Here is a 72,089-nt window from a genome sequence, read left to right as displayed (position 1 = left end):
GAGCCCAGTGAAGAACAAGAGTTTGTTTGGCTGGGTATCTGATGGGAATAGTAGGTGGGACCATATTACTCTTTTTAAGATTTTATTTATTTGACAAAGAGCACAAACAAGGGGAGCAGCAGAGGGAGAAGAAGACTCCCTGCTGAACAGGGACCCTGGGATCATGGCCTGGGCCAAAGGCAGACACTAAACGGACTGAGTCACCTAGGCGCACCCCAAAGTGGGACCATATTATAAAAATTTTGGTTATGACAAATTGGATGTCAGGGACTAGCGTAAAGGAAATATCAAATGTAACCAGTTCTTAAAAAAATAAAATAAGATAAAATAAAATAACAAATGCAATGGTTCTAATTTGAGAGTGAAAGCATGCATTTGAAGGTGGGGAGGAAATGCATACATTACAAGGAAGTAGCAGAAAATTCTGAGCAGAAATTCATTAGTTTGATTAGAGACATGTTGAGCTGATAAAAGGAGAGGACGTTCAGAAGGCATTGTCCAGCAAGGAGCTAGAGACGGGACACCTGGGTGGCTCAGCACTTGACCATCTGCCTTCGGCTCAGATGGTGATCCCAGGGTCCTGAGGTGGAGTCCCACATCTGGCTCCCCACAGGGAGCCTGCTTCTCCCTCTGCCTCATGAATAAATAAATAAAATCTTTTTTAAAAAAGTGGGGGGATCTAGAGAATCAGAGTGACTACTCAGAAGGGAAGTGTGGGCCTTGCATCAGGATTTGGGAATCAGAGGAACAGGTGCGATAGCTGAAGTCAGGCACACACATGCATTTCCTCAATTACCTGATGGAAAACTGGACCAAGGATGGCATCCTACAGAGGGGTGTCATTACCATGGGAAGAGAAGCCACCAAAGGGGCTGAGAAGCAGTGGACAATGAGGAAAATTTTAAGTGTGATTTTTAAAAACACAGAAGAAGCAAAGGGAAAGAACCGTAGAGAGGCCAAGTTAAAGGCAGGAAAGATTTGGCTTCTGTAAATTGGGACCTCACTGCCAACATCAGGAAGCGCAGGCTCGCTGGAACCATATGTGTGGCCAATTGCTTCACACCCTGATCGGTATTGCTGATGGCTTATTCTGTTTGGTTTTGATGTCACTGGGTATGTTTTGTTCTCATTCTGGCATGTGTAGTGGCAGATGATTAACTTGGATGTCTTAGATAACATACTATTGAGTACTTCCACATTTGCTTATTATTTGCATACATATCCTTATGGAGTATGTGTTCAAGTTATTTGCCTATTTGGTAATTATCTTTTACCTTCTTCATTGAAGTGTAGTTGGACACACAATGTTTCATTAGTCTCAGGTGTACAACATAGTGATTCGACAACTCTGTGCTTTATGCTGTGCTCACCCCCCAGTGTAGCTCCCATCTGTCCCCACACAGCACTATTACAATCCAGGGACTGTATGCCCTGTGCTGTACCCTGTGTCCCCTGTGTTACAGTTCATTCCAGAACTGTAAACCTCTACTTGGCACCTCCCTTCACTTTGCCCATTCCCCCACCCCTCCCCTCTGCAACAATTAGTCATCTGTATTTGAGTATGTTTCAGCTTTTTGTTTATTCATTTGTTTTGTTTTTTACATTCCATGCACAAGTGAAATCATGAAGAAATTTTAAGGTTTTATTTATGTATTCATGAGAGATCCAGAGAGAGAGAGGCAGAGACTCAGGTAGAGGGAGAAGCAGGCTCCCTGTGGGGAGCCCGATGTGGGACTCACTCCCAGATCCTGGGATCTTGCCCTGAGCCGAAGGCAGATGCTCAACCACTGAGCCACCCAGGCGTCCCAATCATACAGAATTTCTTTCTATATCTGATTTTTCCCCACTTAGCATAATACTGTCCAATAGGTTCAGTCATGTTACAAATGGCAAGATCTACAGCAATTCGGCAGTGTGGCTGGATACAAAATCAGTGCCCAGAAATCAGTGGCATTTCTATACACTAACAATGAGACTGAAGAAAGAGAAACTAAGGAGTCAATCCCATTTACAATTGCACCCAAAAGCATAAGATACCTAGGAATAAACCTAACCAAAAAGGTAAAGGATCTATACCCTAAAAACTACAGAACACTTCTGAAAGAAATTGAGGAAGACACAAACAGATGGAAAAATATTCCATGCTCATGGATTGGAAGAATTAATATTGTGAAAATGTCAATGCTACCCAGGGCAATTTACACATTTAATGCAATCTCTATCAAAATACCATGGGCTTTCTTCAAAGAGTTGGAACAAATCATCCTAAGATTTGTGTGGAATCAGAAAAGACCCCAAATAGCCAGGCAAATATTAAAAAAGAAAACCAGAGCCAGGGGCATCACAATGCCAGATTTCAGGTTGTACTCTGAAGATGTGATCATCAAGACAGTGTGGTACTGGCATGAAAACATGTAAATCAATGGAATAGAATAGAGAATCCAGAAGTGGACCCTCAGCTCTATGGACAACTAATATTCGACAAACCAGGAAAGACTATCCATTGGAAAAAAGACAGTTTCTTCAATAAATGGTGCTGGGAAAATTGGACAGCCACGTGCAGGAGAATGAAACTAGACCATTCTCTTACACCAGACACAAAGATAAACTCAAAATGGTTGAAAGATCTAAATGTGAGACAAGAATCCATCAAAATCCTAGAGGAGAACACAGGAAACACCCTTTTTGAACTTGGCCACAGCAAACTCTTGCAAGATACATCCATGAAGGCAAGGGAAACAAAAGCAAAAATGAACTATTGGGACTTCATCAAGATAAAAAGCTTCCGCACAACAAAAGAAATAGTCAACAAAACTAAAAATCAACCTACAGAAATGGGAGAAGATATCTGCAAATGACCTATCAGATAAAGGGCTAGTGTCCAAGATCTATAAAGAACTTACTAAACTCAACACCAAAGAAACAAACAATCCAATCATGAAATGGGCAAAAGACATGAACAGGAATCTCACAGAGGAAGACATAGACATGGCCAACAAGCACATGAGAAAATGCTCTGCATCACTTGCCATCAGGGAAATACAAATCAAAACCACAATGAGATCCCACCTCACACCAGTGAGAATGGGGAAAATTAACAGGACAGGAAACAACAAATGTTGGAGAGGATGTGGAGAAAGAGGAACCCTCTTGCACTGTTGGTGGGAATGTGAACTGGTGCAGCCACTCTGGAAAACTGTGTGGAGGTTCCTCAAAGAGTTAAAAATAGATCTGCCCTACGACCCAGCAATTGCACTGTTGGGGATTTACCCCAAAGATACAGATGCAATGAAACGCCGGGACACCTGCACCCCAATGTTTCTAACAGCAATGTCCACAATAGCCAAACTGTGGAAGGAGCCTCGGTGTCCATCGAAAGATGAATGGGTAAAGAAGATGTGGTTTATGTATACAATGGAATATTCCTCAGCCATTAGAAACGACAAATACCCACCATTTGCTTCGATGTGGATGGAACTGGAGGGTGTTATGCTGAGTGAAGTAAGTCAATCGGAGAAGGACAAACATTATATGGTCTCATCCATTTGAGGAATATAAAAAATAGTGAAAGGGAATAAAGGGGAAAGGAGAGAAAATGAGTGAAAATATCAGTGAGGGAGACAGAACATGAGAGACTCCTTTTTTTTTTTTTTTTTACATGAGAGACTCCTAACTCTGGGAAATGAACAAGGGATAGTAGAAAGGGAGGTGGGTGGAGGTTGGGGTGACTGGGTGACAGGAACTGAGGGAGGCACCTGACGGGATGAGCACTGGGTGATATGCTATATGTTGGCAAATTGAACTCCAATAAAAAGATAAAAAAATAAAATAAAATAAAACAAAAAACAAGTGGCAAAATCTCATCCTTTTTGTCTATAATATTCCATTTATATATTAAGTTATGTAATTTTAAAGATCTATAATCATATAGAAAAAATTATATATATTATATATCCATTTATATTTTTTATATATATACTACATCTTCATTCATCTGTTAGTGGACATTTAGGTTGCTTTCATGTCTTGGCTATTGTAAATACTGCATTACACATAGTGCATATATCTTTTCAAATTAATGTTTTTGTTTTCTTTGGGTAAATAGTGGAATTACTGGATCATATGGTATTTCTATTTTTAATTTTTTGAGGAAACTTCATACTGTTTTCCTCAGTGGGAACGTTAATTTACATTCCTACCAACAATGCACGAAGGCCCCTTTTTCTTCACATCCTCACCAACCTCATTACTTCTTGTCTTTTTGATTCTAGACATTCTGATAGGTATAAGAATGTATCTCGTTGTGGTTTTGATTTGCATTTCCCTGATTACTAGTGATGTTGAATATCTTTTCCTGTGTTGCTTGAACATCCATATGCCATCTGGGGAAAATGTCTATTCCGGTCCTCAGCCCATATTTAATCAGATTATTTGGGGATTTTTTTGTTGCGGAGTTATATATATTCTTTACGTATTTCAGACATTAACCCCTTATCAGCCATATCATTTGTGAATATATTTTCCCATTCAGTAGGCTGCCTTTTCATTTTGTTGATAGTTTCCTTTAATGTTCAAAAGTTTTTTATTTTTATTTTTTAAAGATTTTATTTAGTCATAAGAGATGCAGAGAGGAGAAGCAGGATCCCCACAGGGAGCCCGACATGGGACTTGATCCCAGGACCCTGGACCATGCCCATGTAGTGTGATTATGGGAACATATAGTAGTTCTATTTTTAACTTTTGAGGAACCCCCATACTGTTTTCCAGGGTGGCTGCACCAGTTTGCATTCCCACCAACAGTGCAAGAGGGTTCCTTTTTCTCCACATCCTCACCAACACTTGTTTCTTGCGTTTTTGATCTTAACCATTCCGACAGGTGTGAGGTGATATCTCATTATAGTTTTGTTTCGCATTCCTCTGATGAGTGATGTTGAACATCCTTTCATGTGTCTCTTGGCATCTGTTTGTCTTCTTTGGAGAAGTGTTTGTTCATGCTTTCTGCCCATTTCTTAATTGACTTATTTGTTTTTGGATGTGGAGTTGTATCAGTTCTTTGTATTTTTTGAATACTAACCCTTTATTGGATGTACCATTTGCAAATAACTTCTCCCATTCAGCAGGTTGCCTACTGAAATAAACGGCAACTACTAATTTGCGGATTGTTTCCTTTGATGTGCAGAAGCTTTTTATTTTGATGTCCCAATAGTTAAAATTTGCTTTTATGTCCCTTGCCTCAGGAAACCTATTTAGAAAAATGTTGCTACTGTCTGTCAGAGACATTGCTGCCTATGCGGTCTTCCGGAATTTTGTGGTTTAAGGTCTCACATTTAGATCTTCAATCTGGGCAGCCCGGGTGGCTCAGCAGTTTAGCCCCGCCTTCAGCCTGGGGCTGATCCTGGAGACCTGGGATCCAGTCCCACATTGGGCTCCCTGCATGGAGCCTCCTTCTCCCTCTGCCTGTTTCTCTGCCTCTGTCTCTCTCTGTGTCTCTCATGAATAAACAAATAAAATCTTAAAAAAAAAATAGATCTTCAATCTATTTTGAGTTTGTTTTTGTGTATGGTTTAGGAAAGTGGTCCAGTTTCATTCTTCTGCATGTAGATGACTGGTTTTGTTAGCACCATTTGTCTTTTTCCCATAGGATATTCTCTCCTGCTTCATTAAAGATTAATTGACCATATAATCATGGATTTGTTTCTGGGTTTTCTAGTCTGTTCCATTGATCTATGTATCTATTTTTTGTGCCAGTATTATACTGTTTTGATGGCTACAGCTTTGTAATATAACTTGGAGTCTGGAATTGTGATACCTCTAGCTTTGCTTTTCTTTGAAATTGTTTTGGCTTATCTGGGTCTTTTTATGGTTTCATACAAATTTTAAGATTGTTCTAGTTCTGTGAAAAATGCTACTGGTATTTTGATAGGGATTATATTAAATCTGTAGATTGCATTGGGTAGTATACATTTTTACAATATGCTTCCAATCCATAAGAATGGAATGTCTTTCCATTTGTGTCATCTTCAATTTCTTCCATCACTGTTTTATAGTTTTCAGAATATAGAACTTTAACCTCTTTGGTTAAGTTTATTTCTAGGTATCTTATTTTTTATATAGTTATAAATGGTATTGTTAATTTCTTTTCTACTGCTTAATTATTGGTATATAGAAACGCAATAGATTTCTGCATATTGATTTTATGTTCTGTGACTCTACTGAATTCAGTATTCTGAATTCTAGTATTTGTTTTCTTTTTTTGGTGGAGTATTTAGGGTTTTCTATATATACTATCATGTCATCTGCAGATAGTAAAAGTCTTACTGCTTCCTTAGCAATTTGGATCCCTTTTATTTATTTTTGTTGTCTGATTGCTGTGGCTAGGACTTCTAGTACTATGTTGAATAAAAGTGGTAAGAAGGATGCCTGGGTGGCTCAGTTATTTGAGCATCTGACTCTTGGTTTCACCTCAAGTCATGATCTCAGGGTCAAGAGATCAAGCCCTGCATCTGGCTCTGCACTCAGCAGGGAGTCTGCTCAAGCTTCTCTCCCTCTTCCTCTGCCCCTCTCCCCTAAGCTCGCTCACTTGCTTCTCTCTCTCTCTCTCTCTCTCAAATAATTTTTTTTTAAGTGGTGAGAGTAGACATCTTTGTCTTGCTTCCGATCTTAGGGGGAAAGCTCTGCTTTTTCCCATTGAGTAATGTGTTCACTGTGAGTTTTCCATACATGGCTTTTATTATGTTGAGGTATGTTCCCCCTAAACCTACTTTATTGGGGGCTTTTATCTTGATGTTGTACTTTGACACATGCATTTTCTGCATCTATTGAAATGATCATATGGTTTTTATCCTTTCTCTTATTGATGTTATGTAATACATTGATTGACTTATGAATACTGACCACCTTTGCATCCTAAAAATAAATACCACTTGATCGTGGTGAATGATTTTTTAATGTATTGTTGGATTCAGTTTGATAGTAGTTTGTTAAGAATTTTTGCATCTATGTTCATCAGAGAAGTTGGCCTGTGGTTTTCTTTTTCTTTTTCTTCCTTTTTTTTTTTTTTTTTGTAGTGACTGTATCTAGTTTTGGTATTGGGGTGATACTGGCCTGAGGAATGAATTCTGAAGTTTTTGTTCCTCTTCCTTTTTGGGGGGAATACTTTGAAAAGAATAAGTATTAACTCTTCTTTAAATGTCAGGTAGCATTTGCCTGTGAAGTTGTCTGGTCCTGGACTTTTGTTTGTTGGGAGTTCTTTGATTACTGACTCAGTCTCCTTGCTGGTAATCAGTCTACTCAAATTTTCTATTTTTTTCCTGCTTCAGTTTTGCTAGATTAAACAGTTCTAGGAATTTATCCATTTCTTCTAGGTTATCCAGTGTGTTGGCATAAGATTTTTTTATAATATTCTCTTATAATTGTTTGTATTTCTGTGGTATTGGTTGTTATTTCTCCTCTTTCAGTTGTGATTTTGAGTCCTTTCTCTCTTTTTTTCACCCTGATGAGTCTGGCTAGAGATTTATCAATTTCATTGGCTTTTAAAAGAATCAATTCCTGGTTTCATTTATCTACTGTTTTTTTTTTTTTTTAAGTTTCTGTATCATTTATTTCTGTTCTAATCTTTATTATTTCATCCCTTCTGCTGGATTTAGGTTTTGTTTTTCTTTCTCTGCCTTCTATAGGTGTAAGCTTAGGTTGTTTGATATTTTTCTTGCTTCTTGAAGTAAGCATGTATTGCTATAAACTTCCCTCCTAAACAGCTTTTGCTGCATCCCATTGTGTTTTCATGTTCATTTGTTTCCATGTCCTTTTTTATTTCATCTGTTATTTCTTAGTTGATTCACTCATTGTTTAGTAGCATGTTAATTAATATCCGTATATTTGTGCTCTTTCCAGATTTCTTGTGGCTGTTTCCTAGTTTCATAGCATTGTGGTTGGAAAAGATGCATGTTATGAATTCAACCTTCTTGAATTTGTTGAGGTTTGTTTTGTTTGCTAATATGTGACCTATTCTAGAGAATATTCCATGTATACTTGGAGAGAATACAAGTTTTAGGATGTTTTAGGATGAATTCTGCTGTTTTAGGATGGAATGTTCTGAATACATCTGTTAAATCTATCTGGTCCAGTGTGTCATTCAAAGCCACTGTTTCCTCATTGATTTTCTGTTTGGATGATCTGCCCATTGATGTAAGTGGCACTTAAAGTCCCTTACTATTGTTATATTACTATTGATTAGTTCCTTTATGTTTGTTATTGACTGTTTTATGTATTTGGGTGCTCCTGTGTTGGATCCACAAATATTTACAATTGTTATGTCTTCTCATTGACTGTCCCCTTTATTATATAATGTCCTTCTTTGCATCTTTTTACAGACTTTGTTTTAAAGTCTATTTTGTCCAATATTAGTATTGCTGCTCCTGCTTTCTTTTGATATTCATTTCCATGATAAATATTTCTCCATCCCCTCACTTTCAATCTGCAGGTATCCTAGGTCTGAAATTAGTCTCTTATAGACAACATGTGGATGACTCTTGTTTGTTTTTTTTAATCCATTCTGTCACACTGTGTCTTTTGATTAAAGAATTTAGTCCATTTACATTCAAAGTAATTATTGACAGATACCTATTTGCCATTGCTTTACTTGTCTTGTGGGTTTTTTTTTTGTTTTGTTTTGTTTTCTTTTTTTTTTTGTTTTTGTTTTTTGCAGCTTTATTTTTTTTTAAAGTAGGCTCCATGCCCAGTGTGAGGCTTGAACTCATGACCTTGAGATCAAGACCTGAGCTGAGATCAAGAGTCCGATGCTTAACTGATTGAGCCACTCAGGCACTCCATTTGCAGTTTTTTCTAATCCTTTCTTCTCTCTCTTTCATAATTTGTTGGTTTTCTTTAGTCAAGTACTTGGATTTATTACCTCTTCATTTTTTGTATATCTATTACTGTTTCTGGAGTTGTAGTCACCACTGGATTTATATATAACTTCTGTGTATAGCCTATATTAAGCTGATGGTCACTTAATTTTGAACTCATTCTTTACTCTTCCACATTTCAGATATTTGATATCCTATTTTACATTCTTTTATTTTATGAATCCCTTGGCTTATTTTATAGAAAGACTTATTTTTACTGTTTTTTTTTATTTTTTATACCCTTACCTATTGTTTTTCCACTCAAAGAGCACCCTGGAATATTTCTTACAGGGCTGGTTTAGTGGTCATGAATTCCTTTAGTTTTTATTTGTCTGAGAAACTAACTCTCCTATTCTGAATGAAAGCCTTGCTGGATAGAGTATTCTTGGCTGCAATTTTTCCCTTTCAGCACTTTGAATATATTGTGCCACTGTCTTCTGACCTGGAAAGTTTCTGCTAAAAAAAAAAAAAATCAGCTGATAACCTTATGGGGTTTCCTTTGCATATAACTGTCTTCTTTTCTCTTGCAATCTTTAAAATTCTTTATCACTATTTTTTTTTTTTGCCTTTTTAATTACTGTGTGTCTTAGTGTGGACCTCCTTGGGTTGAATTTGTTGGGGAATCTGTGTCTTCTGAATGCAGATTTCTGTTTCCCTCCCAAGATTTGGGAAGCTTTCGGCTATTATTTCTTCAAATACATTTCTGCCCCCCTTTCTCTCCCTTCTTTGGGGATCCCTACAATGCAAATGTTAATACTTGATGGAGTCACTGGGTTCCCTATGTCTCTTCTCATTATGCAGTATTTGTCTCTTATGTGTTCAGCTTCATTATTTTCCATTACTCTTTCCTCCATGTCACTCTGCTTCCTGTAGCCTACTGTTTATTCCACCTTTTGTATTTTTCATTTCATTTATTGAGTTCATCTCTCATATTTTTTTATCCCTTTGTCAAGGGTCTCACTGATGTCCTCCACAATTTTCTGAGGTCCAATGAGTATCTTTATTTCATCACTTTGAATTATCTATCAGGCATACTACTTATTTCTGTTTTGCTTAGATCTTCTGCTGTGATTTTGTCATGTTCTTTGATTTGGGACATATTTCTCTGTCTCATTTTGTATTTCTCTCTGTGTCTGTTTCTTTATGTTAGGAAAGTTAGCTATGTCGTCTTCTCTTTAGAGTAGTGGCTTTATGAAGACTCAGAGGTTCTGTAGAGCCGTCAGTGTAGTGTTCCCTGTTCACCAGAACCTGGCACTTCAGGGGAGTCTCCTATGTGTGTTGCCTACATCTTGCTATTGTGTCTGAGTCACTTTCCCATGCAGTCCAGACCTCTCTGCTGTGACCCTCTGCCTATTGTGGGTTGTGCTTACTCTGTGATGTTAGTGAGACCCACTCAGGCTGGTTCTGAGGAGGCAGACCACAGGGCTGGCCTTGTTAGCAAAATTTGTGCTGAGACACTAGTCCTAGGCTGATGCTCCAGATCTCAATAGCCTCCAGGGGCATGGAGCATGGAGTGGCTGGGTGAGGTGCACTTGGTGGTAAAAAAAAAAAACTTTGCACCGCCCTCTGGGCTGAGGCCCAGCAGGCTTGAAGTGGGTGAGTCCTCAAGAGAACGTGTGGGTTGCGTGCACTGCTAGCAGATTAGGTAGCAAGTGTCTGTGCCACTCCCCTTTGGCCTGCAAAGTCTCTGCTGAAAAATTAGCTGGTAGGTAGAGGGAAACTCCATATAGCTTTTTGTTCTTCTCTTGATGCTTTAAAAATTCTACTTTTATCTTTAACCTTTGCTGTTTTAACTATTATGTGTTGTGGTGTGGATGTCCTTGGGCTCATCTTATTTGGAGCCCTCTGTGCTCCCTGAACTGGATGTTTATTTCCTTCCCTAGGTTCAGGAGGTTTCAGCCCTTACTTCTTTCAAATAAGTTTTCTGCCCCCTTGTACTTGCTCTCTCTCTTCTCCTTCTGGAACCCCTATAATGTAAATGTTTGTTTACTTGATGACCAAAAGCTCCCCTAACCTATCATTTTAAAAGATTATTTTTTCTTCTTGTTGTTCAGGTTGGGTGCTTTCCATTACCCTGTCTTCCAAATTGCTCATCCATTCTTCTGCATCCACTCATCTCCTATTGATTCCCTCTAGTGTATTTTTCATTTCTGTTATTGTATTCTTCAACCTTCAAGTTCTTTTTTATACATTTTTTTTTTATCTTTGTCAAAGTTCTCATTTTGTTCTTATACTCTTCTCCAGTCTGGTGAGCATTTTTACAATCATTATTTTAAACTCTTTATCAGATATATTGGTTTATCCCTGTTTCCTTTAGTGTTTTGGGGTTTTGTCTTGTTCTTTCATTTGAGCATATTCTTGTGTCTCCTTGTTTTGCTTGACTTTGTTTCTATGAATTAGGTAGAACAGCTGCTTCTCCTAAACTTGAAGGAATGGTCTTGTGTATGGTCACCTGCTGTGCAGATTGTGTGCCTGGTAACTTTGGCTGGTAACCTGGTAACTTTGGCTGCTTGGAGCTGTGACTGGCATGAGGGTCCCTGGACACTGCTGGGGCTGCCTTGGGTGGGATGGCCAGAACTGAAGTGGGCATGGGCTAGGGTAATCCTGGGACTCTGTACAGTGTCCTGGCAGGTCAGCTGAAGCTGAAGTAGGTACAAGTTCAGAGGCCTTCTGTGCAGAGGGCACCCTGGCAGGACAGCTAATGCTAAAGTGGGCATTGGCTGGGGCAGTTTCTGGGTTCTCTGTGTAGGAGGCATTTTGGCAAAATAGTTGAAGCTGAAGTGGGTGCAACCCAGGTTGTCCCAGGGGTTTCTACACACAGGGCATGCTGGCAGATCAGCTGGACCCAAGGCGAGGCCTAGGCCAGGAAATCCTGGGGCATGCATCACAGGACCACTGCAGTGGGGGAGCCGAAGCTGAGGTGGGGCACAAACTTGGAGGGTCTTGGGGCATTCCACACAGGGGGAACCCTGACAGTACAGCTGAAGCTAAAGTGGGTGTAAGCCCCAAGTGTGCTCAGCAGTGGGGGTCCCCTAGCAGAGTGATTGGAGCCAAGGCCGAGGCTCATTAGGGTGTCCCAGGACAAGGTGCATAAGGGGCACCTTGGTGGGATGGCTGAAGCAGCTGTGAGTCAGGAAGTCCTGGAGTGCCCTCTGCCAGAGGTGCCTTAGGCAGCCACCTGGAGCCAAAGGGGTATGGGCCTGGAAAGTTCTGAGGAGGCTTGTGCTTGTTGTATGCACCTTGGTCTAACAGTGGAGCTACAGTGAGCATTTACTAAGACTCTCCCAGCGTTTGTCACACTGGGGCCACCTTGGTGGGACAGCTAGGGCTGATAGGGGACAGGGACTGGGGGCTCCCTGAGGGGGAGGCCAGCTATGGCACCTGACATTGTTCCCATCCATACTATGAAGGTGGAAGGGGAATGTAAACCACGGTGCTCACCAGCCCCTTGGACCTGGAGAGTTCCAGCAGCTCCCTTGCCATTTGGCAGCATTCTAGGGCTAGTTCCTTTATATTCTATTTGCTCTTTTGAGCTGTTGCTTTTTTTGTGCCCCAGGGCTCACAGATCTGCTCACAGTCCTTCAGTACTTATGCCATGTGTGTCCTGAGTGGGGAATTCCCTTCATTATTGTCTCTCTCCTGCCATTCTCTATTTGGTCTTCCATTGTGTAGCTTAGCCCTCAGTTCTTCAGGAGGAATTGCTTCACACCTACGCTTACATAGGTGATTTGGTGTGTGGAGGAGGTGAGTCCAGGATCTTCCTATGTAGCCATCTTGGGCGAGAGTCCTGATTATCTTTTTCATTGATAAGGAGTTAATTTATATAATCTGGATAGAATTGATCAGATACATTATTGCAAACTTTGGGGGTTGCCCTCTGACTCTACTTGTGTACTTAGATGATAAAATTTCCTAATATAGCCCAGTTAATTATCTTCCTTTATGATCAGTACTTTTTGGGGTCTTTACCAAATCGTTGTTTACCACAAAGGAAGCTCTCCTCCTACACTATCTTCTAGAAGCTTTCTTTCTTAGTTATGATAATCCGGAATTGATTTTTGTGCATGATGTGATCAAGATTTTTCCCTCTTTGGATGTTCATATTGACTCCACACATTTACTAAAAAGAGCACCTTTTCCTTATTGCATTAATGATCATCAACTAGATAGACGAAACACAAACTTTTAAACGATAGCTTTATTTGACACATACAGAGCAAGCACCAGCAGGGGGAGCAGCAGAGGGAGGGAGAAGCAGGCTCCCTAGAGCTGGGAGCCGAAGGTAGGGCTGGATCTCAGGACCCTGAGATCATGACCTGAGCCACTCAGGTGCCCTTATTTCTTAACACTATCCCATTGGTCTATGTGAATATTCTTGGGCTAGTAGGATCACTTATGGTACCTCTATAACAAGTATTGATCACTAGTGGTATAGTCTTCTAACTTCACTAGCGTGCTTTACCATGGTCTTTGCTATTTTTGGCTCTCTATACTTCCATGTGAATTGTTAGCCCCCCTACCTTATGCCCTCACTCCAAACTATTAGGATTTTGATAGATTACATTCAATCTACATCAGTTTGACAGGAATTAACATCTGAAAAAGTGTTCTAAACAATAAACATGTATATTATTCTATTCAGATCTTTTAAAAACTTCTCAGTGATATCTTGGTAGTTTTTCTGGGTAGAGAGAGCTCTTGCACATCTTTCATTAGACAAATTAGACTAATTTCTAGGTATCTGGTATTTAAGATGCATAGTATTTTAAAAGCTATCTTGTACAAAGCTACCTTATACAAATGATTTTGTACATTGACCTTACCTCTAGTAACACCACAAGACACTAATTAGAAAGGTTTTTTGCATATCCTTTTAGATTTTCTAAGTGGGAAATCACAGTGAATTAGTTTTATTTCTCCAATCAATTTCTATACTGTTGTGTGGTTGGGGTTTTTTTTTGGGGGGGGGGCTTGCATTTAAGGCTATAGATTTCTCTATAAGCAGTGCTTGACTGTACCCATGAATTTTAATGTTAAATTTTCGTAACAAAAAACGCTGCAAACTTGAAGAACCTTGAAAGGGACAATGCAGGGTATAGAATCAAGTGATGAGCATAACATTAAAGTGAATAGAGGGGTTGGAAGGTAAAGAAGTCCCTTGGAAACAAAGATGTTAGAGAAAATAAGAGAAATTCCAGAAAGAGGACAAAATGAGGAAGGGAAAAAACTATGAAAGAAGCAAAACACTACAGGACTTGAACTTTCCAGAATGAAAGGACAGGAGTAATTAGCAAAAATGGATTGGAGGGGGGGTGGGCGGAGAAGAAAATCTTATCACCAGGAAAATCAGGATTTTCTTTTGATTTCTGGAGTTTTCTAAAATTTTCAATCAATAGTACTTGTTTAATGGATTGCAAATCGAAACATTTCTCAAAGATAATTCTGAAGTGAGGCAAATTCTGAGGGAAAACTTTTCAACCTAACATTCTAGAACTAGCCAAACTATCAATGAAGGACTCGACATTTTCTTGTGAGATTTCAAAATTATACGTTAAGCACCTTTTCACACAAAGCACCTGGAAGATGGACTAACCAAAATGAGGGAATGAGCCAGAAAATATCAAGGACACAGATGACTGACTGGACATAAGAGAAGCAAAGGGAAGCCTCAGGAGGACTGCTATGCAGCACACTTAGCCAGTACCAAGTCACACTGGAAGAAAAGGAGGAGGGACCTCCCAAAAATGTATAGAGGGAAAAGAAAACAGTGCTAAGGGAACAGAATACCTGATTATAGTCAGACAAGTAAATAATAGAGAGGTTTTGCAATCCTGAGGAAAATGTATTAATTTCAGGAAGAATATAAGTTGCACAGGAAAGAAAAATATAATCCTCACACACTACTAGTTAGGACTTTAACTTAGCTAACCAGTGAATATAAACTTAACAACAAAAAAGAGATTACTATACTAGAAGGATGAAAAGGAAGAGGTAAAAGTAACTCATGGGTGAGTTAAAAGTACAAAATCCTCCTCTTCTATAACAGCAAGTTAACAGATAAATAAAGCCAATAAATATGTAACAGTACATCCATCTTTAAAAAGATGGAGGTAAATACTAGAAGAAACTGCTGAAAGAGCTGGAGAGAGAAGACTCCTAATTACTCAAAAAATTTTCAAACTATTTTTGGATAACTCACTTGGTCAATCTTTTTTCAGTGTCCAAAGAAATTCAGCCTCAGATTATTATCTAATTGCATTTAGAATAAAAGTCTTTTAGAAAACTTGGGAAAACTGTAGGCAAAAAACCAAGAACATATAATCACAACTGCAAAGGTCAAATATTTACAACACAAAACCCCTAAAAGTAGTTTAAACTATAAGCTTTAACGACATTCAATCATACTTTATAATTTTATTTTTGAGTCTCAATTAAAATACATTTAACTGAAACATTAACTATAGAATATAATGCAAGATATTTTTATTGAACATGATCAATACAAATACAGTAATTATACTCAAATCTAAGTACATTTTTAAATATATTAGATGTGCACAATAAAATTACCTACTTTACAGATGTACTTTTCATTTTATCAAATACAAGACTCACATGAGACCGTAACAAAACCTAATACTAAAAAACAACAACAACAACAACAACAACAACAAAAACCCTAATACTCTGTTCAAGTACCCAGGGACAAGGCTAAGCAGTCAATTAACCTTTTAAAAAACTATGAACCAGAACAAAGACTATTAAGGAATATTTTAAGACTGAATAGAATCCAGTGGCAAAGAAATTAAATAAGTTTTGGGGGAAAAACATAGATTAAAATTGACAATACAGTATATCTACCAGGTTCTAGGTTTTCTGTGCACATTCAGGTCAGTATGAACATCTTTAAAACATGAATATTGAGTTTAGTACAATTTTATAGTGTATCTAACTACAGTAAAAAAAAAAAAAAAAAAGACCCCTGATGAGAATGAAAGTTCCTATGTAAAACAAGCTGTTTCAGAAAATCAAAGAATCCAAATAAATACTGTAATGCAGTGTCTTAGAAAATACATTAAGTGCAGAATGTCCATAATTAGAAATGATAGCTAGCAGTATGATAATTGAAATGGTATGGCAATGTGAAATGCTACAAGGAATGAAAATGATATTTTTTTTACCTCAAAACCTAAAATAAAAATAAAGAGTGGTGAGCTCATTTCTTTTATGTTATGGAATTGCTACCTCCAAAATACTATTTCAATGCTTATTTTTGAATTGCCCATATTTGACTGGTACTCTGCTAGGTGCTATGTGTACACAGATGAGTAAAACAAGGTTCTCTGCAAAGAAAAAAACTTGGTCTAGGAAGTAGCCATTATATTCTTACAAATTTAATTAAATATACCTTTGGGAACTAAAGAAATTTTTTCCAAAAAGTTACCTTTCTAATTAAGAATGCTTATGTACATAGTCAAACTTTCAGAGACTCATATATATTTAGAAATTCTAAATTGCTATTTCAGTTGATGTGATCGATACCTTGTCTCAACCACCTGTGTATTTTTCCCCAACATACTTACACACAAATTTTTTTTAAAACAATTTCATCACCTATTCTTTCATACCTAGTCTTAGTAAAATATACAACAAACTGCATTTTAAATATGAATATCAAAGACCATTTTAACCAATCATATTTTACATCTGAAATGTCCTAAATTTTATAACACCATCAGTGTGTCAGAAATTATGGGAAAATACAGCCGTGACTGAACATGTGGGGCTGTTGCAATCACTCTTCATCATCTCTTTGAAGTGGTATCACCTGAATTTCTTTGGCTATCCTTTCTGCTAATGTTTTACTATTTGCAGCAATTATTCTTCGTGACATCAAGTCAAATGGCCCACCTAAAATCAAACCAAACATAATTCCTGTAAAATTAGTATAGCAATATATATGTACTATGGTCAGTCATAACACTTTAATATTAAAACTTTCAATTTTCTTAAAAAAAAAAAAGTAGTCACATAACCATAATGTTTAAGCTTTGGCAAGACACAAATGAGTTTTAAAAAACCTTTTAGTAAATATCAGGGTTTTTTGAGGGGTCGGGGTATGCCTCAATCATATCAGTCTAAAAAAATCCTCTAGTTTAAGGTTTTATTTAATATTATACTGTATGATAACTAATGAATTTAGTTTCATCTTCTTCTTTCTTATGTTCTTTTTCTATTCTTTTTGTTACTCTTATTTACCTCTTTCATGTTTGGGAATCTAATAGACAGGAAATTTGACTCCACAGCATTTTCATACCATTCTCCTTCTCATTTCCTTATTTCTTTGTTGCCTTTCTCCAAAATCACTGGTTAATACTTTTGGCCCAGGTTCACTCCTTCACTTTATAGAATTTCACCATCAGTTCAAAGCAAGAAGTTAACCTCTCTAGGTCCAAAGCAAAAGTAATGGTGGGGGAAGATCACTGTCAAATACCACCATAGTCGCCAAAGAGCTCTTGGTACAAACTTCAGATTCAGTGACCTTCTATAATTTTCTGATAGCTTCTCAAAAGTTCCCAATACTCATGTTTGAAGAGGCTTAGTCATAGATCATTAATCCCATATTACAATTAGCATCTTGCCTCTATCTCTCAAAATGTTACTCTGATTTTGCAGAAAATCACATGGCTTGTTTTTGTTTTGCCTTTAATATATATTACACTTAAATTCTTAAACATTAAAAAAAAAGCCACATGTAAAGGAAAATCCAACAGAAAGAAAAATGCTTTCTTGTCCCATAATTTTACCTGTCACATCCATTAGTACTCCACCAGCTTCAGTAACAATAATGCCAGCTCCTGCCATATCCCAACAGTGAATTCCCATTTCATAATATGCATCTGCAACTCCAGCTGCCACAAGGCACATATTAACAGCTGCAGTTCCAACACCTCGGATCCTAACAAATAACATTTAAAAATAAGATTAAAAAAAATTTCAAAAGGGCTCCTCCTTTATGTGTTGAATTAAGTTAAAGACCTAATTTTAAAATAAAAATACATAAAATCTAATTATATGGTACACTATACAGATGACAAAATTAATCCTCACAGAGTAATCATTTAGTAAGATAAACACTAAAATTTTCAGGAAAACAGAAGAAAATGCCATCATTCTTTTATAATGGCAGGCATGTATATTCATATTTGTCTCAACTCAGGGACTACAGACCCCATAATACAAGCAGTCTCTAAGAGGAGTAAAATATGTTATTATTGATCATTGCCATATATGTACACATCAGTATGTATGATTAGAGGGATAACAGCACACCTGGGTTCTGGTGATAGAGGCCTGCCTGCCTGAATAGAGTATTTCAGGTTTGTACCTCTTCCCTGGAAATAAATTAAGGTAACTATGGACACTACTTGATAGCCATTACAGTAATAACTGATTTATTTATACAATGTCAAATTATCTCCCAAGATACATATTACATGCATGCATTCATTTTATTGTGCTTTGTTTTATCACAAATCACAGATAATTCCATTTTTTACAAACTGAAGGTTTGTGGCAATCCTGCATCAGGTAAATCTATTGGTACTTTGTGTCTTGGTCACATTTTGGTAATTCTCATAATACTTCCAATTTTTTCATTATTTGTTATGATTGGTGATCAATGATCATGACATACTGAGAGCTCAGATGATTAGCATTTTTTTAGTAATGTTGATTTTTATTACTAAAAATTTTTAGACATAATCCTATTCTATACTTCATATACCATGGTATAATATAAACACAACTTACATGCACTGGAAAACCAAAAAAATTCATTTGATTTGCCTTGAGATAGTTGCTTTATTGTTGTAGTCTAGAACCAAACCTGCAGTATCTCTGAGGTATGCCTATATGTATAATGGAAAAGCATCTTTATAATGGTCTACCACTATCAAGTGATCTAACTTATTATTACCAATAATGGGACAACAAGGTATCAAGTACCTCCTCTTGCTTCTCTGGTATTCTGACAAAAATGTATAACTCTAATCTTGAGGAAACCAGAGAAATCCAAATCAAGACACATACTACAAAAATAATTGGCCTACATTTCTCAAAAACAGCAAGATCATAAAAGACAAAGCAACTGTTCCAGATTAAAGAAAAAGAAAATTGATGAGAAATGACAAATGCAATGTTTGATCCTGGATTGAATCTGAGATCATTTTTTTTTCAAAATCTGAATAAACTTTCTATATTAGGTAATATATTACTGTTAATTTCCTGATATTTTTTTTTTACAATTGTATTCTGGTTATGTTAGGGAGTATCCCCTTTATTAAAGGAACACACAAATATTTAAGAAAAAGCATTTATCATATCTGCAGTAATTTTCAACTGATTTTTACTCAAACTCCTTTTGTAATTCTTTAAACCTCTGAATATAAAGCAATGAGATCTGTTCACTGAAAAGGAAATAACAGGAGCTGGGGAGAACAGGAAGAGGGAGTGGGTAGGAGACTCCTAACCTCAACTCCTTCTACAGACACACCAAGATAACAGCTACATCTGTGCAAATCGCTCTGAAAAATGACCCAAAGTCTGGAAAAATGTCCTTCCAAAGTTAACTGTGAAAAGACCACATCAAAAAGGGTAGAAGGGGACAGAGATACAGCTGGGAACCAAATCCTCCAGTGAGACTAACCACAAATGAGAAGAACATCACAAGTGTGGAGAAATGAGATGATCAGACTCCATGCCAGGTACCCCAGGTACCAGAGAACCACACTGGGAAGATGAGTTCCCATAACATTTGGCTCTGATAACCACTGCAGCTTAACTTTGAAAGCTGTTAAAATCAGCAGGGTTTAACTCCAGGTACTTTAAAAATCAGCAGGCTTAGCTCTGGAAGCGCTGGAGGGCAATGGAAAACCATCCCTGCCCTAAAGTAATCTAAAATAAATAACCTATAATAAATATTCCAGCGAAGCAGCAATTTGAAAAGTACCTATGGTATACATGGAAAGAAACTGATTTACTAATCACAGAACACATGCTGGAGGGGCAGGAATCTTCAGTAAACTCCAAGAACAAAAGTATGGGCAGGCACCACTTCATTTCATCTCCCCAGCCTGAAGAGCCTGACGTGTGGAAACCTGTGCAAACCTTCTCCACCTATTTTGCTAGCACTGCATACCCTCATGCTTACATTCAGCTGCAGACCCACCCCATACAGTTGCCACCCCCCAACTTGTAGGTGTCCCTCAAAAGCGGCTCCAGCCCAGCACATCCTACAAGCAGCCCCAAAGTGACAACTCCTTGGGTGGAAGGGAAGATAACCCAACCCCACACACCAGCACACCGAGTTACAGCAGCCAAATCTTTTAGCTGGCCACCAAGGGAGAGTGCCCTGCAGATGGTATGCCTGTTACTAAAGCAGACAAACTGGGTACAGACATGTAGTCTGATTGTCCACCTCTCCCACCAATAAAAGCCTCTCAGGAAGCCATGCAAGGGAGAGTGCCCTGCCCTCTGGTGTACCCATCGCTGGAGCAAACTGGATGTCAACACCTCCCACATACAAGCATGCAGTGGCCTCAGGCCCCTCAATAGTGCAGGACCAAACCTGCCATGATGTGCCCACAGCAGGCAAAATAAAATAGGTCACTGTAGACTACTGGGCTGAAGGCACACGTGACTCAGCCACAACAGTAGGGTGCACACAGCCCACAGATGAGACACCCCTGGATGCCTGGTTCTGATGACCAGGGGGTATTGGGCAGGGCACTACAGAACCTTTTCTCCACAAAGCCACTATTTTCAAGACCAGGAGACAGAGTTGACCTTCCTAATACACAGAAACAGAGTCAGATAAAATGAGGGGACAGAGGAATATGTCCCAAATGAAAGAACAAGAAAAAAATCGCAGCAAAAAAATTAAATGATATGGGAATAAGCACTATGCCTGCTGAAGAATTAAAAGTAATGGTCATAAAGATACTCACTGGACTTGAGGGGGGGAAAAAAGTAGATCTCAGATCTTCAACAAAGAGATAGAAAATATATAAAAAAAAAAATCACAAAGAACTCAAAAATGGAAAAAACAAAAACACACCATAGTGAATCAACAATAGACAGAGGATGAACAAGAACAGAAGACTGGGTAATGGAAAGCAACCAAGCTGGACAGCAAAAAAGAAAAAAAAAAAAGATAAGGAAATTCAGTGATACCATCAAGCATAATAACATTAGTGTTATAAGGATCTCAGTAAGAGAAGAGAGTAAGAAGTAGCAGAAAACTGGGGGAAAGAAACACATCCATATCCAGGAGGCAGAGACCCTCCAACAAGACGAATTCATGGAGGTCTATACTCCCTACATTGTTATTTTTTGCCACATTAATTATTTATTAAGAGAATTTTAAAAGCAGCAAGAGAAAAAGAGTTACATACAAGGGAAACCTCATAAGGCTGTCACCGGATCTCAGGAGAAACTGTGACTATATCATGACACCATCTTCTGGCCTGCAAAGTGCTTAAAGGAAAAAACTTGCAACCAGAACACTCTATCCAGCAAGATAATCATTCAGAATAGGAGAGATAAAGAGTTTCCCAAACAAAAGTTAAAGGAGTTCATTACCACTAACCCAGCCTTACACAAAATGTTGAAGGCAATTTTCTGAGTGGAAAATAAAAGGCCCTAACATTAAGACAATTATGAAAGGAAGAAATTTCACAAATGCAAACATAATAAAGGTAGGTAAATCTCTTATAATACCAGCATGTAGGCAAAAACACAAAAGCAGTAAAATGAATTATATGTTCAAAAATGAGTCAAGTATACACAAAATAAAATTATCTAAAATGTGACATTCATAAAATACGGGTAGGGGAGTAACTAGTGTTTTTAGAATGTGAACTTAAGTGACCATCAACTTCATATAGACTGCTATACCCACAAGATGTTATATATGAACCTAATGGTAACTACAAATAAAAAACCTACAATAGATAAACACACAAAAAAGAGAAAGAAATCAAAGCATAACACTAAAAAGCCATCAAACCACAAGAGAAGACAGCAAGAGAAGGAACAGAGAAAAATAACCAGAAAATAAGTCACAAGATGACAGTAAGTACTTACTTTATAAATAATTAAAGGTAAAAAACCAGAATGCTACAATCAAAAGATACAGGGTGACTAAACACATTAAAAAACAAGACCTATCCATGTGCTGCCTGTAAGAGGCTCATTTTAGACCTAAAGACATAGACATACTTAATGGATGAAAAAAGATTCCATGCAAACAGAAGTGAAACAAAAAGCCACAGTATCAATATTCAGATCACACGAAATTGTCTTTTGTTAGTCTTTATTTTAAAGTCTAAGAAGGGCATTATATAATGATAAAGGAACAATCTAAAAAGAGGATATAACAATTATAAATATCTATGCACTTAACACTGGAGCATCCAAATACTTAAAGCAACTACTAACAGACATAAAGGGAGAAATTGACAATAATACAATAATGGTAGGGGACTTTAACACAGTACTTACATCAACGTATAGACCATCCAGAGAAAATTAACAGGGAACAGTATCTTTGAACAACACATTAGGCCAAAGGACAAAAAACATATAAATATATACAAAAAATATACACAAAGGACATAAAAAGATCTACACAAAACATTCCATCTAAAAACAGCAGAATATATGTTCTTTTAAGTGCACATAGAACATTCTCCAGAACAGATCACATGTTAGGCCACAAAACAGATCTCAATAAAATCAAGAAGACTGAAATCCTATCAAGCATCTTTTCTGACCACAATGGAAATCAATTACAAGAAGCAATCTGGAAAGAACACAAATTCACAGAGGCTAAACAACATGCCACTAAACAACCAATGGGTCAACCAAGAAAGCAAAGAGTATAAAATCTATGAAGATAATAAAATCTGTCCAAACTCTTGGAGATGCAGCAAAAAGCGGTTCTAAGACAGAAGTTTATATCAATACAGGCCTAACTCGAGAAATCTAACACCTAACCTTACATCTAAGAGATCTTTAAAAAGAACAGAGCCCAAAGCTAGTATAAGGAAATATTAAAACTAGAGCAGAAATAATGGAAACAAACAAAAAAAAGTCAATGAAACTAGGTTCTCTGAAAAGACAAAGCTGATAAACCTTTAGCCAGATTCATCAACAAAAACAGAAAAGACTCAATCAGAAATGAAGGAGGAGAAATAACTGATAGCACAGAAATCAGGAAGAAATAGGAAATCTGAGGAGACTAATAGCTAGCAATGAAACTGAATCAGTAATCAAACCCCCAACAAACCAAAACCTAGGATGAGATGGATTCACAGGTGAATTGAACCATTTAAGAGTCACTAAAATAAATTTAAAAAAATAAAGAATATATATTCTTCTCAAGCTATTAAAAAAAAAAAAAAGAAAGCTCCCAAATTCATTCTGAGGCATTACTCCGACACCAAAAATCAGACAAAAACACTACAGGTTAATATCACTGATGAACAGAGATATAAAACTCCTCAAAATATTAGCAAACTACATTCAACAATACATCAAAATGATCATTCACCATGACCAAGTGGGATTTATTCTGTGGATGCAAAGATGGTTCAATATTGTCGAATCAATCAATGTTATATGCCACATCAGTAAAACAAAAGATAAAAAATCACTTGATCGGGATCCCTGGGTGGCGCAGTGGTTTAGCGCCTGCCTTTGGCCCAGGGCGCGATCCTGGAGACCCGGGATCAAATCCCACGTCGGGCTCCCAGTGCATGGAGCCTGCTTCTCCCTCTGCCTGTGTCTCTGCCTCTCTCTCTCTCTCTCTCTCTCTCTCTCTCTCTCTCTGACTATCACAAAAAAAAAAAAATCACTTGATCATCCCAACAGAAGCAGAAAAAATATGTGATAAATTTCAACACCAGGTCATGTTAAAAACCCAAAGCAAGGCTGGTTTATAGGGAATATATCTCAATATAATAAAGGTCATATATGAAAAACCCACAGATAACATTATCTGCAATGATGAAATACTAAGAACTTTTCCTCGAAGAGCAGGAATAAGATAAGAATGTCCACTCCCACCCCTTGAATGTTCTACTGGGAGTCCTAGATGCAACACTCACACAAGATAATGGAATAAAAGGCATCCAAATTAGTAAGGAAGAAGTAAAACTGTCACTACTTGCAGATGCCATGATATTATACTGAGAATATCCTAAAGACTGCATCAAAACAACTATTAGAACTGATAATTGCATCCAGTAAACTCACGGGACACAAAATTCATATGTAGAAATGTTTTATCTTGATACACTTATAATGAACTAGCAGAAAGAGAAATTAAAACCATTCCACTACCATTTGCATCAAAAAGAATACCCAGAAATAAACTTAACCAAGGAAGTAAACGATCTCTGAAAACTATAAAACACTGATTAAAGAAAGTCATAACAACAAAAACAAAAAGATATTCCATGCTCATGGATTGGAAGGATTAATATTAAAATGTCCACACTACCCAAAGTAATCTACAGATTCAATGCAATCCCTGCCAAAATATCAACAGCACTTTCCACAGAACTAGAACAAAAAATTATAAAATTTGTATGGAACCACAAAAGAGCCCACATAGCCAAAGCACTCAAGAATACCCAAGCAGGAGTATCACAATCCCAAATTTCACCATATACGACAAAGATGTAATCAAAACAGTATGGTGGGCAGCCCGGGTGGCTCGGCAGTTTAGCGCCGCCTTCAGACCAGGGCCTGATCCTGGAGACCCAGGATGGAGTCCCACGTCGGGCTCCTTGCATGGAGCCTGCTTCTCCCTCTGCCTGTGTCTCTGCCTCTCTCTCTCATGAATAAATAAATAAAATCTTAAAAAACAAAAACAGTATGGTGCTGGCACAAAAAATAAACACATAGATCAATGGAAAAGGTTAATGAGCCCATAAATTTACACTTATTTGGTCAATTCATCTACAACAACACAGGCATGAATATACAATGGTGAAAACGACAATCTCTTCAAAAAATGGTGCCGGGAAAACTGGACAATTACATGCAAAACAATGAAACTAGACCACTTTCTTATACCAGATACAAAAATAAACACAAGATGGATTAAAGACCTAGGTGTGACTCCTGAAACCATAAAACTCCTGGAAGAATACATAGGCAGTAATTTCTTTGACATTAGCAACATTTTCCCAGGTATGTCCCCTAAATCAAAAGTAACAAACTTGATCAACTTGATAAGCAAAAGTAAACTATTAGGACTACATCAAAATGAAATGCTTTTACACACTGAAGGAAACCATTAACAAAATGAAGAGGCAACCTACTGAATAGGAGAGGATATTCACAAATTACATCTGATAATGGATTAACATCTAAAATATATAAAGGACTTATATAACTCAACACCAAAATGACACAAATAATCTGATTAAAAATGGGTAGAGGACCTAGACATTTTCACAAAGAAGACATACAAATGCCAACAGACACATGAAAAGATGCTCAACATCATTAATCCTCAGGCAAATGCAAATCATGACAATGAGATATAACCTTATACTTGTAGAATGGTTAAAATCAAAACACAAGAAATAACAAGTGTTGGTAAGGATGTGAAGAAAAAGGAACACTTGTGCACTGCTGGTGGGAATGTGAATTGGCACGGCAACTCTGGAAAAGAGTATAAAGATCCTCAAAAAATTAAAAATAGAAAACCAGTAATTGTACTACTGGGTATTTACTCAAAGAAAATGAAAACATTAATTCAAAAAGATATATACACCCTTATGTTTACTCAGGCATTATTTACAATAGCCAAGATATGGAAGCAACCCAAGAGACCACGAACAGATGATTGGATAAAGACAACAGATATACATATAACTTGACCATAAAAAAATGAGATCTTGACATTTCCAAAAACATGTATGGACCTAGACGGTATTACACAAAGCAAAATAAGTCAGACAAAGACAAATACCATATGATTTCACTATATGTGGAGTCTAAAGAAATAAAACCAATGAACAACAACAAAAAGACTCAAACACAGAGAACAAAGTAGTGGATGCAGGGGCGGGGGGAGATGGGTGAAATAGATAAAAGGTATTAAGAGGTAAAAATTTCTAGTTATAAAGTAACTCATGGAAATGAAAAGTATAGCATAGGGAACAAAATACTTTTATAGAACACTGTTTGGTGACAAATGGTGACCACTTACTGTGGTGAGCACTGAGTATTTTACAGAATTGGTGAATCATGATGTTGTTGAAATTAATATGACACTGTACGTTTATACTTTGATTTAAATTTTTTTTAAAGTAGGAATTGATGACTACTGTATTTTTGTATCTAAAATACGAAAAATAAAAATAACATTGCACTCCAGAAGATCCTTTACACCAAGGCATTTTTAAAAAAATGATTAAAATCAGAAAGGCCTGGGTGGCTCAGCGGTTGAGCGTCTGCCTTCAGCTCAGGGCGTGATCCCAGAGTCTGGGATCGAGTCCCACATCCGGCTCCCTGTGTGGAGACTGCTTCTCCCTCTGCCTGTGTCTCTGCCTGTCTCTCATGAATAAATAAATCTTTTTAAAAAATGATTAAAATTATATGATACCTTTGATTTTGAATGTGTTTTACTGCCTATTTCTTACTGTATATCAAATTTAAGAACCAACTAGTAACAAATGCTAAACCATTGTTTGACTGCTATCCAAATGCATAAAACCAAATTAACTTTAGTGACTCTTATTAGTTTAAATAAAGAATGGCATATTTTCCCCTTTTTCTCATGGGATATATGATAGTTCATAGCTCATTTCATAGAAAGTAGATACCAACATCTTTCATAAATAACTCCTTAGTATTCCCTTCAGAGACAGAATCATAGGATGGAAGAACAATAGTGATACCTACTGGTAATGCTTCAGTCCATTTCTAATAAAGATCATGAGTTCTCAGGGAAGGAGGCTTATAGTCAGAGAAGAACAAAAAGAACATATTCTTTTAAGGACAAATATTACCAGAGAGAATAATTACTGAATAACCAAGGCTGTGGTCTAGATTTTACAAACGTGTTCTGAATTCTTAGTCTGATCCTTCTATAGAATTAATATGGTACAAAATAAAAAGGACTATCTATCTTTGGTATCACAGAGATTTGAGTGTGCATACCTAGTTAGCTACTTAAAACTGTAATCTGAAAGTTTCCTCTTAAAGTTTTACTTTTCTTGTCATATAAATGGGAAAACCAACCTATTTTGGACCACTGTTGTAATAGTTAACAATAAATATACGCAAAGCACCTAGGAGAGTGCCTAACATATAAAAGGGCCTCAAACTCCATGTTTAAGATGAAATTATTCCCAAACCATGATGCCAGAAAATATTATAGACATAAATGGACATGACATGTATTTCATCTATATAAGTCCCTAGGGATGCCTGGGTGGCTCAGTGGTTGAGCGTCTGCCTTTGACTCAAGGAGTGATCCCGGGATCCCAGAAATGAGTCTCACCTTGGGCTTCCTGCATGGAGCCTACTTCTCCCTCTGCCTGTGTCTCTACCTTTCTCTCTCTGTGTATCTCTCATGAATAAATAAATAAAATCTTAAAAAAAAAAAAAGGTTCCTAATTAGGAAATGACTATTAGGCTGTTTCTATTTGTTTAAGGCATTCATTCAAATTAGGACTCTTTAGTTTCATGTACGTGTGTGTGTAAGTAACCCTTCCGAATTCAGATTGAAAAACTCAAAACTGGGCAGCCCTAGTGGCGCAGCGGTTTAGCGCCACCTGCAGCCCAGGGCGTGATCCTGGAGACCCAGGATCAAGTCCCACATCAGGCTCCCTGCATGGAGCCTGCTTCTCCCTCTGCCTCTCTCTCTTTCTCTGTGTCTCTCATGAATAAATAAAATCTTAAAGAAAAAGAAAAAAGAAAAACTCAAAACTCAGCAGAACGCAAAAGAAATCAGTACATCAGCACTTCTACTTGGCAATATTTTCTTGGTTATACTTTTAAGAAAATCTAAAAATAAAAGGTCACTGTTTACTTTTTACTTCAGACAATGGAAAAATATAAGGTTAAAGTTATAAAGCACTTACAGCTCTATTATGACTAACATAAACATTTTATTGCCCACAGTTAAAGCCCTTGCTTCAGAATAGCACACTATAGCTGTAGGCTTTTAAAATCATATTGCTCTTCCCTCAAGGACATCGGTCTGGGAGGTTCTATACCTTCTCTATCCCCCTCTCTATTAAGTAGGCTCCATGCCCAATGTAGGGCTTGAACTCACGAACCCCAAGATCAAGAGTTGCATGCTCTAGACTGAGCCATCTGAGTGCTTGTAGGTACGTACCATACCTTCTTGACAGGAACTCTTCTCTTTTTACTTATTACTAAATATATCACAGATTTATAGCCTACAAATGTAGTTTGTACCATGGCCAAACTGTACATGGAATGTCCTGATTCCTAGAAGAAAATTCTAATGTTGGAGAAAGAATTGGTATGGAAGCCAGGGGTCTAGTTGCATCTCCAGTTACTTGTGTGATCTTTAAGCAGTCACTTTACCTTTCTGAGCCTCAGTCAACTCACCTACAAATAAGTCTGAATTATCAGATGTTTTAAGTCAGTTCTAAGAGTGTTAAAGTCAGTGATTATTTTCAGAAGGAAAAAGATAAGCACAGCTGGTAGTGAAATAAAATCACAAAAATCTGTAATTATTTTTCTTTTTTTCATGAAAAAAATTACAATAAAAGAGAAATGCTATTTATATTAAATTTAAGAACCTCAAAACTCTAGCTTCTCTTAAGGACAAATGTATATATTTATTAATATTTGCTTTTAATTTTGTCACTTATAAAACTTCAATTACAGAAGGACTCTGAGGTTTGGAGAATAGTGGCATTCTGATTTAAAACGCACCATTACCTTTTCCCCAAAATAAAAATAAATCAACAAGGACAAGTAAAACCCACAGGACCCATTCCTTCAGCAGTTCTAGGAACCAGAAAACACAAATTCTCTACCTGTAAGTATAAGGAAAAACAAAAGAATCCTAATAGAGCATTGCAAGCTCGTGGATGCAGAGTTGGGGAGAGGAGGCAGAAAAGACTATCACAAGGAGGAGAAGGAAGCAGAGGACTCAGAGGGCATACAGACAAAGTTATCTTAAGAAAGAGAAAGTGAGACAACAAATACAAAAGTGCTGAACATGTATAAGGATTGGTAATTCATAGTCCTGCTACAGGGAAGGGGCTGGAAAAAAGTAGAACCTAAACTCACAGCTGCAGAGAAGCTGTACTTGGGAAGAGTCAGATAAGATTACCCATATATGTAGAATAACCAATTAAAAAGAAAACAAAATAATAAAGCAATCAAGCTCTCAGACATGGAGAACAGACTGGTGGGTGCCAGGGGGAAGGAAATGAGGGAACTGGCAAAATAGTTAAAGGAGGTCCCAAAGGTACAAATTTCCAGTTATAAAGTAAGCCATAGGGACATAATATATTGCATGGTGACTACTGTTTTTAATTCTGTATTGTGAGGCACCTGGGTGGCTCAATTGGTTAAGTGTCTGCCTTCGGCTCAGGTCATAATCCCAGGGCTCTGCATTGGGCTCCCTGCTAGGTCGGAGCCTGCTTCCCCTTCACCCTCTGGCACTCTCCTTGCTTGTGCTTGTTCTTTCTCTGTCAAATAAATAAAATCTTTAATAATAATAATAATAATAATAATAATAGTCTGTATTGTATATTTGAAAGCTGCTAAGAAAGTAGATCTTAAAAGTTCTCACCACAAGAAGAAAAAAAATCTTAACTATATGTGGTGATGGATATCAATTAGACTTCCTGTGGTGATCATTTCACAATATATACAAATATGAAATCATTATGTTGTATGCCATAGTTATCTAAATTATATCTCAATGTTAGAGGTCAATTATATCTCAAAATATATGTCCATCATATCTAAAAAAAAAAAAAAAAAAGAGGTGGCATCTCTTTTAGACAAAGAAGGAAAAGAGAAGTGAAAAAGTATGGATCCTGCAGAAATGAAAGAAACAAGACTGGCCAACCCTCGCCACCCCCCCCCCCCCAATTAAATAGATTATCATGGAAGAAACTGCACAAAAGGGCAGAACTGACAGCATAAGGAGCTCTGAAACCAGGAACCCTGATCACACAATGAACAGAAATAGAAAAAAGGAAACCACATCCATACAAAACTACTGTAAAACATCAGACAATTGCTAATGAAAGTGTTTGGGGTATTTTTGCCCGATAAAGTCTCCCACAAAAAGTCAACAATGAAGCTGTAAAAAACTGAAAATCAATCCAACCTGGATTAAATATCCTCAAATATTTGTAAATATGGGGGCGGAGGAGGGAGTTAAATGAAAAAATACAAAAACTACTGCAGAAATTGGGAGGCAGGATTGGAGGAAGAAACAAAAAAGGGAGTTAATTCAGAAAAGAAGGTGCGGGAGAGGAGAGGACAAGATTCTATCAGGAATGAAAACTCCATCACAAGGTACCACCTGAAGAATAACAGATGCCAATAAAATATAATCAAGGGCAATGAGGAAAAGCAAGACAGGAAAGTAAAAAGGACCAGAGAGAAAGTGGCTGAAAAGACGACACAAAGGTAGCTGAACATTCTTAAGAGTGTCCTGAAGAAAATGAAAACTGAACAGAAAATGAAAACAAATAGTATTTAGAACTAGAACTCAAAAAAAAAAATGTTCCGGAATGAAAAAAAGACCTGAGTATACATATTAAAGGAGAAAACTGCCAGAATGAGCAATTCCAAGATATATCCCTTGTAAAACTATTAGCTGTGAAAAATTAAAAGAAAAAAAATTCTCAGTCTCCAAGTAAAACATGAATTTAAAAGCCAAAAACAATGGAATGGCATCAGATTTCTCAAAAGCAACATACTTTGAGAAGTTCATACTTTGGAAAGTGCTAGAACTCATGGAATCCCAAGCACATGTGCTCTCAAGGAATTATAGAGGATGAGTTTTATATAAAAGTGACTCATAAAACCTTATAAAATGCTTCCCGTTCTTCCTTGAAGTCAAGCAAAAAAACTAAGACCAAAGGGTAGATTTGAGACTCAACAAAACAATCATATATTAATAAATGAATAGCCCTGTTTTATTAAAAGAATAAGTACTTAATTCATTTGCATTTTTTTTTTTTAGATTTTATTTATTTATTCATGAGAGACACACAGAAAGAGGCAGAGGGAGAAGCAGGCTCCATGCAGGGAGCCCAATGTGGGACTAGATCCTGGGTCTCCAGGATCAGGCCCTGGGCTGAAGGCAACGCTAAACCACTGAGCCACCAGGATTGCCCTTCATTTGCATTCTTAAGCAGAACTCCACTCCATACTGTAATCAAGACATACACTTAGAAAACAGCTATTCAAAAAAGGCTAAAAGTAAGAGTGAACCAAGATTTACTAGGCAAATAGCAATAATAAGGAGGTAGACTTTGCAATTTTGATGTCAAAATAGACTTTCAGTCTAAAAGCATGAAACAAGACAAAGTATACTATATAAAGTTAAAATTATACAGGGCATAAAAGTTGTATATAGGCATCACAATAATGCAGCTTCCATCTTATATAAGATAAAAGCTCTAAAAGTTGCAAGGAGAAATAAAGAGAAACATACCAATTATAGGAGAATTTAACAAATCACTCAGTATCAGGCAGATGAAGTAGACAAAAAAACATAAGGTCAATCTTTAGGTTATATATCAAACATTGTACCCTTATAATGGAGAATATACTTTTTTTCAGTGCATACAGAACTGTCCCCAAAATTTAATCATATACTAGGCACAAATATTAGTAGGCTCTATAGCAGATTCATTATGATGTAATAAAACTACTTAAATTAAAAATGAAATTAAAAAAAAATTTTCGTTGTAGAAATTTAAGAACTCTTAGGTGAAATGGAAAGTACACATTACAGATTTCGTGAAAAATAATTATAATGAAAATCCTACATATTAGAACCTATGAGGTACATTTAAAACAGTGGTAAGATAAAAGTTCATAGCCTAAATACTTATATTAATAAAAAAATAGAATAAAAATAAATTCAAGGCAGAGAAGAAAAACTGTAAATCAGATTAATTAATTACAATCCTGGTTCTTTGGAGAAAAAAAGACAGACCACTAAAACTTTAATCAAGATTTACAAAAAGAAGAAAGTAAAAATATAGAAAATAAGAAGTGACAAGGGGAAACTGAAACAGAGAAACAAAAAACAAATTAAGAGTCTACTTATATTTTTCAAGCAAATAATTTGAAAACTGAAAGGAGGTGGCTAATCCCTTAGGCTGTGGAAATATTCCAGATTAAAAGTGGCTAAAAGAGATATGATAAATACATGTAATGTTTGACCTTAGGCTGATTCTTGCAATGGAGAAGAAAATGCTACAAAGGACATTGTTAGGTCAACTGTCAAAATTAAATGTGGATGGTAGATTAGATAAATAGTGAATTTATGAAGTCAACAATTTACTGTGGTCATGGAAGAAAATATCCCTAATTTCAGGAAATAAAGCATTTAGGAGTGAAGAGCCATAAAATAAGTAATTCACGCTAAAATAGTTAAGGGTAAAAAATGGTGATATATGTGCATGCACACGCACACAGAGGGAATGATCAAATGACAAAGCAAAGGGATAAAATGTTAACAGGTGAATCTGGGTAAAGGGTATACTTTTTTCCCCCTATTTCAGTAAATTTTGTTAAGTTTGAAATCATTCTCAAATAAAAAGCCTTGTGGAATTACAAAATTAGAATTATGGTACTGATCCCAAGCTATTAATTAAAAATTTCATTTCTAAAGGAAAATTCATTCTTGAAAATTTTAAATTTTCTGGAGCTTCAAGAAAGAAATGAAAAAAACTTACCCATGAATAGGAATGCACAAAAGCTTTTCCAGATTAGAAAGAACAATTTTTACAGTCTCTGGTGCTCTGGAAGAGCCAAACTCTGTCACCAAGAGTGATTTGGTAATATCTAAAAGAGAATGTTTTAAGTAATCACTAGAGTTTAATAAGAATTCTGATTTTAAAAATATGATGCCTGTAATTCAGAATAAAGCAAGATTTTTATCCCTCATCCTGAATGGTATCAAATTTCTTTCTAAGCCTTAAAGTATTAAAATTCTGATAAATTTATTAACCTCAAGTGACTGGTTTTATAATCAAAGAGTCTGCTTTTTACATCATCCTCTGAAATTGTAGACTATAACCAATTTGCTTGCATGCATGCCCCTTTAGTGAGAAACAAGCAAATATTATATAAACATTTAAAAAGTAGGATTTAGAAATAATTTATACATTTGACATAAAACAAAAATTAAAATTAAAGTGGTGGCTGGCCTCCATTTACTAACTTGACAGATTACCCCATGCTTTCCATTCGGTCTTTGAAACAACAGGACTTAAAAAAAACAAAAAAACAAAAACAAAAACAAAACAAAACAAAAGAAACAACATGAGTGGGGCTCATGCCACACTCAACACTCTCCGTTAACAGGCTTCCTGGTGTACCCTCCACTTCATCTCCTTTCACCAGGGTACGCTTAGCAGCTTGCTCCGAACATATTTACAAATGCTATTTCTCTAATCATTACATCATCTAATTAAAAACTATAAGAAGCCAAAAAAATTGTAAAAAGGGAAAGGTTTGGTTTCTACAAAAGCTACTAAGTAGTAGATTATAGATTATAATCTATACTTCGATTATAAGATGCACGTTTTTACTTTTCAAATTAAATTTACTCATATAAAACTATTTTTATTCTATAAAAATACAATCTAAATTCAAAAAAAATAAAAAACAAAACACCCCCCCCAACACAAAACCTATAAAATCTTATAACCAAACACCCCTATACTTATCCAAATCAATAATCATATAATCCTACAACCTAAAATATCATCCCTACAATCCTAACCCCATATCCCCCATATTTCATTAAACATTCCATCCTTATCAATACAAATTATCCATACCCCTTCGTTTTAAGATAGAATTCATCAAAAAACCAATAACACAAAGAGAGAGTATAGATAGGCTACCAACTCAAACATATAAATAATTGTCTGTGTTAACCCCTATTAACTATCATCCTAGCTCTCATATGTGTATTGAGTAATTCTTCGTCTCATAGTTAGCTAGAGATTCATTTACTATCTAGAATAACAGTATTATTGAGATGAGCATTAATAATCTCTTCTTTCTTATTATTACTAAGTTCTTACATAAATAATAAAATACATTTAAGAGAGATAAATTGATATAGATTCTATGAAAATTATGGTAGAACACTCTCTATCATCTCAACTCATCTAATCAATTATAAATATTATACACATAAAATTCACAGATATATATATATACACTCGTGTGTGTGTTTAACAGCGAGTCTAAAGCTATTCTCTCTCGTCTGTCTAATTTAAAACAAAACATTTTACCAGCGTGTGTTGGTGTCTCTCTTCCTCACGTCAAACACCATCCATTTCTAAATTGTAACACTCTCATGCGAGTGGTTAATACGAGAGCTTGCCCCCACCCCATGCTCTCTACTCAAGTAAACAAACCCTACTAAAGATGATATATCCACATACTCATGATATCTATAAAACAAAATAATATCCAGCACCTGCTCTCTATTTTAACCCCTTAATAGATGAGAGATAGAGATATATAGAGTTTTTGTTCTATATAGAGAGATAGATATAATAGAGAGACAAATTCTTCTGCTATATATACAACTCCAGACTTATAGTGCGGAATTGGAAGGAAGCAGATACAAATAAAGAGTAGAGATAGAGATAGTATCTTATGTGTGTGACTGTGTGAGTCATCAACCTGGTATACTGAAAATGTTTTCAAATAACTACTATGGGATACTTAAAAAATGCTAGTTTCCAGCTTAAACAGAGAAAGAGGTCATCAGACTGGAATCCTGGACACTTGTCCCATCCATTTCTCAACTTAGGAGCACCCACTTTGGTCTCTAACCTTCCTGCCTCAGATAGACAAATATTTCCTATTTTCTAAGGTGAATACTTCCTTTTGTATTGTGATTCCTACCCTCTCAGGCTTCTCTGAAAATCTCCAATCAGCTGATAATCTTCTGTCAGATTTCCATTCTGGTACGTTCACACCAAATTTCTACTGCCCTTACAAAATTTCCAAGATGTTATCTTCTTTTCCCTTCACTGCCAAAGGGTAGTCTGTACTTTGCCTCTCCTATTCTCCTCTTGATAAAAATTACAGTTTGGCTTCTGCTCTGATCACACACACTTCTGAAACTTCCTTGAAAGAGAATACCCATGAACTCCTCCCAAATGCCCACTCAGAAAATTGGAAATTGCTGACCATCATCAACTCTTCTTCATTACTTAATCCAACACCCCCATGTTTCTGGCAGTACCCTTAGTCCTACACCTCACTAATCTATCTTCATATCACTTTTCTTTTTTAAGGGCCTCATTCTCTGTACAATCCTTAAATGTTGTGTAGGTCAGGATTCGTTCACTCTTTCACTTCTTCATTTCCCTCTTGGAGGTCTATATTCTTATAGGGTTTGGTCTTTGCAGTCCATACATTCAACTACCACCTTTAACTGTGGTCTATATCACCTATAACCCCCTTATCACATGGAAAAACCTATGCTTCTGCTAGCCTTCCAGGAACCTCAACCAAAGAGGTCAAAAATAATTTACCACCTCATCATACCTCATTCCTTCCCCATGTATCTGTCTTCTTCAAATTTTATCTTGAAAGCACTTCTTGATTTTGCCATTTCCTCGGCCACCCTCACTGCCCCATCTTAGTTGAGAATCACCTGCCATGCCCCTCTGGTAGGACTCTACAATGCTAGAATTATCTGTCACTCTGTTCTTGAAAAACTGCTACAGGTTTTCTACCTAAAAACAAAATATAAATATGCTGGCAGAGACAGGCCACAGTGCCTCACAATAAAACCACAACTAATTCACTTCATCAATTCTGCTCCTGCCACTTTCAGGGTTTCAATCACAATGAACATCTCGCTCCCCACAAACATCATGCTCTACTCCAAGTTATTCTTTCTCATTATAATGCTTTCCTCCTTTTCTTCTTTACCCGGAAAACTCCTAAGTTTCTAAAACCCAACTCACATAATCAAATTCTAAGACCACTTCTGTTATGAAGATTTCCCCAAACCACTCTTGGCAGAATTGGATACACCTTCATGTTCTCATGGCATTTTTTTCATAGTTCCACTACATATTTATCTGTTCGCACATCTAACTTTTGCATGAGCTGTTAGTTCAGTGGCAGGGACAGCACATTGCCCAGGGCTAATTTTATGCTAAAGGCTCCTTTAGCTTCTTTCAGATGTTCTTACTAATTAACACAACCCATGCCTAAGATGTGTTTTTATTTTCACAGATTTAAGTCTCTTGAATTCAGGTATGTAAGATGTTAGCAAACATCATTCATCGTTTGATCAAATAGCCAAACAGCAAGGAAGTGCAATAGCTACAGATTGTATTCTGCTGGGTTTTAGATATAGCAAGCTTTTGGGTTCCTGAACATACTCGCCATTTCCCAACCATGCTCTGGCCCCTACCACTTTCTGGTCTTTCTAAGTCTCCTTTCACTGACACCTACTAAGACATTACCCGCTCAAATCCTACCTTTCCATTAAGCATTATAGATCACCCATCAACTCCTATTACATCTGACTCTATCACATACATAATGGTGATTAAATACGGAGTTGCATTTCAGTTACTTGCATGTATTTTTCCTTTTAATTCTTGCTTCTCAGAAAACATTAAATTTTCTTTACTGGAAAAGGTATCATGACAATTTTAACAGTTCTGCAGCTTACTTTGAAATAATGCAGCTATATAAACTGAATATAGAGACAAATCTAAATTTATTACACACATTTGCTCTTTCTCAGAAAATGAGAGCAAGGCATTTTACCATAAATTTAAACAGCATACCTTTTTATTTACCGTAAAGCCAATGGAAACAGCTACAAAAGGAAATCTTAAAAAACAAAACAAAACACAAATTTACCAAGATAAACTATTTTCAATAAACACATTTTTTCATAATGTAAATGACTATATAATTTTTTCATATCTCACCCCTCCTCTCCCCGAACAGCATGTATAGTATGCAGCCCTTTGTGTAAATAATGGGAAATATAGGGAGAAGTAGTGGATACACATACATACATACAGGATGTTTCTACAGGCATGAAACATCTCAAAGAATTCACAAGAAACTGTTAACAGAAGCCACCTTCAGACTGGTCCTGGGTAACTGGGGTCAGAAGTCTGAAGGACACTTTGCACTGTGTGGCATTTTATATCTTTGGAAAGTTGAATGCTATGAATATATTAACTGTATTATTACTTTTTAAAAATATATTTTACAAAGTCAAATTATAATTGTTCATGGTTAAAAAGAAAAGTTTCTTTTCTTGGGTCATTTCTCCCAGAGTCAGGACCTATAAACACAAGTATTAAATTATACAGAACAAATTGTTACTTGCCCTTAATACCAAATTTGGAATTTCATATCTGAAAAGTGCTGTTAGCTACACCTATTGCTATGGCTGTGTGACAGTTTGAACACATAGGTTATAATTTCTGACTCAAGAGTTAAAAATGAAGAAAATATGACAAAACGTGTCAACTACTGAAAATAAAAAAATTTAAGAAATACTTAATACAGTTTTAACCAAAATGGGATCATAGTATACACTCTGTATTAGAATCTTCTCTATAATATACCAGGAGCATCCTTCTACATTAACTCTCCATCATAGATTCTAGATCTTGGTTTTACAGACTTTAACAATTCTGTATTAGTAAAGATATGTACAGCTACATGGCAACTTCAAATATAACATTTATGTGTAATCCTCCTGAATTAGCCTATCCAGGCTTTCTTTTAGTGCTAATATACTGAGTTACAAACTTACTTTGTGCCAGGCGCTATGCTAAGTTCTTATATAAAAGTACTACTTACTGAATCCCAAGAACAAACATTTCTATGAGGCAGGTACTACTAAGGTGCCCATTTTACACATTGAACAACAACTGGGGCTTAGGAAGATTAAATAACTTGCCCAACGTCACAAAGCCTATTCAAGCATTTGGACTCAAGCTCAAGTCTGTTGATCCTAAAACCCATGCTCTTTTTAACAGTTTTCTCTCTTGGACTGAACCCCCTACATAGACAACATTCTTTATGACCCCCCAAAATTGACTCCATTAGTTCCTTAATCTCAAAGCAGCACTGTTGCTTGCTTACATTTTTATATGGCTCTACCAGTGAGAAAAAGAATAGTAAACACCTCAAACCCACGTTCATCATCTCTTCCATATTTGATGAAAATTCTGCATATACATTTTGCTCTACAAATGATACAATTCTCTAAAGTGTCTAGGTCCATTCAGTTTGTATATAAACAGCAATTATAATATTAACATTTTAAAAACCTACCTATGTACAAAATTAGTTGTTCCATCAATAGGGTCAATGATCCATGTAGGGCTGTCAGTTAAGATGCTTTTCTCCCCAGCTGCCACAGATTCTTCACCAATGAAACTAAAAGCAAGAATGACAAATTCCAAATCTTCATACTGCTTTCAACAGTGTTCAAACCTTAACATTTCCTTAGATTCAGTCTACAATATAATACATAAGTCCATACACTTTTCTATTGTTGTTCCTTCTTTCAGACTGATAGTGAGAAAACTATTTCCCTCAGAGCCAAGTCACGTGAAAAATTCAAAATTCTCAAATAAAGGCACACACGTGTGTACACACACATTTGTTGCAGATAAGAACTGAATAAGGAAATGTGGTGGTTTTAAAAAGAAATCCACAAATTCCCTCATGTTCTTCTCTTTAAGAGGTAGAACCTAACACCCATTGCTTTGAGTGTGAATTTGAACTGACTCTCTTCTAACCAGTAGAACAAAGCAGAAGTTACAATATGCAACTGAAGACTCATTCACAAAAAATGGTATTGTGGTTTCCATCTTATCTCCTCTTTCTCCCTCCATCCTTTTCCCTCTCTTGCCCCAGGGGAAGCCAGCCACCCTGTTAAGAGCTGCTCTAAGGGGCAGCCCCGGTGGCTCAGCGGTTTAGTGCTGCCTTGGGCCCAGGGCGTGATCCTGGAGACCCAGGATTGAGTCCCACATCGGGCTCCCTGCATGGAGCCTGCTTCTCCCTCTGCCTGTGTCTCTGCCTCTCTCTGTGTGTGCCTCTCATGAGTAAATAAATGAAATCTTTAAAAAAAAAAAAAAAAAGAGCTGCTCTAAGGAGAGACCCACAAGGCAAGGCAATGAGGGAAGGTGTTAGCCGGAAACTCATGAGAACTGAGGTCACCAACAATCACGTAAGTGAACTGTCAAGCCTAGTTGAGCCTACCACAGCCTTGACCAACAGTTTGACTATAACTTTGAGATCCTGACTACAACCAGGCAGCCAAGCCACTCTTATATTCCTGACCCTAGAAAACTCTAATAAATGTTTGTTGTCTAGAGCTGCAAAGTTTTTAGGATAATTAGCTATGCAGCAATAGACAATATAGAGAACATTAAATAAATCAATGAAAAAGCAAAATACCCACCAAAATTACTGCGTCTAAAACATGCTATGCAATAAATCTCAGGTGAATTTTGTAAATGGTGCCAGGTTTCTACTTTCTTTATTATTTTATTTCCTTTATTTAATACAGAACTCTCCTATAATCATTATGATTTTCTTTCATCCTTTTTTTCACTTAGCTGTAAACCTTTTTACTAGGAGGAACTATTTTTAGCCACAGCTTTAAAAATTTTTTCTTCTCAACAGCTAAAATATCAGGAAGAGTTAATGGCATGACCAAGAAATAGAGAATGAGGGGTGCCTGGCTCAGTCAGTTAAGCATCCACTCTTGATTTCAGCTCAGGTCATGATCTCAGGGTCGTGAGGTTCCCTGCTCAAGCAGTGTCTGCTTCAGATTCTCTCTCTCTCTCCCTCTCCTTTTGCCCTCCTACCCCCCACAGCTCGCTCTCTTTAAAATAAATAAATCTAAAAAAAAAAAAAAGCAGAAAATGACTTTAAAATGATGACAATGTTTCTGCCATATGTCTCTGTGTAAGAGAGCCCTGATTTTAGTATTTTCTCTCAAACTCATTAAAGTTACTACCACTCCACCACATAAAAAAATTTTGCAATATAGAGAATACAATTTCTAAATCATGCCCATGGCAGACATTTGTCATATTAGCTTCCCAGCATCCAAACATTCCTCTTACTATCAAGAAATCCAAATACCTTGTTTGCTCCTTCCTGGCAGGTTGAGCTTGGGCAAACAACCTGAGTTCAGCAAGACACTCCTGCTCAGGATTTATAATCTTGAAATAATGAGGTAAAGGTATCTAAAGTCAACAGTTACGAGGCTACCGGTGGCATCTGAGGTAATGGCTCCTGTGGCACCTACAGCTCTGACTTCCATCCTGATTTCTGCCTAAGCCCTGCTCTTAGTGCCAACACTCTCCAAATAAATTCCTTCTCAACTCTAGTTAACTAAAGTCAATTTCTGTGTCTAGAATCAAAATCTGTCTAGTACACTGGCTCCAACCTAAGTTTCAATTACCATGTGAAACTAAAATAAAAGATACCTGTGAGATGGATACTTTTCCTTTATGGAAGAGAGAAGCATTTTTTCAATTTTTTGGTCAGTAGCAGTTACCAAATCAGCTGGAGAACTTTTAATCATAACATTCATTTCATTTTTTATAGCTTCACGAACTACCTAAAAAGATTTTTTGATAAGCAAACAGAAAAGGCATAAATCATTTTAAAATCAAACTAAAAGATGAAACAGAAATGGTTTAAAACATTCAATCTGCTTGAAACGATGTTCTTAAAAATGTTTTACCCCAATGTAAATAACCTTTTAGTGGTTATGACCTTCTAGGTACAAAATCATACAATCTTACATCCTATTTTAAATCCACAATTATCATCATAAAAAGTTTAACAATATAATATCAGTATTGACTCCATTTAAAATGTTTAGTAAATGGAAAATAAAAGATTAAAATACATGTTTTATTTAATAGGACAATCACACTGTCCACATCCATCATATTATGGCTGATAAGATTTCAGTTCATACCTCTCCAGCTTGTCTTGCCAGGGTTACTGCATAATCCATGCATTCCTGCCAAGGATCAGCCATCTTCTAAACAGATTTAACATGTCAGGACAAAACAGTTAAAAATCTCTAAGTCTTAATTATAGAATAGTTCACAAAAATATCTCAATTAGCAACATACTTTCATTCAGGAAATGAATCACACGTGTACAAAATCACAAATGTAATAATTGCCCTCTTGCTGATGTTAGAATTCAAAGGTTTTTAAGATTCACTGAAAGGGGAGAATATTTCTTAGTGGACCTAAGACACTTCTAGTGTATAAACATTTACATTACAAAAAAAAACCCCAACACTCTATAAAGTGTTTCCCAACATTTTAAAACAGAGAAATAATTAACACTGGGAATGGAAAAATTAAAGCAGCTCTGAAAGGAAGGCACAGAAGATACATACTCAATTCTGATACTAAAGTACTCTGATCTTTCTATTGCAGCATGTGAAGAAAAGAAAATTCCAGGACTACAAAAATAAATTTATTTCCCGGAAGAAACCAACATATTTTCATCTTCTAACCTGTCCAGCTTTCCACTGACTTCTGAAGAGAATACCAAAATAACTCACCATCAGCTTGACCACATTCTAAACTCAGTACCTAGGACACTGAAGTTTTTCAAGCTGTCAGACTCAGAAAAATGTGCTGTCATTTATAAAGCAATCCAAATTTGTCACCTTAAAGACTACTCAAAATCCCCTACGGTGGTGCTCATGGTGTAGGAAAGAGGAGCAGAAAGGAGGGGAGGGCAAAGAACAGATATAGTGAGCTGTTTCTGCTAGTAGTTGCTCTTTTTCCCTGATATTAGATTTAATATAAAAGGGAGGCCACTTACTGAGTTACAGAAGTCACGGCTTAGTGTCTCAGGAGTTTCCAAACTATTTTTTCCATTCTTTTTTTTTTAATTTTTATTTATTTATTTATGATAGTTACACACACACACAAACAGAGAGAGAGAGAGAGGCAGAGACACAGGCAGAGGGAGAAGCAGGCTCCATGCACCGGGAGCCCGATGTGGGATTCGATCCTGGGTCTCCAGGATCGCGCCCTGGGCCAAAGGCAGGCACCAAACCGCTGCGCCACCCATGGATCCCTATTTTTTCCATTCTTATTCCCATTCCTTTTCCAGGTTTAACAGAACCAAATTAACAGAACAATGCATCTGCTTTCTTGTCAGGAACTCTGCTCAAGCCACTCGTATCTCTGCCTTCTACCAGCACGGATAAAACTCCTACCAATTCTTCAATGACCATTTCAAAAGCTACCCTTTCTTCTAAGGATTCTCCAACCAAAATTCATTATTTGTTTAATCATTTGATAGCTATTTGCTGAATACCTACGACATGCTGCACTACATCATAGTGAGGAAAAGAGGCCCAGTTCACTTACTTGCTAGTGGGGAGTCAGATAATAATAAATTTTAAAAAGTTAGGCCACATGCAAAACCACAAACGTAATAAAGGCTAAGTAGAAGTACAATGAGAAGCAGGTAATCAAAGAGTTTTAACCTGGCCTTAGGTATCTGATAAGGTTGCCCTGACAACATGATTAAACCAAGATCTAAAGGACAAGTGAATAAGCATTAACTAACTCAATTACAGGATGCAAGCCAAGAGTAACTAAAAGGCCTAGGTGTGAAAGCTCAGAGATCAACGGAAGGAGGAGGGGGATGAGACTGGAGATAGTAGGGATCAGGCCAGGCAGGACCTTGGAGGTAAGATTTTGATTTGAGAGCCATGAAGAATCATTTCACCATGGCTATTGAAGAGAATGGATTGGGGCGGGGAGGGAAAAGTGGAGAGTGGGTGCTGGAGATTTAGATTTAGGATGCAGCAGTCCAGGGAAGACCTGAAGGTTGGCTTAAATCTGGGAGAGTGGAGGGAGAGGTGTATAAAGAGAAGTTGAGAGGACAGAAATATTTGCTTTGGGAGGTAAAGTTGGGGACATTTAGCAACAATTTGGATATGGGGTATGAAGGAGAGGAATGATGCCCAGATTTCCCACTTTCAGCAACTGCATGGATTACAGTCACGTCCACTGAAACAGGGAATAACAGAAGAGAGTGGGTTTGGAGCTTTGGGTCAGAAGTGGGGAGATCAAAAGTTTAAATCAGGAGAGGATGAGAGGCGTTTCTGAAACCAAAAAGGGATGTCAATTAGGCACCTGGACTACAGGTCCCCCGCTCACGGAAAAGAGATGACCCGCAAATACCGCTAAGTCACGCGAGCAGGCAACGCCGGAGCCCTGAGCCCGAACGACACCCCTAGGGAAGGAACTCCAGAGGGAGGCTCGGAGGACACCTCGGCCGGAAGAGCCAGGAAACTCCGTGCATCACACTCAGGGGACCCGCCGCAGTCACAACCACTCGGAGCTGAGCTGCCGCTTCCGGGTGCCTGCACTTTCCCGAAGGCGACGCCTGAGGCATCCCCGCCCGCCCCCCACCCCCACCCCCACCCCCATCCCGGTGTGGCCGCGGCAGCACCAGGGGAGCGGCTGACGCCGGGACCACCGCCACCCCGGCAGCGTGCCAGCCGCGCCAGCGCTCTCGGTGCTTCCTCCGAGTCAGTACAATGAGAAATTCCCGGTGAGCTGCCCCAACGGTTGCGGGAGGAGGCGCGAGCGGACCCCGCAGGACGGGGTGGGAGGAGGGGCGGGGGCGGCCCCGTCCCCGGTGGCCCCCAGCGGCGGGGTCTGAGGAGGATAAAGGGGCCCCGGCTGCGGCCTCCGTCCCCGGGCGCCCCCGCCCCCCCCCGCTCCGGCCTAGACCGTGGACTCGCACCACCGCGGGACTTACCTCAACTCGAGGTCAGGCGCGGGCGGCGGGCGGCGGGATCCGCAGCGGGGCTCTTCCTGAAGGAGCGACAGGCCCCCGGCAGGAAGTCCCGCCCGCGGCCCCGCCCCGTGGGCGTGGCCTCCCCAGGCGGCGGCCGAGACCGGGTCAGGCTGCTCCCCGCCCTGCCCGCGGGCCTGCCCCGGCGGCTTTGGACAAGTGGCCTTTTTATTTTAGGTTCTAATGTCCGTTCCGCAGCCAGCCTCCGCTTTCTTCAGAAATTCAGAAACACTTGAGAAATTTGTTTTGAGTCTTCATTGTCTTAAAATAATCCTGGCAACTGCATAGCGACTAGTGTTGCTCTGTAATGAGATTTTGCAGGCATTTGCAGGAAATGTCACCAGAGTCCTCTTCAAGCCTCCTTTAAATGAACGTGGTCCCACTGCTTTGGCAAAGCTGTTATAGCTAAAACCAGTGTAAGCCATGTGAAGTCAGAAGATCAAATCTTATTCCTTATTCAAATCAAAATCACTTCACACTTCCTACCTCAAATGAGCAGGAAGTCCAGTCTTTTTTCCTAGGGGTCTCAGCTGCGACCTCACGGTTGTTCTCAAGTAACTAAGTATTTTCAGTCCAAAGAGATTCCAAATGCCTGAAAGTGCACCGGAACGCTGTCGTGCACAGGGAAGCCTGGGGCGCCGGTTCGGTTTTGGCACTGGTCCCACGCAATCCAAAGATTTTATTCGGTGCCATGAGTTCGGATGGCTGCAGAGATCTCAGCTCCCGGTGCACTGCCCTGGGTGCCCAGAGGGACAATTCTTAAAGCTACAGTCATACCTACAGCCATTGTTCCCAGTCCCAAAGATCATGCATTGTTCCAAGGCCGTTGGGGGTTAAGGGTCAGGTTCCAGCATCGGCTGCATACCTTGCCAGGACAAAATCTGCTTCCTGATGGGACATCCCGGTCACCATTCCAGACTTCCCTAAAGGCAAGTTTCCTCTTCCGAGTCTTTGAGATATCCTCTCCTACAGCCTGACTTCCATCCACGACAAAGGTTCTAATTATGCTAAACTTCAAAAGAGAAAAGAGGTGAGATCCAATGCCCTTGACACTTTAGCTGACACCTGACTCTACAAAAAAGGTGGCTTTGGGGAAGATGGTCCTTTATCAAGCCACAGAGTGCTAAGGTCATCTAACAACAGAAGCAATAAGTGCCCAATTGCCCTGTATTTGAATAGAGGGACCACCTTGTTAATTCCTTTCCTAGCAATCTTGGGTATCTTGTTAACTCTACCTGAGTCTCCGGAGCTGATTTCTTTTAAAGGGCAACTCCTATCGCTGGGGGGGCTGGGGGGCGGGGAGATCAGATTCCACATACCCAGACTTTACTAGTTAATTACTTAGTGGGCTTTGATCTTAAAATGATAAAAATTTACACAAAGTGCAGGTCCTCAGGGATGGAGTCTCTAAGATACCTAACGAGATTTCATGTTTTGACATAACACAGGTTAGAATTGTAGATAGAACTTTTATTCTCGGAACAATATACCTCAGGAATCACCTCCTAAGGGTCGGAAAAACATTTAAAAATGTCTTACCCCTCTACCTCTGGATCTTTTGTCTAACCAATCCTGAGTATATAAAATGATTGGTGTGAACTCAAGTAATTAGACAACATGCTTTATACCTCTCATTCTTTAACAAAAAACTGACACTTTATTCCCATCCAAATTAGAAAATTTTACCATGTAAAAAATCTGTCTTTCTTGATATATCTATCAAGAGAAATAAAATATATTCCTACTTCTGTCATGCATTTAGCTGCTCGTAAGGTTACAGATCATTCAAATATTCATTGAGAATGGGAAGCCCGGGTGGCTCAGCGGTTTAGCGCTGCCTTCCGCCCTGGGCATGATCCTGGAGACCAGGGATGGAGTCCCCACATTGGGCTCCCTGCATGGAGGCTGCTTCTCCCTCTGCCTGTGTCTCTGCCTCTGTGTCTTTTATGAATAAATAAAATCTTTTAAAAAATAAAAATCATTTTAAAAAATGTATAGAATAACAATAGAACTTACTATGTGTTAAGCATTGCTCTGAGAACCTTACTAATTTAACCTTCACAACAATATCATCATACTTTCATTATCACCACTTTCTATATGAATTTGGGCCCAGGGAGAGTAAGTAACCTGACCAATGTCACCCAACTGGTGACAGAGCTAGAAATGCAGACCCAGGCATTGTCTGGTTCTAAAGTATATGATCTTGACCTTTATAGTTCTCATTAAGCAGAGTTAATTAGCAATAAGTCTATTCAAGGCATTGAGCTAAACATTGTAAGAAATTCAAAGAATAGTATTTGGTCCCTCTCAAGAAGCTCTTATTTTTGTTGTCTTTACTAGAAAAAGCAGCAGCTGCATGTGGTTGTCCCCCATCAACCTGAATCTTCTTCATTTTATCCTGTAACTCTCCTTATGGTGCTAGGTCCTAGAGTTTTATGCCAGAACCAGAGACTTAAGGCATCAAGCAAGATCTTAAACCTCAGTTGATTATCTTCATTTTACAGATTTGAAGATGAAATGCAGAGAATCTTATTTGAGATCACAAGGTTAATGATAAAATGTAACTAGAAATGCAATGTCTCCCAATCAATAAAGTATGTTCATGAAAATATATGTATGTTAATTGTATAAGCTTAACTAAAAACTCCTCAGTGGAGATTTGTTTAAGGGAATCAGTAAAACATTCTGAGTGGGCAATTATTATTTTATGAAGTGAATAATAACCATCTACCAGCATGCCAAACCAGGTCTTTTATAAATCTTGATATTCACATACTGGGTTTGATGAAGTTTAAAAAAAAAAAAGAACTTAGGTTGTCATTTTAGTTGGCAAAATAAACAAAAATTCCCTAATACTATGGGTAAGACCGTGATTATCACTAATAGGAAAATGTTTGAAGTTTTAGGCTCCATATAGAATTATCAGATTCATACTCCAAACCAGTCAACATTTCAGGATCAAAAGTTTAAACTATGATAAACCAGCAGCAGCTATCACTGAGCATGTACTATGTGCAAGGTACTGTATCAAAAGTATGATCCCATTTAGTTCTGTGGAATTGTATAAAATTTCTGAACATGAGAAACTCCATTTTGAAGCTTCATTTTTCCTTTCTAACTAGTGGATTCTTGAACTGGGCCAAAAGTGGCAATTATTTTACAAGCAGTTGCTAAAGAGAACTGGTATTAGGACCATGAAACTGATGGTATGAAGTTTATGAAGACAATAGTTAAGTAAAACATACTAAGATTAATCGGTGCTGTCAAATGAAACTAAAGTAAGTAATCAAAAGCAGCTCAACTGGTTAGCACCAATTAGCAGGGTTTTATTTTTCTCTTTAACAAAAGCATATAATTACCCTAATTCTTCTCAGAATAACCTCTTGCCTTCTCCATGAGTGGGACATTTTTCTGGTTGCTAACAGACTCTGTGCTCTCTGAATTCCAATTCTGAGACCCCAAATAAAAGGCCTTTGTTTCTTGTTCATTTTCACCTCCTTTTCTTGGTTGACAATTACCACAACAATCTGACAGAGTTCATATTACCTCCATTTTTTTAGACAAGGAAACTGGACTACAGGAAGATTCATTTGCCTACAGCTACATGGTAAGGAAATGTGGGAGGCAGAAATGTGGGAGTTATTACTGGTGCCCACACTATCTTTGGAGAAGAGTGCAAACTTGATCTAGATACTAAAATTGCCACTAAACGTTCAAAAGTGGTATTAAAAAAAAAAGCACACTGCTCTTTTTGGGGCTTCATCTGTGCTTCAGTTGTTTATTTGAACGAGCACATAGGAAATGTGCTAGACATGGGGAGTATCAAAATGAATATTGTTAATACTATCATATTACACTGTTTATATATGATTGTAATTCTTATGTCCAAGGTTTTATAGCAAAATAGAGTATGACAGGAATATGAATAGCTATAAAACAAGCCAAGTTGATTAAATATAAAACATAAAAAATTGTGAGAATGTAGAGAAAATGCCCACTTAAAGTGGGATTAGCAAAAGCTTCATGGCAAGGCTATTATTTGAGCCAGGTCTACAGGAGTAGCCAAAATTTAGATAAAGTTGAAGCCTGCCCCTCAGTATGTAGGAACAGTGTGAACAAAGGCATATTCACAAGATACCAAATCATCCAGTTTGAATGGAGCAAAGGCTGTGGTAAACAAGTGAAAGTGGAGATAAAACTGGAAAATGAGAGTGAAGTCAGATAGTACAGTGTAATAAACAACTGCCCTGCTAAGGAATACAGACTTTATTCAAAAGGCAAAAAAGCTTGTAGCAGGGAAGATTCATAATCAAAGTTAGATTTTAGGAAGATTAATCTGACAGTGATTGGAGAGTGCACAGAGGGGACAAAAGCCAGTTAAAGGCTTAGGGAAGCAAGAAAAGCAGAAAAGTAGTGATATTACTGGGAAAGAAGAGGGGATTGATGAAAAGATATTATAGGAAATAACTGGACTCTAAGAGAAAGAATGAAGAAGGAAGAAAGGAGAAAAGGGGGAAGAGATGACCCTGTGTTTCAGGATATATAGCAATGTCTTTAGTGACACTTGTGCAAGACAAGAGGAAGTACAGTTAAGAGCAGAGATGCTACATTTGAGACATTGAGGGAAAAAAAAGACTGATTCTGATGGAGCCGATGAGAGATCCAAATAGGAATTTACATATTCATTCACTATATGAGCATTTACTGACTGCCTATTACATGGAGAACCCTTCCATAAATACTTGGGATGTATCACAATCACTACAGAAGAGTTATTTTTTTTGTTGCTCTTTCCTGTTTTAAAGATCATAATAAAGGGTCATATTCAGGGGGCGCCTGGGTGGCTCAATAAGTATCTGCAGTCAGCTCAGGTCATAATCCCAGGGTCCTAGGATCCAGCCCCCCACATCAGGCTTCCTGCTCAGTGGGGAGCCTACTTCTCCCTCTCCCTCTACCTGCTGCTCCCTTGCTTGTGCTCCTGCATGTGCTCTCTCTCATCAAATAAATAAGATTTTTTAAAAATAAAGTATCGTATTCAAATCTAACTCTATATTTCCAAACCAACACAGTTTTAAAAGTAGTCTCCTTCCTCTGAATTTCTGTAAATTTAACTGTCTGTACTATTCATGAGGTGTTTAGCATTCATTCCCCTAATGTCAGGCTTTCAATCAGATCATAAAAAAGTATATTGAGGGGAACGCCTGGGTGGCTCAGTGGTTGAGCATCTGCCTTCGGCTCCGGTACTGATCCCGGGATCCAGGGATAGAGTTCCGTAAAGGGCTCCCTGCAGGATGCCTGCTTCTCCCTCTGCCTGTGTCTCTGCCTCTCTCTGTGTCTCTCATGAATACATATATATATAATATATATTATGAATAAATATATATTATATATATATTTAAAGTATATTGAAAACAGGCATCATTTTAGATATTCCTTGAATCTCCCACAGTACCTCATTCATAGCAGGAATTCACTAATGCTTTGTTAGACCAAGGGATTACTTTTTCCTTTCATATTCTATGATAAGAATACAACTTTCCTTAGCCTTGTAGAACAGAAAGGAATAGTAACCTTTCACATCCAGAACTCATGACCACTGTAAAAGAAGCCACAGAAGCTAAGTTGGTCTTGGACTGTGAAAAAGAGCTGAACAATGGCAAGAGCTGAGAAACTAGTATACCACTTTTGACAGCAATGGGTTTACAAACAAGAAGAGGCAACAGAAATTTTAGCAAAGGAGTATCCAAACAAATCCAAAGAAGGAACTTAGACACCCAATAATAGCACATCTATGTTAACTATTTTTAGAAACATTCCGAAAGTCACCTAAATCCCTACAGATATTAAAATAAAATTCATAGTTCCAATTATTCTCTCCAGGAAGTTTGCTTTTTCAGGTATTCTACAGTTGACTATTCCAACTGATATAAGTATGAAAGGTATATATAATTTTAGAAACAGGAGTATGAAATGTACATGATAACCGTAACATCCTACAGTATGTGTAAGAATTAGCCAACATCATTATCAGTGCCAAGAATGCTGATGCACAAGTTATCAAAATGGCCAAAGTGAAATTTCCTTCTAGAAGCAGAAGAAACAGACCTCACTCCTCCTGGACATGTACAGGTTATTACAAATCCAAAAGCCTATGTTGTGGCTCCTACAATGCCAAAATCTGTGTCCAGAGAAATCCATAAAATGGCATAAGAAAAATACTGTGCAACTGCCCCAAGAATTATTGGCAAAGGTCTCCTGCAACCCAATATAGCAACCAAATGTATGTTGGTAGAATAAGCATCTAGAATTTCAGTCAATATGCATTGATGCCTTGAAAAGACTGTCTTTTCTTTGTTTAAGCACTTTAACATTATTTCTTGAATCTTGCCTACCTTCAGAATCCCATAGTTGAACAGTCAAATTTGCCTCTCCATCTTCATCTGTCACAAGATACCTGATACGGTTTTTTTCCACATTCATCACTTGCAGCAGTTTAAGATCTCCTCATTGCAAGAAGAGATAGCTAGAGTTGGCCACTCATCTCCATAACTTGATCTTACAATGATAGTTTCTTCAGTCTTCGTGAAAAATAGCATTTCGGTCTTTTCTATATTCAGAACACCAAGAAATGACTTCCTCGCTTCTCCCAGGTCACAAATGACAAAAGCAGAGCAGTAACAAGTTTGCTAATTGTTCTGAAAGTTTAAATAAATCACGTATGAAAAAACCTAAAGAACATTCTTTATATAGGTTCAAGTGACAGTCTGAGGTTTTTAGGTTGTTCTTGCTATCAAAGTCCACTAGGAGGGACTTTCGTGCTTTTCAGAATATGAAGCTATCTAGTGAGTGACTCAACTTGTTTAACCTGTAGTTATGAAAATGTCAAACCATAGCAGAAACTTCATCTCTTTCGTCCGAAATTCCTCATTTCTGCTAATGAAAAACAGCCTCCCATTTACCCTTAGTGTCATCACTTTTTTTTTTTTTTAAGATTTTATTTATTTATTCATGAGAAACAGAGAGAGAGAGAGAGTCAGAGACACAGGCAGAGGAAGAAGCAGGCGCCATGCAGCGAGCCCAACGTGGGACTTGATCCTGGGTCTCCAGGATCAGGCCCTGGGCTGAAAGTGGCGCTAAACTGCTGGGCCACCAGGGCTGCCCAGTGTCATCACTTTTTAATTCTTTCTTCCTAAGGAAAACCCACACTAAAAGCAGTCCCATCCAAAAATCTCAGATATTGAGGAGGCCTATAAATGGATATTACTATTTTATTCATTCAAGTCAAAATCAAAATATTACTGAACATGTTTACTGGGGCACTGAGCTAGGAACTGGGTATACAATAGCAATCAATCCAAAAGCAGTCTCTGCCCTCTTGGAGCTTAGTCAGGTAACCTCTTATCACTTAGAAAAAACTACAGTGCTCAGGGGTTACCTGAGTGGCTGAGTTGGTTAATCATCTGACTTTTTTTTTTTTTAAGATTTTATTTATTTATTCATGAGACACACACAGAGAGAGGCAGAGACACAGGCAGAGGCTCCATGCAGGCCCCAAAGAGAGGCAGAGACATAGGCAGAGGCTCCAAGCAGGCTCCATGCAGGGAGCCCGATGTGGGACTTGATCCAGGGACTCCAAGATCACGCCCTGGGCCAGAGGCAGGCACTAAACCGCTGAGCCACCCAGGGATCCCCAGCATCTGACTCTTGATCTCAGCTCTTGATCTTGGGGTTGTGAGTTTGAGCCCCGATTGCTATTTTTCCTGGTATATTTAACTTTAGTTCAATTCATGAGGCATGCATTGATCACCTACTATATGTAAGTAATTATAAGAGATGCTAAAGTCTGTATTAAAAACTTTCTGTATCTGGGAATATATTTAAAGACTATTTCTACTTTTGGCCTTGTAATTCCTAATAAAAGAACCCCTGGAACATCTATATTTACTATCTACTCATTTGGTACTTGCTACACAGCTTTGTATTTAAGTATGCATATATCTCATTATATCCACCATGGCAATTATAATCAAATTCTTATATTTAGTATGTACTCAAATAACTACCTTAATAAACATATATGTATCTGACAGAAGTCAGAAGTTACCTCCATTCCTTGCATGAAAATAATATTAAGAGATGAACATTCTGAGCTTAATTCCTTTATTTAATTATACATAAAGCCACTATATGGGTCCTTGACAATTAAGATAGAAAAGGGACAAAGCCTTCCCCAACAACAAAAAGGGAAAATAAACCATTTCTATTCCTTCTATATAGTAGTACTTTGTTGAGTACTGATGGAATATATCAATCAGAAGCAATAATTTTAATGTGTTGGTAAAATATAGTTCCTTCTGGTATATATTTTGCTTTGATATATATATATAAAGATACTGTAATGAAGTTGTGGGACTTCATCTTACTCTCATTTGTAATACATTTATACAAAAAAAGAAAAAAAAAGGTAAATCCTACTGGAGGAGGACTTTTATCAGAGATATGCCCCAAAGCAGTTAGATGACACCAAGACAACTGTTTCTTCTTCCTAGGCCTGAGATTCCTCATCTAAAAACTTAGAGTGAATGAGATGGTCTCTAAGTTTCTATGATTCATGTACACACATCAATGTATACATCTGGATATACAGTTAAGGCCATATATCCTGGCCTCATGATGCTAGGCTTGGCCATGTTACTTGCTTAAAGCAAAAGTTACATGTGTATTTTCTTAAAGCCATCTCTTTCTTCCATTGCCTTAAAAGTAGCAATGACTCCAAACAGGAGTCATTCCTTCAGCTTTGATCCTAGAGTAAAGATGGTATGCAGCAGAATGTCATGACAACTGACATTAACTAAATGAAATACACCTTTTTTGTTACTAAGCAGAACCTAATAAAAGCTAAAGACATGAATTTGCTGATAATTGAATGTCCATTCATAGTTAAACTTTAACACACAAAAATTCAAATTCAATTTAAGAGAAAACTGATAATGTAAATTATGACATAATGCAAATAAGTTAGAAAGCAACTTTTAAAAATAAAATATATAGTATTTGTAGTAAAGGAAATTGACTTAACATAAAATTTTCCTTGTCATCTCCAGCTTGAGTCCTTACATGACTATTCCAAGTAAGAATCAACATTTTTTAAAAATTGTTCTTCATCATTAAGATATTCCAAGATAATATTTCCACCATTATATAAAGGGCAATCCTCCTTAGCAATCCAGGTTTCCAAAGTATGATCCAAGGGTAAGGCTTCTCCTGAAGTAATGTGACATAACCTTAATTTCTGTTAAAGAAAATAAATCATACTATAATAAACATGCTGGTACACAGTATCCTAAAGCTTTTAGGGAAAAATTATAATCAATTGTTACCTTGGCTGTTAATTTGTTATTGTCATTTTTAAGACTGGTTAAAGAAGCTGCAAAGTCTATGACCTTTCCAATGCTCCATCGGTGGCAAAAGAACATTGGTTTGCTCTTCTCTTTGCTCCCTTTAGGTAAGAAAACCTGAAAGTAAACTCTTTCTGTCTGCAAAAATAAAAAGTTAAAATACAGATTACATATAGAGAGAACCTCTTTTTGTTTGGTGACTTGTCTTACTCTCCTCCTGGTTAGAGGATTACCCTCTAGTGATGCAACTTTTAGTGGGAATACCAATCACAGTACCCAAGAATCCACCTAAATGCATGTGCATAAGACCCTAGGCTAGGGTGGTCTGTGCAAAGACAAACATGTGACACAAATTAAGCTAATCAAGGTCTTTTCCTGGTGATATGTTAAAAAACTAGGAGAAGGGAGGAGCATTTTTTTTCCCCCAAGAAAAAAAAAATTTTTGAGTCTTATTGAATTCAACCTAAAGTTGCCTGTAGCTATCCCTCCATAACTCTCAGCTATTCCTGAACTAATGTGGAAAAGTTTCCTCAAGTGGGAAAGAATGATTCCAACACAAAAATGTCAAGGAAAGAGATGGACTCTTTCAACAGGATGAGTCCCAGAATCTGGTCATCCCTTGAGATCAAATCAATGCATCACTCCCCATTATAGAAGAAGAAAAAAATTGTTTTAAGCTAGTAGTTATCAAGTTTGTCACTTGAAATTGAAAGATTCTTGATACATATAACATTCACCTGTAAGACCTTACTACATATTTAAATACAGCAGGGCTCCTGAGAACAGAGGTCCTAAAAATAAATAAGACAATTAAGTACCTCATCAACAAAACAGAAGGTTCAGAGATTTGGAGGTTCCTGTAGTATTTTATGCCCCTTATGCTTCCTTATATTGTATCTTCTTGCTAGATTAAAAAAGTGGGAGAGCAGGGTACTTAGGTGGCTCAGTTGGTTAAGTGTCGGACTCCTGATCACAGCTCAGGTCTTGATCTCAGGGTTATGAGTTCAAGCCCTGTACTGCACTACACACTGGGCATGGAGCCTAGTTAACAATAAATAATAAATAAATTTTAAATGGGGGGTATAGGGAGGGAAAAAAGGAACAAAGTTGTTTGGCCTCTAATCTCCCCTGATTCCTAAAAATTGCTTTAAAAAAGTACTGACTTACAAACCAATTCATCCTATAATAAAAATTTTGGTATAACTGGACTATCTCTAAATTATACAGGAAAAATCACCATTATTCTAAGATATAAGTGATTCAACACAATTTCCCTCTAAGCACTAAGGAATTTAGATTTGTTGAAAACCAATGGAATATACCATAACAGATAACAAGTATTAAAAGAAAAAAGTCAAAAATTTAAGCCGTGGGCCAACTCTATAATCTAATAGTTTCTGCTCCAAATTGAAGTAACAAGAGCTTAAATACAAAAGGAAAAAATTTTAAATCTATAGCCTCAGCAAAAAAAAAGAAAAGAAAAAATAACCCTGAGGATTAAAAATGAAACAAATGCAAACAAGTGATAGGCCAGTTGAGCCACAGACTTTCAAAGCTCCGGAAGAGAAAGTAGTCAAGAGTGTAGCTGTGGGTTAGTGGGAAACAACAGTGTCGCATGGAGATGAAGTACCTGGGTCAGGCTTACTGCCTGGAAGCAGAGACTAAGCATGGGGCTTCTGCTCCAGGAAAGGACACTCAAGAAGGTACTACTGAATGCTGATGTAAGCTACTGCTTACAAAAAAAACAGTATCTAGGAAAGCAGGGAAGCACAGATAGAACCTCTTGATAGTGAACAAAGCCAAGGTCTTCCAACTCAGTAAATAGATCCACAAAAATCCAAAAGTCTCTGTAGAGCAAAAGCACAAACTGCCAATCTCAAACTTGGATTGCAATCAAAGTCTTGAGTAGATGGGCCAGTGGGAGAAAATGCAAAATTGCTAGAGAGGGAGAAGTGAGTGACCACAGTGAGCAAGATAGTAACAACCTCCTACTCAAAATGGACATGCAGAATCTATAAATGGAAATTCAAAACAAAGGCTTAACTTACTATGGGCAGATTAACTTAAAGATACTTTTATGGATATATCCATAAAAAAGGAACAAGAAGGTATAAATCAAAAATAGGCAGAAATGAAACAAGACAAGCTATGAGGATCCAATGAGACATCTACAAACCTTAAAATACAGTTTCTGGGGCACCCAGTGGCTCAGCGGTTTAGCGCCACCTTCAGCCCAGGGTGTGATCCTGGAGACCCAGGATAGAGTCCCACATTGGACTCCCTGCACGGAGCCTGCTTCTCCCTCTGCCTGTGTCTGTTCCCCTCTCTCTGTGTCTCTCATGAATGAATAAATAACATCTTTTTAAAAATAAATAAAATAAAATACAGTTTCTGACATAAACACAGACAGGAGAAATTTCAATAATCTTCAATAAAAAAGGTTTAACTGACTGAAAGATGTATTTGAGAAAGTCATCTAGAATGCAGCACAAATTGACATGAAGACAGAAATTATAAATATCAAAAACATGTCTAACAAAAGGTCAGAAGAGAAGGAAGTGATATTCAGAGATAATGACTAATTTTACAAAAGTAAAACAATAAGTCAAATTAAAAATATACCTCCAGAGCCAATCTAATTAAAATAAATCTATATGTAGAAACACTGCACTGAAATTGCAAAATATCTATGTTCTCTCTTGCTATTTATAATCATTTCTCTCAGTTTCTCCATTTTTCCTTTAAAGTTAGCCCATAATTTTAAGGTTACCCACTGGAGTCCATCACTCAAAATCTTGTCTCATCAAGACAACTATGAAAATCCTAAGAGGGTTTTTTGTTGTTGTTGTTTAAGTATAGTTGACATACAACGATACATAAGTGTACAGCATAGTGATCTGACAAGTTTATACATTATGCTATGTTCACAAGTATAGCTACCATCTGTCCCCATATATTGTTATTACAATATCATTGACTATATTCCTAATGCTGTGCCTTTTAGTCCCATGACTTATTCATTCCATAACTGGAAGCCTGTATCTCCCACTCCCCTTCACCCATTTTGACCCCTCCCCCAGAAGTTTCATTGAATATAATAAAAACGAATAGTATAGATGAATAAAGAATAAAACTAATAAGGAAAATATAGATAGGAATTACATTATCATATCTTAGAACATTCTATAAAGCTATTGCATCAAATCAATTTGGTACCGATATGAGTAAAAAATGAGTGGAATAAAACAGAAAATCCAAAAATGGATCCAGTAAAACTAAATCTTAAGCTTCTCATTAACTGAAATATCAAATATCGCTTTCAATCGGAGAATGGCAATCCAATTGGTGATGACAAAATTAGCTAAAAAACTGGAAGAAAACAAGATTGGGTCCTTAGCTCATAATATATGCTAAAAACAAATTCCAGATTGATTAAAGACAAATAAATGCAAGATGCAAAGAAAGAAAAATCCTAAAGAAAACTATAGCATGATAAACTATTACCTGTGTTAAGAACATGGTTTCTGAAGCCAGCCCACCTGGTTTCAATTGGTAGTTCTCTACTTAGATGCTATGCTACTATCAAGTTACTTAACCTTTTTGTGCCTGAATTCTATTAACTGTTAGGCAGAGATAACAGTACATGTCTCACAAGCTTGAGGATTAAATGTGTTAGAAGAGAGCCCAGAACAAAGTAAGTGCTATACCAGTTTTTACTATTATGCTTAAGTAATGAAACAACTACAAGGTAATTCGAACAATATTATTGGAACCTTACTTAGGGCAGGCCTTCTCAACCTTGTCAACCAGAAAATTCTTTATTGTTGGCATTGTCTTATGCATAGTAAGATGTTTAGCAGCATCTCTCACCTATGCTCTCTTTATCCACAGAATCCCCATGTCCAGTTGTGACAAAGCAACCCTTAGGAACAAAAACCACACTCAGTTGAGAACCACTGCTTCAGTGGGAAGGACACGGGCAGAGGATGTTGTGTTGGTTTTTCCCTTTATACATCTTTTAAAAGCTACACATGCAAAAGCATGTACTATGTTTGCAATTTTAAAACCATCAAATCAAGATTTCAAAAAAAAAAAAAGAAAGAATCACTAAGACTATAATCAACGGTTTCTAAACCAGAATAAAAGGAAATATAGAAAATGTAATCAATACAAAAGATGTGAGGAGGGAGAAATAATCAAAGGAAAAGGTTGATGAGCCAAAAACCTAAGATGGAAGAAATATGTTCAAATGTATCAGTGATCACAATAAATATAAATGGATTCAACTCACCTATAAAAGAGCGATACAATCTGGATTAAAAAAAAAAAAAAAGTCCAGCTATTTGCTGCTTACAAGAGACACCCTAAAACACAGGAAAGGTGAATATAAAGAAATTTTACAGAGATGTAATAGTTAACTATTCACTAAAAGAAAGCTAGTGAAACAATATTATCATTCAAAATAGAGTTGAAGGCAAAATTCATAAAGATATAATGAAGAAACTCCAAGTACCAGATAACATGTTTGGAAAAACCATTAGAATTACAAAAAAAGATATCTGACAAAACCAGTTCTAGTGGGAGACTTTAACACCCTCAGTCTCAGAAACTGATAGATCAAGCAGACCAAAAATTAGTATGCACATACACAAAGACATGCATACGAATACACACAAATGGGAGGGTGGCAGGAGAAAGACTACAAATGACAAAACAAAAAGAGCAAAATGTAAATAATTAGTTCTTTAGCACATAATATAAAAGCAGAATTTAGTGACACAGAAAAAAAAACTCAAAAAACAGAGAGATCAATAAAACCAAAATATGGTTCTTTAAAACAACTAAAATATAAATTAAAAATAACATATATGCACAAACGTCTAGCAAGATTATTCAAGGGGAAAACAAAAGTATAAATGAAAAAATACTAACAATGAAGTGGAATGCACTACGAAAGACATAAGAGATTTTGGAACGTAAGGGAATAAGCTGAACAACTATGTAACAAACTGGAAAATCTACATCAAACAGTAAGTTTTAAGACAAATTTATATTTACTAAAATTTGAGGTGCCTGGGTGGCTCAATTGGTTAACTGTCTGACTCTTGATTTCATCTTAGGTCATGATCTCAAGGTTGTGAGATCCAGCCTGAGGAACTCCATGTCAGGATCTGTGCTCTGAGGGAAGTCTGCTTGAGACTCTCTCCTTCCCTCTTAGCCCTGCTCCCTGCTCAGGTGCTCACTCTAATAAATAAAATCTTCAAAAAAAAAATTTGCCAAAATTTCAGATGACTATCCAAATAAACCAAGAACTATTTAATACAGTGAAATAGTATTCAAAATTCTCACCTCAAAAAAGGCAACAGATTCAAAGGTTATAACACCTTTTAAAACAACCCTTCAGGAACATATAATCTCCACTCTCTACAAAAATTTCAAAGAATTAAAAAAAGCCACTCAACTAATTTTATGTGTATAATCTTGGTACTAATATCACAACCACTACTAATATATTCGTTAATCACCTAGCAGTGCATTTTAAAATAATTACATATCACAGTCAAGTAATTTATTGTGATATATGTGGGTGATTCAACAAAAAGATTGATTAATGTAAAACATTTGTAAAGAAAAGGCACCTGATCATCCTGTTGGATGTAGAAGGGGGAAAAAAATAAAAAAAAAAAAACCTTACAGTAAGAATTCATACCTATTCATGATATAAATTCCTAGCAAACTAGGAAAAGTACTGCTAACTTGATGAAAGCTACTACCAAAACTTTACAGAAAATATAGTATTTGATGATGAAACTTTAAAGTCATTTGCATTTAAGTGCAAAAAATGCTTAAGATGCCTACTGTCACCTACATTATTCAAGACTTTCAGGCGATCTCAGCCAGTGCTGAGAAGGGGGAAAGTTGGGGGGGGGGGAACCATAAAACTGTCATTTGTAGAAGATATGGCTACACAGAAAACATCCCAGAAAATCTACAAACTATGGGAACTATTAGAAAGATTATTTGCTAGAAAAAAGGACAACATACAACAATGAGCAATAGTCAGGAAAATATATATATTTTTTAAAGTTATCATTTACAATAGCAGCAAAAATAATGAGGAGCCTAAAATATATAAATATGTATAAGCATTATAAAACATTAAAGACATTTTTAAAAAACCTAAAGAACAATTGGAAATCATAGACATGGATGGGAAGAATCAAAATTTTAAAGATGTCAACTGCCTCTCATCTAAAATTTAACATAATTCCTATTAAAATTGCAATTTCAAAGAATAGGACAAAGTGATCCTAAAATTTTTACAAATGAATAAATTTTTACAAAAGAATAGATGTGGTTGAAAGTAAAGAATAAGGTAGAATGACTTCTCCCACTAATTATAAAACTATGATAATTAAAGCAGTTTGATATTAATGCAAAGATAGACAACCGAACCAAAGGAAATGAACTGAGATCCATAAATTAGTCCTATAAGTATGAAACACTCTGGTGTACGACAAAGGTATCAATGTAAGGATGAACTCTTCAATATCTTATGACAATCAGAAATCCCTTGGGGGAGAAAAAAATATTTCACTTACAAATTCCAAATGGAACAAAGAGTTAATAAATATTTTTAAAACTTTTAAAGGAAATTATAAGAAAATCTTAAACAACTTATTTCAAAAGGTACAAATCTTAAGGATTTAAGTAACGGAGTACATTAAAATTTTAAAGTCTGAACTACTAAAGAAATCAAAAAGTAAAGACAAGTCATATACTGAGAAGATGTGAAATCCACTTACTCAAAGCATTAGAATTCAGAATATATAAAAAGTCCTCTAAATTTTTTAAAGTGCCAAAAAAAACCCCAATAATGTGCAAAGGATGTGAATTCAGACATAAAATGGCCAATAAATCAATGCAAAGTGGCTGAACCTTATTAGTCACAAAGAAAATTCAACTTTATAGTTCAGTAAGTTTAGAAACAAACACTGAAACTCTCAGACACCACAGGAAGGAGATAAATCAGAATAACCACTGACAGCAGAAAGCTGATAGTATCTAGTAAAGCTGAAGATGAGCAAACCCCATGACCCAGCTTTTCTATTTCTAGAGATATTACTACAGCAGCATTTTTCAATCTGATGGTCTCACTCCTTTAAGGGTTATAAAATCAACAATCTTTAAGATAAAACAAAATAGAACAAAAGCCATCAGAGAATGTTAACACAAAAGGCTAATATATAATATAAAACTAGGTATTACTTACTGAAACTGTGTTAAAGTATGTATATACATAGGTATGTACGTACATACTGGGAGATTACATAAAATACGATTGATATTATGGAGTCTTAAAGGGACCACGCTAGAAGAGGGTGGTTTTAAAGGGACCACCCATTCCCATACATACACAAGGATGTTCACTGTTGGAACAGTTTATAATAGCAAAAGATAAGGAAAAAATCTGAATCTTGTTCATTAGGAAAATGGATTAACTGTGGTATATACATACTGTGGAATAATGTGCACCTATCAAAATGAATGAACCAGACTAAATGTATCAGCATGGATAAGTGTTAAAAACATGATGACAAGTGGGGGGAAAAAAAAAGGTTGAAAAAGAATACATATGGTTCACTGACAAGTCTGTAAAGTGAAAAAACTCAAAACTATATACCATGCAATACTAGTAACAATACATACCACGTTCAGATTAATTGTTACTTGATGGGTGGGAAGAATGAAAAGGGCACTTCAATTATATTTGGGAACACTGTTTTTCCAAATCTGAGACCAACCTGTGGCAATGACTTATCTCCGTCAGCACGCATCTTTAATTTCATCAACGCTACCTTTGCAGCTGTTTCACTATTTTTTGCACCTTTCCTTCGTTTACTTGCTGTCTCTCCGGTCTTAGAATCTAAAAAGTAAGCTTAAGTATATAAGCACGTAGAATTTTTAATTACATTTTCCAGAGTTCTATTATTAGTTGTGGCCTTGAAATGTATACAGATTACAAACAATAGAGCAAGAGACACCACACTCTTCGTTAGTATCATACTTAAGTGACCATTATAAAAACACCATTAGGGGAGCCCGGGTGGCTCAGCGGTTTAGCACCACCTTCATTCAGCCCAAGGCGTGATCCTGGAGACCAGGGATCGAGTACCACGTTGGGCTCCTGCATGGAGCCTGCTTCTCCCTCTGCTTCTCCCTCTGCCTGTGTCTTTGTCTCTGTCTCTCTTTCTCATGAATAAATAAATTGTTAAAAAACAAACAAACATAAAAACATTAAACTAACCAGAGGGACGGTCTACGTCACAGATCTATTCTTCCTGGCACTTCAGATTATCAGCAGCATTCACAGAACAGCTGATGAGATTTAAGATTAGTATTTAGAGAAAGCAGACCACTACACTAGAGTTATGAGTGCCACTTCCAGCCATGATAGTTAACCAGCTGACCTAAGTGGCCCAGTAAAAGAACATCTGGTAGGGTACACTTCCTTGAGGCCATTAGGAACACCTTCTATACCTTGCAAGCTGACTTAAGAAGCAGGACTCTGTAACAGAGACGTAGCAATAAGGAAACATGGGCAGCCCAGGTGGCTTAACGGTTTAAGGCAGCCTTCAGCCCAGGGCGTGATCCTAGAGACTCAGGATCAAGCGCCACGTCAGGCTCCCCGCATGGAGCCTGCTTTCCCTGTTCTGTCTCTGCCTCTCTCTGTATCTCTCATGAATAAATAAATAAAATTAAAAAATAAAAAGTAAACAATAAAACAAGCTTTCTAGATACTTGCCAATAATGTCTTTAACAAGTTTCTGAGTGGCAACCATACGAGGCCCAGGAATTGCCAATTTTTCACATTCATGATCCGATTGATGACGGTGCCTAAGAGCAACAGAAGAGTGACACTAGTTCATGTATTTGCATACTACTTAAATATATACAGAATTTGAATGGTGTGATTACCTCAGGCAAAAATTCTTCTCACAATAAGGACATGTAACTGGCACAAGCTCTCTTTCCGCACAGTCCTTGAATGAGCATGGATAAGATGTAGGCTTATCTGACTTCAGTCTCTCATGGACTACAGTTACCTGAAAATATACAAAGGAGCAAGTGGCATTATATATTCCACAGTCATAGCAAAGTAACACCTATTTAGAAGGCAACGTTCATATCATTTTTGCTTAAACTTCTCAGAACTTACATATAACAGATTATAATAAATGTGTGAGAAATGATTGCTGTGCTGACTGTTCTCCATTTTCATAACTTTCTTACTGCAGGATACTTATCTTCTAAGTCAAGTTAAAATGACTATTCAGTTACTCTTCATAATTTAGTCTTCTAAATTGTATCACAGTCCTAAACAAAGATCGCTAGGTAATCATCTCATTAACCCTCAAATAGCAAGTCATAACTTTCTAGGCCAATTTTAGGATGTTAAATATATTATTTATATGAGAAAACTTAAAATTATGTTTATCCATGATATAGAACGTTAAAGATGGTTTTCATCATGATATACTCTCTATTCTGCTACATTCTCTACTCTGCATTATTGTATTACCAGCAAATACTACAATAGACAAAGAGATTTTATAAGATTAAAAAAAGAAAAAATCCAGGTCAGGCTAGTTTGAGTTTTATGTAACTAGGTTTCTAGAGTTGAATGAATTTAGTGAAATAATTTCTTAAAGTCTACAACCAAAGGGCATTCCTCCATATGAATGGTAGTTCTATCTTGTTGGAATTAACTTCTTGACTATTTTTCCAAATTTGTTCTAATGTTCTAATGGTAAAATGATTTTCATTATTTAATAAGATCTAATTGACATTGTATGAGAGACATTTGTAGAAAATCAAAAGATATCATAAGAAAAAGGAAAGCAAAGATTTACAACCTGTAGAAGACACTTAATATGACTATTTCTCTCCAATTATTCCTGCATAATACCAAAATGTTAATTTTTATTTTCCTCACATAAATCACCTAAACCGCAAATGAACAGATTTGGACTGAAGCTCTTTTAACCTTCATTTTCTATAATTGAGAGAACAGATATAAAAATCCTCAGTAAAGTGCTTGGTAAATGCTGGGTAGGAATAAATATCAATTGAAAAATGTGAGGCACATGCTTTCTTCCAAATGGAGTGAATTCAGTTCAACTTCCTGACTCTCTAATCAAAGGAGGTAAAGCAACTTTTTTTTTTTAACTTATCTTATTATAAATTTGAGAAAATTACATTTGGCATGGTGAGCTGTTTTCTCTTCTTCTCTGTTCAAATTGAACTGCCCTCGAGGGGAGGAGGACTAACCTGGGGGAGCACTACTATAACTAGTGGGGAAATCTGCTTAATTCTAGATTTTCTTTCTAGCCTCTTAGGCTAAGCCTAATCATTCAATTTATCCTTTATAAGTAGTAACAATGATATTTTGGCTTCTATCAGCTCTTATAAATCTCACAATTTGATCAGAATTGGGATGGGGAGGTTATTGGACTAAAGGTATGTTTGTGGTGATGTCAGGCTGACTGAGTCAGAACAAGTTTTAACCACAGAATGCCAGCATCAGGAAATAGAGAAAATGAACAAAACTGTGAAGAAAACTTGAAGGAGTATATGATGAGGATGTTAACTGTTGGGCTGGCGAGACTGGGGACCTCAAAACGGCCGACCCCAGGCCAGCAACCTCCCAATAAGGCCACCTTGGCGCCCTACCCTAACTTAGCACACAAAGACCTGTAACCCTTGCCTTAACTGGAATGCCACCATACTCCCATCTTCCCACCAACACCACCTTACCTTCCTACCCTAACTTAGCTTACAAAGACCTGTAATCCTTGCCCTAATCGGAATGCCACCCTTCCCACATCTTCGCCCCGAAAATTCTTTATAGACCCTCCTGCGATTTGCCTGGGCAAGACTTCCCTGACTCAAGCCCCTCCGAGTCACAGAACCTCAGGAGCGCTCCCCATTAAAGCACTCTTGAACCTACTGCCTGGCTCTGCCATTTTTAATTTCTCCGCCGTTCATTTAGGGAAAACCTAACATTAATTCCATAGTATATTTATATAGAGCCCACAGCTGTAAGTGGGCTACCCAAACATAACTGCAATGCACAAGATTTATAACACTTTATAAATACAATTTATATACATTTATATATATATACAATTAAAATAAAGATCAATTTTTCTTTAAAACTGAGAATAATAACAGAAAATGAACTAAGTCTTTATATGATCAATTTAATATGCCAAATTCTAATCTGTGGTACACTGACTGGTTTTAAGTTTAATCAAATTCTAAATGAAAGTACATAAATACAAACATATTTTATTAGGAGAACTAGTAACGTACCTCAGGGCAGCTATGTGACTCTCTGCTTCTGTGTTCAAGGCTTAAATGATTAAAAAAAAAAAAGCAAGCTTATTTAAATGCAATAAAATAATGTACTTAAAGTTAACTGTAGTAATTGGATATATTTTAATGATTAGTATCCTTAAGATCAGTTACTCACACTACACTAATAACTCTGCATTTAAGAATAAACTGAAATGCCAGACAAATTAAAGATAGGACATCTATAGTCTCAAAAGTTTCAAAACCCAACTGTTCAACTTCAGTATGAATAAAAACAATTCACCACTCTAAACTACCTCTGAATGCTTTAAGGTGTGTACAAATACAAAGAGTCTTTTAATCCCTTATTTCTCAAAGACCATCAGGAATAAAATGTCAGTGCTCTAGTTCTGAAGGACTTAAAAATGTGCATTACTTTTATTTAATCCTAATAAATGTTTCTGAGTTATTTTCTGAAGATAATTTATTCTTTCTGTGTTCTAATTAATAAATTAAATGCCTAAAACACAGGGGCGCCTGGGTGGCTCAGTTGGTTAAACATCTGCCTTAGGCTCAGATCAGGACGTCAGGGTCCTGGGATTGAATCCCAAGGCCTGCTTCTCCCTTTCTGTCTCCTCTTTTGCCCCTCTCTGTGTTTGCACTTGCATGCTCACACACTCTAATAAAATCTTAAAAAAAAAAAAAAAAAAAAGCCTAAAACATGAAAGTTTAACTACAAAGAAAACATATTTTCCAAAATTCCTGGTTAGTTCCCAGCTTTTACCTTGCATGTGATGTGTGTGCAAAGGACCTGTAATATCCAATTAAAGAGGTGTATAGGTTGGGCTCATTTTAATTAATAAAATACCTGGATTGTTTTCTACCATATTCTTTATATTGTGGATATGTTCTCTCATGTGATTACAAGACCCAAATATAACTTTTATGTAAAAAAAAAAAAAATCACACATAAATCCATTTCTGAAAGTTTAAAGTGTAGCCACATATATGCACAAGTAATCAGAGACTAGGACTATACTTTTTTCTAAGTAATTATTATAAAATATCAATGGCTAAAGTAAAAACTAATTTAAATCATTCTGCTTTTCAGAAATAAATCTCATATTACAAACATTAAAATTACACCCAAATCTGGGCAGCCCAGGTGGCTCAGTGGTTTAGCGCCACCTTCAGCCCAGGGCCTGATCCTAGACACCCATGATGGAGTCCCACATCGGGCTCCCTACATGGAGCCTGCTTCTCCCTCTGCCTGTGTCTCTGCCTCTGTGTGTCTCCCATGAATAAATAAATAAAATCTTTAAAAATAAATAAATAAAATTACACCAAATCCTGCATAAAAAAACTTACCAAAATACTCCTGAACAACCATCACACACAAATGGAAGGAAATCTAAAATGGAGGGAAAATGTTATATATGCACTAGTCGGTATTTGATTTTGATTTAGTTTTCTTAAAAAGATTCTTAAAGTACTAAATGACATCTATAGGAGAACTCTTTTTGACCAATAGCCTAGTGTAGGAAGTAATGGTTAAATAAAAGCTATCACAACCTCAAGCACTCTGATAACTGGATCATCAGGAGATAAATGTTCTTTGTAGCAGTCTGCTAAGTCAGAAAAAAAGTAATGGGTTTTTTGGATGCCCAGATTTACTATATGTTGTTTCTGAGTACTGTATACTGCAAAAACCCTGCATCTGTAGTAAAAATCCTGCGTTTCATTTCCGATTCCACAGTTTACCTATTTGGCAAGGCTAAGCATACTATTTAATAGTAGAGTTTTGTGGGGGATGGAAGACAGCAGCATAGGAGGATCCTGAGCTCATCTCCTCCCAGACACGCTGAGACAACAGCTACATCTGAAAAACACCTGAAGATACCAAACAGACCTTCCCTACTTAATGCTACAAAGGGAGCCATTTTGGAAGGGTAGGAGGGGTGGAGACACAGTTGGGAACCAAACCTGAGGGAAGACTAACCATAAATGAGACACCACAAGCACAGAGAAGCTAGAGGATCAGAGCTACCAGGCACCCCAGCTCCTGGAAACCTGTACTGGAAGGAGTCCTCATAAGGTCCAACTTTGAAAACCAGTGGGCTAACCTTCACAAGCTTTTAAAATCAGTGGGGCATGGGACACCTGGGTGGCTCAGTGGTTGAGCGTCCTCCCTTGGCTCAGGGTGTGATCCCGGAGTCCCAGGATTGAGTCCCACATCGGGCTCCCTGCATGGAGCCTGCTTCTCCCTCTGCCTGTGTCTCTGCCTCTCTGTGTGTCTCTCGTGAATAAATAAATAAAATATTTAAAAAAAAATAAAATAAGATCAGCGGGGCTTGCCTCCAGGTTCTTTAAAGATCTCTAACAGCTGAGTCCTCACCCTTAAAAAGCTAGAATAAGTAACAGGTGGCAACTAGCACAGAAGCAGCAGTCTGAAAAACAACTGGGGTATTCATGAAGGCAATTTATTTACTAATCTCAGAATGTGCAACAGAGGGACAGGGATCTTCAGACTTTTAAAGAACAAAAGTGTTAGGGGGCACCATTTCTCTTTTCCTTTCTCAGGTGATTCCTGGATACTTGGAGGAGCCAGAACTAACACTCTGCAACCACCTTGCTAGTTCAGTGTGTCTACCCACGCATTCACCTGTGTTCCTACCCCATCCAATCTGCTTACTTCAGCAGACTCCCTCCATAGTGGTTCCTCTCCTGCCATACCTGTGAGCAGGTCCCAGCACCACTTCAAGGGGACTCCTGCCCTGGGGAGATGCAGATACCCCACACACCGGCATGCCCAAAATTCCAGCAACTTCTAGCCGGCCACACGGGGAGAAAGCCCTGGCATTCAGTGGGACCACAGAGGCTGATAGCAGACACCTAGTCTGACTGCTAGTCTGCCCATCTACAAGCCCAACAAACTTCTCAACAGTGCAGAAACAAACTCTACCTGGTGTGCCCATAGCAGGCAAAATAAGTCATTGCAGCCAACAGGGCTGAAAGCAAATGAGGCTCACTCACAACAGTAGTGGGCATGCAGGCCAGAGAGAAGATATCCCTGGAGCATCTGGTTCTGGTGACCAAGTGGCGTTGTACTACAAAACATCACTGGACCTTTTCTACACACGTACACTAACTTTCAAGACCAAGATACATAGCTGATCTAATACATGGCAACACAAAGCTACACAACATGAGATAGAGAAATATGTCCCACATTAAAGAAAAGTACAAAAATTACAGCAAATGAGTTAAAAGAAACTGTGATAAGCAATACTCCCAATAAAGAAAACAATAGTCACAAAGATACTCATTGGACTTGAGAAAAGAATGGATGATGTCAGTGAAAACTTCAACATAGATATAGAAACTATAAAACAGAACTAGTCGGAGATGAAGAATTCAATGACCGAAATAAACACACTAGAGAGAACAAGAGATGAGAGGTAGAGGAACAGATCAACAATCTGGAAAGACAGGATCATGAAAAGCAATCAAGCAAGAGTAAAAATAAAAAATGAGGATAGGATAAGGGAACTCAGCATCATCAAGTGTACTAACATTCACGTTATAGGGAACCCAAAAGAATAGAGAGAGCAGGGCAAAAAACTTATCTGAGGAAGGAAACAGACATCCATACCCAAGAAGCGAAGAGAACCTCCAAAAAGATGAACCCAAGGAGGTCCATACCAAGACACATGATAATTAACATAGAAAAAAGTAATGATAAAAGAGATAATTTTAGAGGCACTTCAGTGGTTCAGTTGGTTATGCATCTGACCCTTGGTTTCGGCTCATGATCGCAGGGTCATGAGATTGAGCTCTGCACTGGGTTCCATGCTGGCATGGAACCTGCTTAAAACTTCTCTCTCGCTCTCTTAGCCCCTCCTATCCCCACTCTCTAAAAAGGATAATGTTAAAAGCAGAAAAAAATACCTAATACGTAATAAAAAGAATGCAAGCCTAACACTAAAGAAAGTCATCAAACCACAAGGGAAGTGAGCAAGAGAAGAAGGGACAGGGGAACTACAAAAACAAAATCACATTGAGCTATCATGACCTTAAATCTGTCACAATGGCTAAAATCAAAAACACAAGAAAAAACAAGTATCGGTGAAGACGTGAAGAAAAAGGGACCCTCACACACTATTGGTGGGAATGTAAATTGGTGCTGCCACTGTGAAAAATAGTATGGAGTTTCCTCAAAAAATTAGAATTAGAACTATCATATGATCCAGTAATCTTACTACTAAGTATTGACCCAAAGAAAATAAAAGCATTAATTTGAAAAGACCTATGCACCCTTATGTTTTATGGCAGCATTATTTTCAATAGCCAAGATATGGAAACAACCCAAGTGTCCAATGATAGATGAGTGGATAAAAACGTAGTACGTATATATACACTACAGAATAATACTCAGCCATAAAGAAGAATGAGATCTTGTCATTCCTGACATGGATGGACTAGAAAGTATTATGCTAAGTGAAATAAGACAGAAAAGACATACCATGTGATTTCACTTGTATGTGGAAGCTAAAAACAAAACAGAGAAACAAACCAAAAAACTCACTCTTAAATACACAAATCAAACTGGTTACCAGAGGAGAGGAGGGTCAGATTGGTGAAATAGATAAAGGGAATTAAGAGGTACAAATTCCAGCTATAAATAATTAAGTCACAGAAATGAAAAGTGTAAGGAATATAGTCAATATTATAATAATACTGGATGGTGACAATGATGACACTTATGGTAAGCAGTTATATATGGAATTGCTCAATCTATTGTACACCTGAAACTAATATAACATATGTTAATGATGTCAATTTAAAAAGTTATAGAAAAGTAAAATGAACCATCCACATCACTTAGTAAGAAAAAATTAGTAAAGCTTTGGATACATACACATACTTGATATAGAATGTAGTATAGTATGTTGTGTGTGTACATATACACACAAAACCAAAGCACTATTAGGTAACAAAGATACACATATAAGCACATCAGTTCTCTGTGTACATGTATTTTAAGATTTTATTTATTCATAGAGACACACAGAGAGAGAGAGAGGCAGACACATAGGCAGAGGGAGAAGCAGGCTCCACGCAGGGAGCCCCACGTAGGACTTGATCCCGGGTCTCCAGGATCAGCCCTGGGCTGAAGGGGCGCCACCGGGGCTGCCCTCTGTACCTGTATTTATGTATGTTTGTACATATATGTTTCTATGCAATATATCACACCTACTTCACAGAGGTTTTGGTTTGCAAAACCAAATGAGACACATGTAAAAAAATATGAATGGTGAGTAGCTATAAGAATAACTGCAACAATTAACTTGTTTTGAATATGCTGGACTCAGAAAAACCCTGTGGTGACGTGGGAGAAATGTGTTCAAAGAAATTTCAGAAATTCAATAGATGAATTGATACTGCCAAACTTAGCCTTTAAGTATTTCTTTCCCTTCTGTAGAGGAACAACTAAGGAAATGAATTTCTGAAAAGCACACAGAAGTATTTACTCTTCCACTAGACACAATCACCCTCTAATTGTTTTGACTGCACCTCCTACTACAGTACAGTCAAGTGAAGCTGGATACGTCCAATGTCACCACTTTTACGGAGTGAAAACAAAAGGCGCTGCACTTGAGAGAAGACTACAATTGCCCTCACAAGATCTCAACCAAAACAGAAAGAGGTCCTATTATAACCCAAAGGGATCCCTGGATAATTCTGCTTTTGGGACAAGGAGGGCTGAATACAGTCCTTCCTCAGAAGTAAGCTAAATGGGGATACCTGGGTGGCTCAGCTGTTTAGTGCCACCTTCACCCCAGGGTGTGATCCTGGAGACCCAGGATTGAGTCCCACGTGGGGCTCCCTGCATGGAGCCTGCTTCTCCCTCTGCCTGTGTCTCTGCCCTTCTCTGTCTCTCATGAATAAATATTTCTTAAAAAAAAAACTATATTAAAAAAAAAAGTAGGCCAAATGACTGGCCCTCGTTATGAAGGCATGATACTGTGAGCATGTTTCATGCCAAAAAAAGTACGTTATATGTTTGTCAGCAAGAGGAAACTGAAGCATATGATATTATGTGTTTCAAATTGGGGGGAAAAAATTGTGCATGCTTGCTATCTTGAGACTTCTGGTGATGAACTAAATCTTCAAGGCACACCAAGAGGACCCGGAGGGAAGAGTGAAGATCAAGGTAACCCCCTTGACACTATCTTCCTATCCGTTCAGAAGCTAAGGGAGATTTAGGACGCTCGTTTAGTAGCCTCTCCATCCTAACCCCCTCTCCACTACTCCCAGAAGGCTAAAGGCTGGCCTCGTTTCACATGTGACTTGTATCCTAAGAGACCCTGGAGGGTGGCAGATCCCACGGACTTAGTCATCGTGCAAACCTGAGACAAACCTAACTCAGAACCCAGGTGCCCACGCTTCTCTGTGAACGACCTACAAGGAAACACGGGTTCCCTGAACCGCTGGCCACGCCGGCCCGTGGCGGAACACACACAGACCGCAAGCCACGGGAGTCTAGAGGAGACGGTGCCCCTGCACCCGCCGCCCGCGGCAGGCAGCGCCCCTCGCCCGCGAGGACCCTCGAGAGCCGGGGGAGCGCGCACGGCTCCCTCCGGAGGCCGCACGCTCGCCCCAGCCGCCCTCGCTGCCGGCCACCCCGCCTCCCCACACCGCTCCCCAGCGCGCGGCCGCCCCTCGCCCGCCACCGCCCTCCGCGAGGGCGCAGCGGGGCTCGGGTCCGCCCAGCCGCTGGCTAGGGGGCGCGGGGTCACCTCGCCGCCGGCAGCGCTCCACCTGGCAGTGCCGCCCCACGTCCAGCTCCGCCATCACTCCGCGCCGCAGGGGGCGGGGCTGCGGCGCACGCGCGGCGCCTGCTGGGACCGGGGCGGACCCGGGGGGGAAGAGGAGGGGGCGGGCCCAGGCCGAGGAGGGGTGCAGGGGCCGTGCCGGGGCAGGTGGGCGGAGGCGTCGCGGACTCTGGGCGAGGAGGGGTGCGGAGGCCGTGGCGGGGCCGGAGGAGGGGACCGGGGGCGTGGCGGGGGCGTGGCCGGGACGGGGCATGCGGGGAGCGAAAGAGGCCGGGGCGTGGCGGGGCCGGGGGGCGTGGCGGGGGCGTGGCAGAACGGGGCCGGGGGCGTGGCGGGTCCGGGCCGGGTAGGGGGGTGGTGCGGGGGGGACGTGCGGAGACTGGCGGACCCGGGGCAGGAAGGCCGGGGCTTGGAGCGGAGGGGCCGGGGGGCGTGGCAGGTCC

General features: G+C 37.8%; 2 protein-coding genes across 2 annotated transcripts; both read right to left on the bottom strand.

Moving 5' to 3' along the window:
• Nucleotides 1-15,850: 15,850 nt before the first annotated feature.
• Nucleotides 15,851-44,155, bottom strand: IMPA1 (inositol monophosphatase 1). The gene is made up of 9 exons (XM_055318187.1): nucleotides 44,016-44,155; nucleotides 41,188-41,253; nucleotides 40,688-40,821; nucleotides 38,517-38,621; nucleotides 37,004-37,049; nucleotides 33,545-33,587; nucleotides 32,900-33,008; nucleotides 17,711-17,862; nucleotides 15,851-16,814 (listed from the first exon to the last, which is right to left on the bottom strand). The coding sequence occupies exons 2-9, from the start codon at nucleotides 41,248-41,250 to the stop codon at nucleotides 16,699-16,701; spliced, it is 768 nt and encodes a 255-aa protein (XP_055174162.1). The 5' UTR covers nucleotides 41,251-41,253; nucleotides 44,016-44,155; the 3' UTR covers nucleotides 15,851-16,698.
• Nucleotides 44,156-53,170: 9,015 nt separating this feature from the next.
• On the bottom strand, nucleotides 53,171-71,681 carry ZFAND1 (zinc finger AN1-type containing 1). The gene is made up of 8 exons (XM_055318226.1): nucleotides 71,611-71,681; nucleotides 66,179-66,221; nucleotides 64,829-64,868; nucleotides 62,432-62,559; nucleotides 62,259-62,350; nucleotides 61,258-61,379; nucleotides 53,435-53,590; nucleotides 53,171-53,346 (listed from the first exon to the last, which is right to left on the bottom strand). Exons 1-8 carry the CDS (start codon nucleotides 71,663-71,665, stop codon nucleotides 53,176-53,178), a joined length of 807 nt encoding a protein of 268 aa, XP_055174201.1. The 5' UTR covers nucleotides 71,666-71,681; the 3' UTR covers nucleotides 53,171-53,175.
• Nucleotides 71,682-72,089: the final 408 nt, after the last annotated feature.

Source organism: Nyctereutes procyonoides, unplaced genomic scaffold (genome assembly GCF_905146905.1).
Source record: "Nyctereutes procyonoides isolate TBG_1078 unplaced genomic scaffold, NYPRO_anot_genome, whole genome shotgun sequence".
Lineage (NCBI taxonomy): Eukaryota > Metazoa > Chordata > Mammalia > Carnivora > Canidae > Nyctereutes > Nyctereutes procyonoides.
The sequence above is the reverse complement of the archived record's forward strand: the minus strand, read 5'-3'. Positions and strand labels throughout refer to the sequence as shown.

Excerpts from the sequence above, each read along its gene's own strand:
- ZFAND1 (XM_055318226.1), bottom strand. The coding sequence starts at position 71,665 with ATGGCGGAGCTGGACGTGGGGCGGCACTGCCAGGTGGAGCGCTGCCGG. Across the intron at positions 66,222-71,610 it reads GGAGCGCTGCCGGCGGCGAG|ATTTCCTTCCATTTGTGTGT; the intron begins GTGACCCCGCGC and ends CCTCCATTTTAG. Across the intron at positions 61,380-62,258 it reads ACTTGTTAAAGACATTATTG|ATTCTAAGACCGGAGAGACA; the intron begins GCAAGTATCTAG and ends CTTACTTTTTAG.
- IMPA1 (XM_055318187.1), bottom strand. The coding sequence starts at position 41,250 with ATGGCTGATCCTTGGCAGGAATGCATGGATTATGCAGTAACCCTGGCA. Across the intron at positions 40,822-41,187 it reads TGGCAAGACAAGCTGGAGAG|GTAGTTCGTGAAGCTATAAA; the intron begins GTATGAACTGAA and ends AAATCTTTTTAG. Across the intron at positions 33,588-37,003 it reads GCTTTACGGTAAATAAAAAG|CAAGCTGCTAAGCGTACCCT; the intron begins GTATGCTGTTTA and ends ATATGTTCGGAG.